The 72,089-nt window shown below is 40.5% G+C and overlaps 1 protein-coding gene across 3 annotated transcripts; it reads right to left on the reverse strand.

Annotated features, from left to right (window-relative positions):
- Positions 1-1,733: 1,733 nt before the first annotated feature.
- itgb8 (integrin, beta 8) lies at positions 1,734-49,352 on the reverse strand. 3 transcript variants are annotated; one of them, XM_007903406.2, is made up of 15 exons: positions 49,258-49,352; positions 48,820-48,905; positions 48,098-48,266; positions 42,006-42,252; positions 41,659-41,824; positions 40,504-40,662; positions 36,620-36,715; positions 34,661-34,750; positions 17,718-17,852; positions 12,541-12,961; positions 6,167-6,389; positions 5,518-5,609; positions 3,273-3,392; positions 2,203-2,312; positions 1,734-2,067 (listed from the first exon to the last, which is right to left on the reverse strand). In XM_007903406.2, exons 1-15 carry the CDS (start codon positions 49,289-49,291, stop codon positions 1,951-1,953), a joined length of 2,265 nt encoding a protein of 754 aa, XP_007901597.2. In that variant the 5' UTR covers positions 49,292-49,352; the 3' UTR covers positions 1,734-1,950. The 3 variants fall into 3 exon arrangements, with proteins under 3 accessions (XP_007901597.2, XP_007901589.2, XP_007901600.2); XM_007903398.2 differs by having other exon boundaries at positions 2,203-2,369; XM_007903409.2 differs by lacking the exon at positions 2,203-2,312 and having other exon boundaries at positions 2,005-2,067.
- Positions 49,353-72,089: the final 22,737 nt, after the last annotated feature.

Consider the following 72,089-nt stretch of genomic DNA (forward strand, 5'->3'; position numbering starts at 1 on the left):
TTATACAGTCCTATCAGTAGTATCAATGCACTTTTGGGAGTGTAAAACGATTATGACAACAGATAAGGTTAAAACAAAGTAATTTGGAATAATTTATTGGAAGGGGGAAAAATCTTATTGCAGGAACTTTCAAAATGAAATATCTGCAATGGCTTTGCTGCCTTTCATTATAGGGTTCATAGTACAGGGTTTTAAAGGTTATCGTGCTGAGATTTACAAAGCCGTTTAAACCAACAGCTTTACAATTTATGACAAATATATAATTTCGATAATTCTTCTCATGTGTCCAGCAATGCCAAAAATAAACAGCAGGGCCAACAACCCACTCAAGAGAGGCCTTTCAGTTTAGTAGCAAATTTGCACGTTTAAGTTATTGTCTCTTGAAATATTTTGTCACTCATGAAAATAGTATCCTCACGAGTGAATCCCTGTTTAATATAACCTAAGCTGCAGGTACTTTCTTCCATGCATATGGCATATCTAAACTCCATTCAGTGCACAGAAGAATGACTCAGTGCTATAGAATGAGAAAGGGGACAATGCACGATATAACAGGTGTTCTCACGCACAGACACAGACAAACATGAGAAAAATACTAAACAAAGTATTATTAAGTTGAGTCAAATAAAGCAATCACTAGGATGGAGAGAAGGAGCAGCACTGAATCTCAGTTCTGGTAACATCCCACAGCTGGAAAGCCCAGAAATGCATGGAAGAACAAGTCATCCAAGATCCTCAGGTGAAAGGGATGCAGGGTACAAATATCCTCCAGAGTGTATTGCATTTGGCATAGAAATCCCCTACATAATATAGAACTGCTCTACTAATACCTCGCAGTTTGTTCTGCAGAGAAAGTCTTGGCTGTACTCTTAACTATAAAAGGCATCAATAATAAAATTATAAGGATAATGAACAATTGAAGCATGACTTTGTTAACTCTTTCACCAGCCCATTGTGTTTGTTAGAAGACCTTTAATATGTACTATTAATTGGTAGGAATACTCTGCTTGTCAGTAAATTTATGGGAAAAAGTCATAAGTAGACACTAAGTTTAGTGAATTTACTGACAAGTGCAGAATCAAGCTCGTGAGTTCCATTTGGCTAAAACAAATTTTGTTTTAATGAAATATATGAAATAAATTACAAAAGAGGTTTCCTTTTGAATTATATCTGTTTGGGATATTCATTGCACATTAAATTTTATTGAACAATAGCAATTTATTAACTCTTATGTAAATAGAGAGAGGAGAGCAAACCCAAATACAGATTTATACTTTCCTGTGTTTGTTTTTAACATCACAGATGGATGTAGGTGGAAGAGTGAAGCAGTCACTGAACTGTCAAATCACAGTACTTTTTTTAAACGTACAAGTGGTACTTCAGATAAAATAATATTCTGTTCGACATAGTTTCCCAGTAGTGATAAATAAAATCCATTCTCCAGTAGTGATAACTAAAAATCATAACAGTAGTGTAATTAATTCCAGTGTTTGGTTTACAATTTTTACATTGTACAGGAAGTTATCTGTTGCTTGTCCACCACACGTCCTTAGTTCAACTCCAAGGCTGCTGGTCCCCAAGAATGCAGCACATAACAAGCAGACCATTTGATAAGACCCTGAACATCAGCAGCCCTGCATGATAGTTGCACTTATTTCACTACTTCTGAAGTCTTAATTCACGTTAAACTTCAATTAGGCTTGGCGTGCAGACATAGAAAAGCAATTTGAGATATTTTCATTAACTGTTGCACAGACAGCACAAGAACGTGAACCATGGCACATTGCGAAGAGTAAAGTCCCGTTCTTGGTTACAATAAAAATGATGCCTTGTAGTCAACTGACTTGTTTGAACTGAAGTTCTTCTATCAATGCACAAAAGAAACAGGATTCCGTATATTTTTTGGCTTCAAATTGGAAATTTTGTATGTTTGTTGTTCTAATGCTTCCATTATAAGTCAAGTTTCTCAATGACTTGTATTGTGTTGACATAAACATGCATCTCCTCCGGTCTGTCCCGTCTGTACGTGATAGTCTTTGCACTAACCGTAGGCAGTGGAGTATTGTTCTTGAAAAGAAAAAACACAAATACGTACCTTCAGTAGGTATTCAGCGTGTATTTCCTTCACGACAAATTACCTAAACTTATGTAAAAGTTTTAAATTTTCCAGATGTTTACAAAGCTGTAACCTATTAATTCTACCTTTTGTGGTGGAGCTACTTTGCAATCGCTGCCGGGAGGCTTCAGTCTGTTTGAACTCCACTGCATCATTATCTGTCTGATTATCATCACAATAATTAATCCAGTGATAACTGTACCAACAGATAGCACAAGACACATAGTGAGAATCTTGTGGTTAGACTGGTATTCTGTAACAGAATAAGATTGACAATAATTGTCAAAAGCAAGATTAAACAAGCAACGCTAAAGCAAGATTACAAGTGTTTTGCATTTTAATTTTGCAATTAATGGTACAGCACAATATATTATCACCGATAACAACTTGCATTTACGTACCGCTATTCATGTAATGTGTCAGAGGTGTGACACACCGAGCAGGGAAGTGGTCATCATAGACCTGATCAAAGAGGTGAGCTTTAGGCAGTTTTTGAAGACAGACAGAGAGGGAGTGAGATGGGGAGGGTAGAGTGGGGGAAGTCTAGAAGTTGGGGATATAGTGAATGAAGGTTTGGCCCCTAATGTTGGGGATGGAGAATCTGAATTTGCCAATTGGACACGGTGAAAATTCCCCTCCCCGGAGCCCAGTGATAACTATTAACTGCTTTTGACCTTATATTCTGATAGAACTGGTCACTCATTTTATTGCCGTTTGTGGGCCATCGCCATGTGCTTTTTAGCTACTGTGTTCACCTGCAAATATGCAGTCATGATACTTTAGAGAAACTGTGTGAAAAGCTTTGAGATATACTCAACATTATTAAGTTGCATCAAATGCAAGAGTTATTATTCTTATATTTGGAAATTACAAACATCATTTTTTAAAAATGCGTTAACAACTAGATGTGTTTATTATGGTTCCATTGCATTTTAGCAGAAAACATTGCATGAATATGAATTACAATGCTGACTATATTTCTACCGCAATTTCAATTTCTACTGCTTCTCTGAATCATTGCAAAGCTATTCCACCAGAGGGCGACAGAACCAAATTCAAGCAAAATACAACTTAAATCTACTGTACTGTTGAGAAATGCAAGACAATAAATCATTATGTTTAACAAAGTGGTATATTTTAATTCAGTAGCACATACCTGGATTTTCTAATATATAGAGGTATTGTTTTTCAGTGTCAGTTGCTACCATTTTGAATTTGTACAAATATTTATTTTTAGCTTGAAAAACACAGTACTGTGATCGTTCTTCTTCGGATTCTGAAAAAGAAAAAAAATATATTTATGGCACTCTTCATGTAAAACAACTGTTCAACAATACCCATCAGTGAAGATGTCCTAGATATCCTGTTACAATAAATCAACTGCAACTCAATCTAAATGCCAGCCCTTGCAGATATTTGTTTCAATATGTTTCGCCCACAAAATATAGTCAATTCACTTTACAGTATATTCTGTGAAGCGCTTTGAGACATCTCGAAGACGTGATAACATGCTGTATCAAATGCAAGGATTATTATTATATATTTGGGACTAAAGACTAGAAGCACTTTTTCTTTCTCCACAGAACAGATGATGCTGTGTTGACCAGCTCCTTGAAGAAAGAACTAGATAAGCACCAGCTGAAGAAAGCAGTTTCGGAGGATAAAGGGATAAATATAAACTGAGATGAAGAACAACTCCACTGAATACACAGATTTCAGTGTTACTAATACAGGTCTGAATCTGGTTTGTCTGTCTGCAGAGTGCAAGGAAGGTATCAGGCCTCAGTCGTGGATTTGTGGGGATGGAAGAATATTTAGAATCTTTACCCGATTAGTGTTGGGATTCAAGGAATTTGTAATATCACAGGTTACACCTCAAGAGATGCTGTGGATTTCATACTGTTTAATGTCACTATCCTGATTTAAATGAATTCGGAGACAGATAACATGCATACATAAAACTAAATAGAGTGTACAGTACTGAAATAAGGTAGTAAGCCCAACTCGTCATGATCTTCTCTCCTTACTCCTTCCCCCCACATCCTTCTCTTCCCTTCTCCCTTAAGTATGCAAAATTAATGCAAGATGAATTAGTTAACACTAAAGATTTATTTTACTCCTTTTTTTATTGCTTTGTTCCACGCTCGAGGTAGATTTTTTTTATTCACACCACCTTCGTCTGGTTTTGGATCGTTGCAAAGCAGTTAGAAACTATTTCAATACTGATTCAAGATTGATAATAATAGGATTTGATCAAACTAAACCCTAGTTCACTGGCCAGGAATATGATAACACAAAGGAACCTTTCACCCCATCGAGCTTGCTATCAGATCATGGCAAGATATCACAGATAAAGAAAAGGTTAATTTCTCTCTGTATTTCACTTACATTTTAAAATATATATCTAAGCTTTCCAGTTTTGGATGTTAAATCAGTAAGAATCAGCATTTGTCGTATTTTCCAATTTTCTTAAATTAAATTGAGACTTACCGTTGTTAAATATAGGATTTTCTAAAAAAATTGTTTTTAAACATGTGTTCTACCAGGTGTCAGATTGGCTCTGTTGGTAGCTCTCATTTTGACTCAGAAGGTCAAAGTGTCTCAAGTTTTCAAGGTTGAAGAAGGCTTAAGCACCACATCGGGGCTCTAATACAGCACTTGGAAAGGGTTGCATTGTCGGATGTGCCATCCTTCTGATGAAATGTTACACCAAGGTCCTGTTTGTCTTTTTAGTTGGATGCTGAAGATCCCATGGCACGATACAAAGAGAACACAATCTTTTGTTGGGCAAGACACTGGGACAAACTCTCCTCCCTTTTAACATTGTGCCACAGGATCTTCAACATCCACCTCTTAAGCCTTCTCATCCAGACCGGCAAGCTCAGCACGAACCAGGATCCAGGATTCAAACCACTGAGTTCCTAGTCATTAAACTGAAACTCTATCTACTACACCATTAGTCCTGTGATCCAATTTGATTCAATGCATTGGGAAAGATAAAGAGCTCCCATAACTTATGAATCAGCAAATCGGGCTCAACAGTAATAATAATAATAATCCTTGCATTTGATATAGTACCTTATCACACTGGCAAGATATCTCAAAGTGCTTCCCAGGATAATAATAATAATAATACTAATAATCCTTGCATTTTATACAGCACTTTTCACGTCTTCTAGACGTCTCACAGCGCTTGGTTCTGTTGATCCATTTTTTGACCTTGGATGTCTTAGTGTTACTTTTATATATATTAGAAAAACCCATCATAAGATGACACCACCGAGTGAGTGCATTTACCGTAAAGCAGGCAATCAAATTGTTCACCTGCCAAGGCCAATGAATTTACCAACTGGCAGAGAATCGATGCAGTATGAAAACAACACTCTGAAAGCAATAGATACCTGAAAGCTCATCCACCAACACCATTTGAGAACAGGAGGTGCTGCAGTTGGAAGAGTCTGGCCAATGGTTTAAATGACACTCCACGCACTTCCTGGAAAATCAAAAATTGTACATGTTTAGAGGCAATATGTTTGTGTGTCCATGCCTGGGTGCGTACAAAATCTATTACTAATTTTATTAATGTGAACTACTTGTCCATCTTTCAGCTAAAATAGAAATAATCAAACCACCAGTGACCATGCAGGGAAGGAAGGATCACAGCCAGGCTTGATCCTGTTATATAGGATCCACGCATTCACCTCCATTAGGAGTCTGGGGTTAATGAATGATGAATGAGAACTCTATCTGTAGTCTTTCTCCCTCAATCCAGAGTGCTAAAACTAATTGTAACACTTTGCTGAGATCAATGCACCAAGCACAGACCAGAGATTGAACCTGAAATCTTCCTGGTATTATTACTCTGCTATTCACCGAATAAACTTACTGAGCTGCAGGGGAAGTCAATGATTAACAATTTTAAGGATGTGTCTTATTGTATTTTTATCTGGAAAAGTTCAAAATAGCATTGAAACTGCTGTCTATACTACTGTTGTACATTCAAATGTAAAAAAAAGTTTGTTTGCATAAATTGCACAAGAAATTCCATACCAGCTATTTTCACAGGAGTTTTCACATGTAGGACACACGTCACAAAAAGTGCCTGAAGCTCTAGATTCAGTGCACTGACATCTTCCGCAGACACATGTCCCCCTTCCACTGCAGATTACACCTGATCCCGACCTGCAGGATTCCAGAAACGATGAACAGTTGCAGCTTTCACCTTCCCAGCCAGGGTAACATTTACATTCTCCTCCTTTACATTCGCCGTTGCCTGAAACAAGAGGCAAGAGATTGATTAAATGAACTTGTCAGACTTTGGTTTGTTGGCTGTGGATTAGGAATCCAATCATAATAATAATAATCCTTGCATTTGTTACAGTGCCTTATCATGTCTTTGGAACGTCTCAAAGTGCTTCACAGAATATACTGTAAAGTGAATTGACTGTATATTTTGTGGGCCGAATGATCCAAAATCAACTTCATTCACATATGCTTTTACTCTCTCTGTTTGCTCTGTTTCATGTTCAGTTATCTCCATTAAAGCATTGAGAAAAGTACTACAAAAACGATGTCTAAGAAAAACATACTTGGGATATTTTTCTGCTATTATGCATTTATAGTTCTTTCTTTAGAATAGGCCCTGACTGGATAAACACTTTTTGCTTGAAATCATGGCGAAAGGACATTTTGTTTAAAACACAAGCTTCACAACTCATCAAACTGTAATCATGTCAAATAACTACAACAACCACAAAATCTTACATTTATATAGTGTCCCTCATGCAGGGTAGCGTCCCAGAACTTTCTGGATAGATACAAATCGGTAGTGTTTTAAGTCAGGCAATGAGTCGATGCTCCCTTGGCTAAATTCCAATAAATCTCAGTTACAAATTAAAGTTGGAATCTGGAAACAGATTCAGTTCAACACAGTTTGAACCCTGAATACAATTATCTTTGTAATCCACAGGACAGGCTTGTTTCAAAAGGGCAGCTTTTACAAAATGAATGTCCCTCTTGCTAAGGAAGCTGTGTATTATGCAGTTTCATATCAAATTCAATATTATTGAATGACAAACTTCCGCATTCCAGTAAATTGCAATTTCTGGTCCAAAATTGCATCCAGATAAAGCAGCAGTGACCCTTCCAACTACATATGTGCTTTAATTGAACAGGTAATAAACACTAATTTCTGCAAATTGTATGTGTTAATAATATTGATTTCACCAGTTCCAAACTTCCAAACTTTAAAAACTTCACCCTGCTGATAATTTTCTAATCAGTTGTTTACCCACTCTCAGTGCAAGACTCCACAGGGACCTTGATGTTAGATCCTATAAATGTGAGAGGGCCAACTCAGATTCCAATATAAGCTAATTCACCTAACACAAACTCCATCCTCACCAGACCGATGAGCTTTGACAGAATGCAGCATCTCCACAATCTGCACCATCTCCTCTGATGCTTAGCCTCACTCTCTTCTTGGACTCAACCCCGTTCAAGCTTGGCCTTCTACCAATTGGGCAAGGATCCCATTAGCCATAAACTCACTCAGTTCATGCTGTTAATAACAATGTGCAGCCCACAAATATGACCCTGCCCAATATCCCCACAATAAACATATCTGCCGATCTGAACACGTACTACACAGGGTGTGCCTGGAGCTGCAGAAATACCAGGAGATACAGTCTACTTCCTACTTACTGAATCCACTCAAACACCCTCCAAACCAAGACCCTGTAAGTCATAATGGAAGTCAGATTCATCCAAGGCTCCAAAACGCATTGTCTCCCGAGTCCCAAGACTGTGAAAGGCACAGTCTTTGTACAGACTTGTATAAATCCCAAATCCAGAAAGAAAACAACCTGCCCAAATCAACTGCCCAAAATGCTCTCAGGCCTTCTCTCTCAGACTAGTCTGGTTCCCCAACCATAGAGTACGCATAATCTTAATGTATAAAACCTGGCAAGGCCGTCAGTGGATATTTCAGACATGTAAATCAGCATGCATGTTACATCGGTTACAAATAACTGAGAAAGTGTTTAAAAAATAATTAAACTAATACTCAAAACCAAATGCGCTGCCAAGGGCCGAAATGTATTATTTAGGCACCAATGCCTGTTCTCCTTGATGTGGTCTAAGGGAAGGAATCACTGTAGGCAATTGTAAACCCATAGATCCATAAGCATTACTAAACAGATTCATGTGTTTAATATTATAACCACATTATGTGCAGGCACAATATTTTCAAAGACACCAAACTTTGTTAAAAATTTTGCTCAAACTGTAGAGTGGTCAAATAAGTAAATCTTCAGGTGAACCTTGAAAGAGGTGAAGGCGGGAGGGAGGGATTCAGGGAGATGCCGGGATGAAGTTCCAGAGAGTGGAGGCAGAGAAGCTGAAAGTCTGTTATGGTAGAGCGGGTAGAGCGGAGGACATGAAGCAAGCCAGTACTCACTGAGAGAAGATCGTGACTTGGTCGGAACAGATTGAGGATATTTCAGAAGTAGGGTGGGATGAGACTCTGGAGGGATTTAAAGGTAAGAGACAACAAGGTTCTTGAACTCGATCCACGAGGGATCGAAGAGCTAATGAAGCTGTGTGAGGATGGGGTGGGGGTGGAGGGGCAGGGGAGGATATGAGAGATTTACGGAGCCTCGTGAAATGCCTGAGGCATTTTCATTTTTCTGCCCATCACTCCCTCATATTTATACATGGAAAATCCAGAGATGTTTATTGGAATGGAATGCGTACTCTCTCCCTGGAGGGATGCTTCCTGCTTATCTAATTTCACAGAGTATTAGGAGGAAGTTGGCAAGAGCCAAGGATTGGGGACCCCAGAGTGTGCGTTGGGGTACTGGAGGAGAACCGTAAAGCACATTCCACGGTTGCTAAGCCTTGGCTCTTGCGAATCTGCACTTAATATTCTGCAGAAGTAAGAGCGATAGTTATGTTCATGGCCCACCAGTTGGGATGATGATAATGATCTCCAATGATTGAATGACTCTTTCCTTTTAAAAAATAAATTGTATGGTGCTGAATAAAAGTACATGAAAACCATCAACATTTTGCCATCCAGACTCTGAAGCTTGTACGACAGAATATTACATTCTAGATATACACACAAAAAAGGATATTTATGCTGGGCTCATCATTTCGGCACAGGAAGTCAGGACAAGACAATTCAAAGCCTTTAGCTCTGTTGGGATCACAGATCTGAGCCAAAGTCTTGTGACTCTGTGTGATGTCCAGGGGAGATTCCCTAGAGAAAACGCTGATGTTTTTGCTCGTGACTGAGCATCGGTTTTGTTTCTAGAGGACTTTCAAAGACGCCATAGTTTTAAAATTGTCTGATGAATTAACCAAAACTGGGTCATATTCTCCACTGTTACAGTTTTGTTTATATGAATTTGAGAGTACAGACTTCTGGAAAATAAATTTTGCTGCTCCACACAGGCTGTCCTCTTGTCCTCAGTCCATGACATTCATCCAGTCAATGGAGTTCATTTTGGGACCACGTCACAACCACAATAATCACTGCTCCTTTAATTCACATGCAGCAGCCCTAGTTTGATGTCATTCTACATCTTTCCACTTCCCTCACAACCCTTGTGACCTGCTCAAAGAAGTTCAACCAAAACATCATAGTATATAAAAAAGACTCCCTCAAACACAGAGCGGAGCATTCAGAACTCACAAGGGGAAGAAAAGGGATTTGCTGCAAATGTTTGAAATCTCCAATCAAAACTGAAAAGCTCTGGATATCCAGAGCACACAAATGAGTGTTTGTAAGGGAAAACAATCAGTGAACATTTTGGGAGCCGAAAATGACACTTTTTTTNCCCTCTTCCAAATCCTGATTGATCTGCTGCAGGTTTGCAATATTTTATTCAATGAGTGAGATAGCTATTGCACATCAAACAATACAACATGTACATTTATATAACGCCTTTCACCTCAGGAGGACATTTGAAAGCATTTGCTACTGCTAGCTGGGGGTGGGAGCAGAAGGCGAAAAGATGACCAAACATCTTTCTTTACATCAATTTGCACTTATATAGTGCTTTTCATATTGTTAAACATTTCAAAGCACTTTGTAGATATGGAGTGGTGCCAGAACATGCTGGGTGATAGAGAGGGAGGTAAGAGGAACATTACTGAAAGGGTAGTTAAAGAGATAGGTTTTTAGAAGGGTTTTGAAAGCTGAGAGATTTAGGGAGAAAGCATTGGTTTAATTGGTAGGGTGGTCATAGCTGGACAAGCACTGGGAAAGCTTGCCATTACTTTCAATCGCAGGTTATGCGGTTTTAGCTGGCTAGACTCCAGCAGTACCCAACTCAAATTCTGGACCGCATTCCTCCACCTCCACCACGTTGCCGCCTCCCATGGTACCTTGCTCCAATCGCAGCTGAAACACTTGTCCATTCGTTCATCACCTCCTGCCTCGACTTCCCAAATGTTCTCCTCGCTGGTCTCCCCAGCTCCACCATCCACAAAATCCAGCTAATTCAAAACTCCACCAACTGAATATGCACCGATACTAAACTCTGTACCACCATCACACCAGTTCAAGCCAGGCTCCAATGACTCCCTATCGCCGAATGGATCGGTTTCAAGAGCTTGACAATGGTTTTCAAATCTCTTCATGCACAAGCACCTCCCTACCTATGGCCTGCTTACCCCCTAACCCACTACCCACTTTACAGTAAATTCTGTGAAGCACTTTGAGATGTCTCGATGACATGATAAGGCACTATATCAAATGCAAGGCTTATTATAACTATTATTTAAGAGCATTCAGAATTGTGGACAATGATTAAATTCAGCCTTAATTTGGAAGCCTGTTTTTTGAGTTTTTAAAATGAACTGGTTTCTAAATTGAAGCTGAATTTAAGAATTTTGCAGAATTCTGAACAAATCTTACATTTTAAGTCAAAATGGTCATACAGGCTGCAACTAGGTAGAATTTCAGGCTTGAAGTCTCCACATGGTGTAAACTTGATATCGCAAAAGGGTCAGTCAGTCATCATCGTCTTAACGTCTTTCAAGGACCCGTCTCCCTCTTCAGGTGGTTGTTAAAGATCCAATGAAACAATTTGTAAAGAGGCAGCAGTTTCTCACATGGTTAACAATCCTTCACATACTTGGTCATTCACCTCATGACTGTTGTTTGGATATTATTGGCACAAATAGCCGCTGGGTTTGCCCACAAAAATAGTCACTGCACTTGGCAGAAATTACCTGCAAAAACTTTTGAGACATTTCAAAAGGCTAAAAACTCTTTCTTTCCCTTAGGTTTGATTAATTGTTAGAAATAAACTTACATTGAGAGTCACCAGTCATGCATGCTATCTGCACAAACCTTACAAACCGCCCAAATACTATTCAAGAATTGATTGATAAATATATATTTTTTAAATCCTCTAACTTATTATTAGGAAAATCCTCTAACTTATTATTATGAAATTATTAGGAAAATATATTATTTAACAACATAAAAGAGAAATGAAGTGTACTGGTCCCAGATTACATTGAGTATATCAGGTGCCAGAAACAACAACAACAAAATTACATTTATAGAGCGCCTTTCACGTTGGGAGGACGTCCCAAAGCGCTGAACAGTCAGCTGTCGGGGCACAAGCATGGGGGAGGGGTTGTGTAGGGGTGAGGGAAGGCAGAGAGAGGGGAGGGAGACCAAAGGCACGGTTGAAGAGAAGGGTCTTGAGACCGGCCTTGAAGAAGGCAAGGGAGGAAGCGAGGCTAAAGGACCGTGGGATAGAATTCCAGAGTGTGGGGGCAGAGAGGCTGAAAGCCCGGCCACCGATGGTAGGGCAGGAGACATGGAGCAAGCCAGAGCCTGCTGAACAGAGGGAGCGGGCAGGTTGGTAGGGAGTCAGCAGGTCAGAAAGGTAGGAGGGAGCAAGGCCATTGATAGCCTTGAAAGTGAGGACGAGGATCTTGAATTCGATCCTCTGGGGGATGGGGAGCCAGTAGAGACGGGCGAGGGTGGGAATGATGGGGTCACGGAGCCTGGTGCGCGTGAGTACACGAGCTGCAGAGTTTGTAAGTTGTTATATGAAAATTGCCCAAAATAAAACAATTCCTTATACTGATTATAAACTTTCTTTGGCCTCCTTCTTTACAGTATCCCCCATTGTGTTTCCTGAACAAACACATTTGACTAGTGTCCGTAAATTAAATGCCAATACTCAAGCCAGCTTTGCTAATGGAGGTAAAACAGTAATTATTTTAAAGGTCATTCAAAAAAACACCACGGCACCCTAAAATTCATTTTAGATTGTTATTGTCCAAAACTGATATGCCGAGCCCAAACAGATTGCCTACTGTTTTACCCATCCACTTATTAATAACCCCCTATTTCTGTAAAGAAGTTAATAATTCCCTGGCAAAATTCATGACCTTACCGGCACATAAACTTCCACGGTGATAAGGACATGAGAAATCATCTTTCTCACAATACTTTCCATACACTCTCCCCAGTCTGGTCACATAACATAGGCATTTCCCACAATGGCAGATCCCTCGACTGCTACACGCAGGCTGTTCTTTGTGCTGTTGACATCGTTCAATAAGGCATTGCTCCCAGGGCATTTCTTTGCAGGAGGAATTAGAAGCTCCTTTTTTGCATTGGCAATGTTTGCAGTCCAGTTCAAGTTCTTCATCAAAGCATCTTCCAGCTCTGTGATCTATTGGTCCCTTGCATTGACAAGTACAAGTGCTCTTAACAGAAATAAAAGTTGTCTCATTGTATCCAATAGGTTTTAAAGCGATGTACTTATCACCATCATAGCACTCTGTCATTCCAACTGTTATATTAAAAGAAACCTAAACCAGAAAAGAAAGAGAAAATTACTACCAATATTTAATGTCCAGTCATAACACTACCAATAATTTTGATGTGGTTTCTGAATTGAAGTGACACCACGAATTGTAGTTTAGATTTAGTGAAACTGTCACCTACATTTCTATTTCTGTTTCTGGAGGATTTACAATGTTAGGATAATAATTAGTTATATGTTTAGAGGTAGCTTTAAATTCTGTGAACAAAGCTCAACATGCTTGATTCGTAACATTACTGCTGGGGTTTGCACATATCCAGGGGCCTTCAAATCAATTCCAAATTGAGTGGTGCAAATGATGTATAACTCTGATCAGTCTGCTTATTATCTCTCCACCGACTGGAAATGATGACAACTACTTCCTGTAGTATAATTGGAATGTCTGGTAAAGTAGTTCATTTTACCTTCATTTACAGGAGATTATCACATTTTGAAAACAAATGGAGAAAGCAAAACACTCATTCAGAAACAATGAGAAAGATTGTTTTCTCATTCAAAGAATTACTATGATTGACAAAATCATGTTACAATAATAAATAATAAATAATTTGCCTTGCATTAAATATTGCGCCTTTTACATTTGGAGATGTCTCAAAGCACTTCATAGGATATACTGTAATATGTAGTGACTATACATTTTGTAGGCAAATAAAATAATTAATGAAAGCATGACTTTTTAATCTATTGTTGGCAATATATCTGGTAATGTCATCAAAGACTCTTTTTAAAAATTATTGATTGGTGAAAATGGTCAGAACAAAGTTATTTAAAAAAATAAATATAATGTCTTGAAGATATAATAAGGCACTATACCAAATGCAGGGATTATTATTGCTATAACTGATTAGCACTTGTTGGGTCTTTGTACATAAAGTGTCAGATTGGCTCAGTTGGTAGCACTTGTGTCTCTGGGTGAGAAGGTTGTAAGTTGAAGCCTCACAATAGCAGGATTTTGAGCTCAGTCTCGGCTGACACTTTACAGTGTTGTACAGAAAGAATGTTGGATTGACTGGAGTCCCGTAGCTTAGTGGTTAGAGCACTTGCCCCGCAAGCAAGAGACCTGGGTTCAATTCCCGGCAGGACAAAACATTGGGCAGTTTTCCTCACTCCACATGCCTATGTTTACCTAGCAGAAAGTGGGAACCTGGTTGTTAGTCGATTGATGAATCGCTTTTCTGGGGGTAATAATTGATTCAAAATAAATAAAAATTATTTGGTCACTCAATCCACGACTGTTTGTGGGACACTGCTGTGCGCAATTGGCTGCCGCGTTTCGTCCACAAAATATAGTCAATTCACTTTACAGCATATTCTGTAAAGCGCTTTGAGACGTGACAAAGAGGTGATAAGGCGCTATATCAAATGCAAGGATTATTATTATTATTATTGTTAGAGTTCGCTGTCCTTCAAATGAAAATTAAACAAAACCCCAGTCTGCCTGTACAGGTGTTTGGTAAAGATTCCAAGACAATATTTGAGAAGGAGAGTTTCTCCCAGTGTAATCTGGTAACAGTGCACCAGATTAATTAGCCAGTCACTTCATGACTGACATGTTTGAGTAAATAGCAATTACAGCTAAAGGGCGTTGAGATATAGGCATTACTACAACAACAACAACAAGATTCCATTTATAGAGCGCCTTTCACGTCAGGAGGACGTCCCAAGGCGCTGTACAGTTGGGTCAGGAACCGAGCAGGGGGGAAATGGTCATGGTGAGGGGAGGGAAGGGAGGGAGCGAGGAGGGGGTAGAGAGTCAAGAGGGGAGCCGAAGGCTCGGTCAAAGAGAAAGGTCTTGAGACCGGCCTTGAAGGAGGAAAGGGAGGAGGCGGCGAAGGCACTGGGGGATAGAGTTCCAGAGCCTCGGGGCTGAGAGGCTGAAGGCCCGGCCACCGATGGTAGGGCGGTTGGGGCGGGGGATGTGGAGCAGACCGGAGCCAGAGGAACGGAGGGTACGGGCAGGTAGGTAGGGGGATAGTAGGTCAGAGAGGTAGGAGGGAGCAAGGCCGTGAATGGCCTTGTAGGTGAGGATGAGGATCTTGAAATCGACTACACTACACTATATGTAATGCAAGCATGATCATTAATGATGATCATGCACCTGCAATATTTTGCCTTTTGATGATCATTTAATTATCAGGGACAAAAGTCAACATTGTTCTTCAGGTCATTATTTGAGCTACTGCAGCAAAAATAAATGTTTTCAATCTTATGACCAATTTACAGAGAATACTGTAGATATTACAGCAGATTAAAATGTCATGCTTTATTGTGAAACTACAACAACAAGATTCCATTTATAGAGCGCCTTTCACGTCAGGAGGACGTCCCAAGGCGCTGCACAGTTGGGTCATGACCCGAGCAGGGGGGAAATGGTCAGGGTGAGGGGAGGGAAGGGAGGGAGAGAGGAGGGGGGAAATGGTCAGGGTGAGGGGAGGGAAGGGAGGGAGCAATTATATGACTGGTCGTAATGCAGAGCAATTCTTATCGGTGTTGTCTTCATGACAAAATATTTGACTATATAATGATTTAAACCACCTTGGACGCAATCCAATCCATCATTGTGTTATTTTGACTCAGTGGTAGCACCCTTGCCTCTGAGTCAAAAGGTTGTGGGTTCAAGTCCCACATCGGGACCTATACTCACATCATCTAAGATGAACTTCAATGCAATACTTAGGTGGGGGGGGGGGATTGCATTGTCGAAGGTATTATGCTTCAAATGAGGCTTCACTGGTTCCCCAACCTCCAGTGGATTCAATTCAAAATGTTTGGCTTTACTCTTGAATGCATTCATGGTCTCGCCCCACCCTACCTCTCGGGCCCTAAGTCATGTTTTAGTTGATTTATTGATTAATCTAGCCTTGCCCTTTATCTCCTCTTTCCTCACCCCTCCCTTCAAAACATACTTTAAGACCTCTCCCTTCTTCCACGCTTTCAACCATTCCCCCCTCGTACCTCCTCCAGCTCAGACTCCCTTGCGTAAAGCTCGTTGAGATGCCCTCCTGGCATGAAAGGTCTTTGTAAAAGTAAATTGGTGTTACTGTAACTGACGATTTATACAGAAATTTTAGATTAATAAAATTTGCACTTATACAGCAAATCCTATGAATGACACTATATCAAATGCAGGGACTATCATTTTATCTTCAATTTTATTCCTGGAGTCCTAGTACCCCGTGAAGAATGAGAGTAATGTATCTGTAGATTTTATTGTGGTTCAAAATGTGGGCTGCAGCATGTTGATACACATGAGAGGGAGAAGGGATTAAAACGGAATGGGAGGGCGTAAGGATTGAGTGCAAACTCATGTGGAGATTATATTCAGGCAACAGACTGTATGGCATGTTTCTGTGCTATACATTCTATGTAAATTTATGTAAATATTGGATAAATTGGAAATTATGGAGGGTAGAATTACTGAAGCTGACAAGGAGAATGTTGGAGAAATTTAGCCTCAAGGAGACGAAAGCATTCATGAGCATTTCAGTTGCATAGGGAGGGAGTTAGGGATGTAAATGGGCAATATTCAGGAGATGAAAGAAGGCAGACATATTCTTCTTTCAAGGAAGAATATGTCTTGATTGTACACATATGGACAATCAAGTATTGTCCATATGTGTGTGTGTGGTAGGGGGTGGGGGGGTCAAACAAAACACCAAGGAGTTAGTTTAGTGAAACCCTGCTGCAAATATGAGCAGGATAAAAAAACATAATGGAACTCTCTTTACCTTGTATTTAATTGCAGGGTAAGTATCCTTATTATTTTTCCTAGTTGGCTGGGTAACCTCTGCGTGTTATGGAGAATATAAAAAGAATGTAATTTCACGCTGTACAAGAGTGCACATATTTCTTTGACGATTATAATTGTTGGAAACACAGAATGTTGACAATTTAAAAAATTCAGTTTTATGAGTCCCACATTACACTAACCACCAGCTAAAAATAAAAATGTAAATATGGGCTTTGTCATGGGAAATTTTGCTGAAACTATTTCCTATGGACAAGAAAACTGGTCAGGTTTCAATTTGGTTTGAATTCATCTCCATATCAGAGCTGAGCTGTTCAACACAATAGGGCTATTTCTTTGATCACTGGTCCATATACCAATCATGATGGTGTGAGTATGAGAGTGTGTTCAATGATCAGGTGAGTGTATAATAAGAATGAGCCAACCTCCTTCATTGTGAAGAGATCCCTGGACTCCATTAAACGTCTCACAATAGCATAGCTGATGTAAAAATTAGAATGGGGGAATCTGTGTTCATGCTACCAGACCTCTAACAAAAATAGGCTGTTCCTTCTTGTTAGGGAGTCCATAACCAGGGCACAGTTAGCGACTAGGGAATCAAATCTCCCCCATGCGCCCCCTCACGCATCGTCACTGCCTAATTAGATAAAGCATGATAGTCACACTGGGTGCAAGAAGTCATCCATTCTCCCATAGACATTTCTGACTTTGAAATTCAGCTAAAAGTGTAATAAGATATATGCTGAACCATTATAAATTAATCGTTTTATTTCCTAAGAATTGCAATTTAGATGCAAATAACTGCTGTAGAAGCAAACATTAAACATAATTTTAAAAAATCTAACAATATTTTGAGAGAAAATAGCATTAAATCGCTTAGTGATTAAAGTGCCAAACATGCGTCTCCTGAAAATGTAACGTTTATTATGCTATGATTTCCCAGGTAAAAAGCATGTGACGTGGCATATCATTTCTCCTCAATTGCAAAGCTTACTGTGTCATTGGCTTTCACATTCATGCACTTGTTATGGCCTGAAATCTCAGAGCCATCCGGGCAGATTGCAGTAATGTTCACGTAGATCCCGTTGATGTGGTTGTCCACTTGTAGCTCTACCTCAGAAAGCAGCATCTGTATTAAATAAAACAGCAGAAAGGGCACTTTGTTACCCTTTGACTTTCATTCTGTGGTTTTATGCACAGGAAAATGGACTGAATGACGAAATGAATAAAAGCTTTGTGTTACCAGCAAATCCTTATTAAAATGCAACACTGTATTCTGCTTACTGGGAAATTGGGACAAAGGATTAGTGATCTGCATCATTTGTTCTAATTGTTTGGTGCTTTCCCAATGTATCCAACACATTCTTCAATGGTTCTTTGTATCTGCAGTGTGAAGAACGAGCTGAAATAGCATATTCTACTAAAAGCATTTTTCCAAAACAACAATTCTGGCAGATTTAACAAAACCTCAAAACTTACAGTTGTGTTTAACTGTTTAAGTAACTCCCAAAATGCTTCAATTAGTTACAAGCTATGAACACATAAACATAGCAAAAGATACTCAACGTGAACATCCTCCCAATGTGAAAGGTGATATACCAAATGTAAGAATTATTACTATAATTAAAGAATACGGTGCATGCATCATATGACTGAGATTAGAATTCCAGCTTCTGCGCCACTGACACAGTCTTACAGATTTGCTCTTGTGTTCAGAAGGGCACAGCACTATAATAATAATAATAATCCTTGCATTTGATATAGCGCTTTTCACGTCTTGGAGATGTTTCAAAGCACTTCATAGAATATGCTACAGAATATGTACAGAATTGACTGTATGTTTGTGGGCAAAACATGGCAGCCAATTGCGCACAGCAGTGTCCCACAAACAGTCATGGATTGAAAATGACCAATTTATTATTGTTTTGTTTTGGAGGGATTATTATTAGGTGTGTGAAGTAAGGAAACTTGCCCAAGGTTTCACCCTGCCTGGAATTGAACCCAGGTGTCTCGCTTGCAAGGTGAGTGATCTAACCACTGAGCTATAGGACTCCACAGGACTATTGCCATGTTCAGTCGTACACCATGAGCATACTGGAGGTGAAACACCGGCATACCAATACCTTGCTTATGTCAATGAATTGTCAACTTTCACCCAGTCTGAGCTGTACATAACTTTAGCTTTATGAACACGCTGGACAGCAGCCAGACCACAGGGAGAATGTTGTTCCTTTATCTTTCTTTTGTAGTCTACATTAATCACTTGGTGCGTCCCACTCATTCATCCCCCCCCCCCATAGAACTGAATGTCATTTATACAGACTAATTCAGTGCTGAAAGAGAACCGCTGGTTCACTATCGTTGGAGCACATAACTGCTCCCCATAACTAGACCTCTTTGATTCAATATACTTAGATAATTTTACAGTGAAATTCACTCCCGCTCTATTTGCCTATAATATAAAACAGTCCTTAAGAGCATCAGTCATGATTTTATCATGGGAACTAAAGCATTGGACATAAGAGGTATTAGAAAAATGTCTAGAAACTGAAAATATAATAAAGAATAGTAAGCACGGATTTCAAAAGGAAGGTCATGCTTGACCAACCTCATTGAATTCTTTGAAGGGGTAACAGAAAGCATAGACAAAGGTAATACAGTAGATGTAATATATTTGGATTTCCAAAAGGCGGTCGATAAGGCGCCACATAATAAACTAATGAATAAGGTCAGAGGATGTGGAGTCAGGGGAAAAATAGCAGAATGGATAGTAAACTGGCTACAAAACAGAAAACAGAGAGAGGATGGGAAGTGGTGTTCCACAAGGATCGGTATTGGGACCACTGTTGTTCACAATAACGATTTGGACTCGGGGATCAAGTACAATCTCAAAATTTGCAGACGACACCAAATTAGGGGGTAGAGTTAATACTGAGGACAACTGCAACAAATTACAAGACATTAATAAAACTTGCTGAAAGGGCATTTGAATGGCAAATGAATTTCAATATAGATAAGTGTGAGGGGGTACATTTTGGTAGGAGGAATAAGGAGGTCACATACTGCTTGGAAAATAAGAATCTAAATGGGTAGAGGAGCAAAGGGATCTAAGGGTACAGATACACAAATCGCTAAAAGTAGCGACCCAGGTTAATAAGGCCATAAAAAAAAACAAGCGTGAGGGTTAATTTCTAGAAGGATAGAAATGAAAAACAGGGAAGTTATGCTAAACTTATATCGAACCTTGGTAAGACCACACTTGGGAGTATTGTGTGCAGTTCTGGTCCCCATATTATAGAAAGGATATAGAGGCACTGGAGAAGGTGCAAAGGAGATTTACAAGGACAATACCATAACTGCGAAGTTATACCTATCAGGAAAGGCTGAACAAGCTTGGACTCTTTTCTGTTGAAAAGAGAAGAGTGAGGGGTGACCTAATAGAGGTCTTTAAAATTATGAAAGGTTTTGATAGGGTAGACATAGAGAAGATGTTTCCACTCATGGGGAGACAAAAACCATGGGCCATCAATATAAAATAGTCACCAATAAATCAAATAAGTCAGAAGAAACTTTGTTACCCAGAGAGTGGTGGGAACGTGGAACTTGCTACCAGAAGCAGCAGTTGAGGTGAATAATATAGATGCATTTAAGGGGAAGCTAGATAAGTACATGAGAGAGAAAGGAATAGAAGGTTATGCTGATAGGCTTAGTAGAGGAAGGGGAGGAGGAGGCTCATGTGGAACATTAATGCCAGCATAGACCAGTTGGGCCGAATGGCCTGTTTCTGTGCTGTATATTCTATGTAATTCTATGTAAAAGATAGGGTATAGGAATGTGCAGGATCGCTGAAGACCATTCACTGTCTATCTGGTTGGTTTCATTTCAAATACCAACTCACCCTACCTGACATACTAAATCTCTCAAAACAGCTCACACAATCCATGAAAAAAATTGTAGCAGCAGAAATAACAAACAATAACTGCATTTGATATGTGCTATTATCATATTGGAATGTCTAAGAGCTCTTCACACAATTAGTTATTTTGAATTGTAGTGAGCGTTATGTATGGAACGAAGCAGCCAATCTGCGTCAGTAATGTGCCACAACTGGCAATGAGATGAACAACCAGTTAACCTGGTTTGTTTGATGATCTTGAATGAGGGAAGGAATATTGGTCAGGACACAGAGAAAGCTTGTGAGTAAATATTCAACAGTAATAACAACCATATAAAGAAATATTTCCAAAAGTTTTCATCCTATTGTAGAGCTCTAAACCAACTTGTTCCCCGTTATTCTTTTTGCTCGTTATCATATTCCTTTTTGTGGATTTCTCCCGATCTGGATGTAGTGCAAGAATTCCTGGAATTCACATCCTTGGTATGTTATCTCACTCCAACGCCAGAGCCTTTATTAAACCTGAGAACTGAGTAATGTATCAGTGCACTTCAGTCCTGATTATCCTTTAAAGTTGATCCTTTCTCATGAAAACACAGTACAATGCATAACTTCAAAATCCATATACTGTACTACCAAACATACGCTCATACCTTGTTCTTTAAGTCTGCTGGTTACCGAAACAGAGTGAGTTTTGTTTTTCAAGGGATATTTGTGATCTGACCCACTGTTTTATTAACTATTTGGTTTAGTGTCTGTCAACAACAGCAACAACAATAACAAAATTACATTTATAGAGCGCCTTTCACGTCGGGAGGACGTCCCAAAGCGCTGAACAGTCAGGTGTCGGGGCCCGAGCATGGGGGAAGGGTGGTGTAGGGGTGAGGGAAGGCAGAGAGGTGGGAGGGAGACAAAGGCACGATCGAAGAGAAGGGTCTTGAGACCGGCCTTGAAGGAGGCACAGGGGGGAAGCGAGGCTAAAGGACTGTGGGGGCAGGAGTTCCAGAGTGTGGGGGCAGAGCGGCTGGGGAGCCAGTGGAGTCAGGCGAGGGTGGGAGTGATGGGGTCATGGAGCCTGGTGCGCATGAGTACACGAGCTGCAGAGTTTTGGATGATCTGCAGCTTGTGGAGGGAAGAGTTGGGAAGGCCGATGAGGAGGGAGTTCCCATAATTGAGCCTTGATGTGATGAATGTGTGGGTGAGGGTTTCGGCAGCCTGAGGGGTGAGGCAGTGGCAGAGTCTGGTAATGTTGGGGAGGTGGTGGTAGGTAGTGCCGGTCATAGTGCGGATGTGGGGGAGAAAGTACAGTTCAGGGTCAAATAAGATACCCAGGTTCCTGACTGGCTTAGTGGGGTTAAGTGTGCAGCTGTGGATGCTGATGCTGCCAGCGCCCGAGGTATGGAGGTGCTGGCGCGAGGCAATCAGAAAGGCCTTGGTCTTGCTAACGTTGAGTTGGAGAAAGTTGTCCCTCATCCAGGACTTGATGTCAGACAGGCAGTCGGTCAGGACGCCAGTAGTCCTGGAGTTCAGGGTGGAGGCTGAGCGATAGAGTTGGGTGTCATCCGAATACATGTGGAAATTTACCCCATGTCTGGATGATATCATTAAGGGGGAGCATGTGGAGGGTGAAGAGGAGGGGACCGAGGACATAGCCTTGAGGAACACCACACGAGATGGTGCGGTGCTGGAGAAGAAGCCATTTGTGCGACGAAGTGGAGGCGGTGTGAAAGGTAGTATTTGAACCAGTCAAGGACAGAACCTTGGACGTTGAGGTGGGAGGAGAGGCGGTGGAGAAGGATTGAATGGTCCACGGTGTCAAAGGCAGCGGAGAGATCGAGGAGGACAAGGAGGCAGAGGGCGCCCTGGTCGCACATGGTCAGGAGGTCGTTTGTGACCTTGACCAAAGCAGTTTCCGTGCAGTGGGCAGCACGGAAACCCGATTGGAGGGGTTCATGGAGGGAGTGCGAGGAGAGGAAAGAGCGAAGGTGGGAGGCAACAGTTCTCTCAAGGACCTTGGATAGGAAAGGGAGGTTTGAGATGGGACAGCAGCTGGATAGCTGTGATGGGTCAAGGGAAGGTTTCTTCAAGGTGGGGGTGATAGTGGGTGTTTTGAGGGGGGAAGGAACAGTGCCAGGTTCATGTCAGGAGGACATCCAAAATGTTTCATAAACATTTCACTGTAAAATGGAGTAACTGTGTATTACGTGGGCAAACACAGCAGCCAATGTACACACAGCAATTTTACATAAACAATTTTTCAATTATTATTTTCTCATCACAGTGGATCATACAATATTGTGTTTTTGGAGAAGTTGTAATTCTAATATATAGTATATCATATTCAATAATACTCAGTACAATATACTCATGGGGGTGGAGGAAGAAATAATCCAGGTTTATAAATTCTCTATTTTTTAAGGATCCTTTTCTTGAAGGTTTTATCCTGTGCTATCATGCATTTTAAAAGTTTATTTTAAGATGACTGTTCAATTATTCGTCAGTAGTAATGTTACTGTGGCAGGAAATGGATACTTTTGGACAGTCAGGAATTTGACACAGGTAGAAACCCATTACAATGCTTAAGAGTCTCTAAAACAAACTTCTGAGAGTTCCACATATGTATCGATTTTATTTGTGTGGTATAGAGTTTGCACTCTCTCACCAGAGTGTTGTACTTTGCTTACCTAAACTCAAGAGAGTTTAGGCACAAATTGGCAAAAGCCAAGATTTAGCACCACCACAGAATCTGTGCTAGGGTACTGCTTGAGTTTAAAACTGTGCAGATTATAATCCTGACCACTTGATAATTTCCTGCTGTTTATCCTGCTTGGACCACCCTAGCTGTTGGGAATTTGGCTTACGGACTTAAGGGTAATTGAGTGGGAAGTAACCTGGCCCAAGTAACTCGTCTCCCCCTTCAAGTCTTTCTAAGAAGATAGGGTAAATGGAGCCAACAGGGATTTTCACAACATCAAAGAATTTATAAACTCATTTACTGAAAAAGTATATAATTTCCTGGAGCTGTCTGAGCCGACACGAGAAGCCAATAATACCAGTTTGATTTATGTCTCCTATTTCCTTAAGCCCCTTTTACAGATACACCTGTAGTACATATATTTAAAGTAAAGCATTGGCAATGTTTAGCCAAATAATACCCATACGCATTATGTGGTAGGAACGATTGTCCAGTAAATATATTTAGCTACAATGTTATGTTGATTCAGGTTCTCTGATGGTACTGGGACTGGACATGACAATATGTGGTCTACTGTTTCTTGTGCTTGATGGCATATTTGGTATTTCGGATCAATGTTTTTCTTCAACATGTTATTTTCATAATAACGAGTAATAATAGCTTGAGCTTCTATTTCTGTTTATTATTTGATATATTCTGTGAAGCACTTTGAGACATCTCAATGATGTGATAAGGCACTTTGAGACATCTCAATGATGTGATAAGGCACTTTATCAAATGCAAGGGTTATTATTATTATTAGTATTATTATCTAGATCAGCCTACAGTCTAGGTATTTTTGGTCCTGGGCCATCTCCATCAGATTTCCATCAGATTTCCTTAAACAAACTTAGTTTCATACTACCTTTGCCTGTAAACACAGTGAACTGCTCCTATTCATCCAGTGCTAATGAGTGCATGCTCTCCAAACTATCAAATATCTATACAGATAGAAGCCAACATCCATACCCAACACCCATACCCAACATAGGTATAATGAGTGGTGAAAAGTAAGATAAAATGGATGTAGGATTGCTCCAGACTTGCAGCAAAATAAGTAGGAAGCATTACTATGTTACAGTCAAGCTAAAAGATTACTGGAATATACCAGGGTTAAGCATTTCTTCCTCAATAATCATTGTAGCCTTCAAGACATTATTGGTGACAAAGGGTCAGCGGAGATCAAAAACAAAGTTTATAGGAAACAATTTTATTGCCAAAATACTAGTTGTGACCAGAATACAGCTGAGCCTAACCAGATATGACTGTGGTTTATTTGATCTGTTCCACTGATCTTGAATTATGTCGGCACTCTACCATTTTAGCAACTTTAGCAGTTCCAGCTCCTTAAGCAACTCATGTGACAGTTGACTCTTTCAGATAATCGCTCCAACATTAAACCTAATATTCTGGATAGTTTTAAAGCAAGACAGTAATTTGTTTATGTTACAATTGCCCACAACTTGAAGTAATCATTCATAGTTTGAATTATGCTTCAATCTGTTTTACTGGAAATGCATGGCATCAAAGACACTGGAATACAGCAAGTGCATCCTTCATTTGAAGATACAGCAAGCATGTAATGAATGATACCTGCATTGAACATAAGAAATGCTAGACAAAAAAAAACAAGGTTCATCTAGTTTGCCTTCCATCTTCCTTGCAGTAGCATGCACATGTGTCCCAAACTACCTATGCATTGAGGGGGATATTGATACAGTCTGGGAAAACCCTCATCTGATGTTAAGCCTGTGGACTATTTAAGGTCTTGCATATGCTCATATGCTCAGTAGGGTGTGTTTGACTGGAAGCAAGGTGGGTACCCCTTGTGCCTATTTTGTCTGAGATAACAGGAAGTCTTTATAACTTTGAGGATTAATGCCTTATACCAATAGGGTAATTAATGAGAACCGTTCGCTTACTTGGGAAATAATATCAACAACTTTGGGAACTTTCAGCATTCGAACAATTTCTTTTTTAAAAAAATTACATCACAAAAGGTTAGTGAAAAGCCAGCAGTGTGAAATAAATATCTTCACAATTGAAGTGAACTGGAAAGAGTTTTGAACGAGAAAGTAAAAACATGCATCTTAACACACTGCAGACTGTGATCTCATCCACACTTGTGGAAACACATTTATTTTAAATTTATCTTTTTTTAAAAAATAAAAGTTGCTTTGAATCGTTTCATAGACTTGCTAGCACTCCCTCACTTGGACTTCCTTATCTCTCCGACCTTCTCCTAACCTACTCCTCCGCTTGTCCCCTCCGCTCAGTTACCTCGGGCTTGCTACGCTCCCCCCTGCTGCACCACCAACAGTGACTGAGTCTTGAGTTCCTATGCCCCTAACCTCTGTAACTTCCATGTGGTTATCATCCTCTCTCCCCCAACCAACTTGGCTTGTGAGTTGCTTGTAAAATGTTCCAAGACATTAACTATATGAAGGGTGCTCTGCTGTTGATCTTGCACACTGTCCTTGTAATGTCACACTGGTGGATTTGTTATCAAATGCAAGGATTATTATTATTACTACCCGCTGCCTCCACTCAACTGTATCCAGCCTCCTGCATGTCCCTTGTGCCCTCTGTTCCACCATTAGTGGCCGCACTTCCAACCACTAGCCCCCCTAAACTCTGGAACACTATTTCTCTATTCCTCTGCCTTATCCCTGCCTTCCCCATCTTCAGATTGCACTTCAGACCTTCCTCTTTGACTGTGTCTCTGGTCACCTCTCCCTTCCCCCCGGCTCGGCGTGTCAAGCGCTCTGGGACACTATCCTGTGTTAGGGGCGCTATATCAATGAATCCAAGAAAAACAAAATGTTTAGACCATTTAATTCTCCTGACTGTTCAGTTATCTGACATAACATCTTAGTCCTAATCATTTGTCTTCATTTATGTGTTCTGGCAAAAGAACTTATATATAGGTTTCATCCAGCAGTAGAAAATAAAAACTTTCCTAAGATCCTGTTCCTGGTCATGAAGATAATTTCATTGGCCCTCAGCTCTCATTATTTACAGAGGACAGAGGCAAAAGTCTGTTTATAGATGGTGTGACAATTTTATAAAATTGCCTTAAATAATCCTTGCATTTGATATAGCGCTTTTCACTTCTTCTCGATGTCTCAAAGCGCTTCACAGAATATACTGTAAAGTGAATTGATTGTATATTTGTGGGGAAAACGCGGCAGCCAATTGCACATAGTAGTGTCCCACAAACAGTCGTGGATTGAAAATGACCAATTTATTATTGTTTTTGTGTTTTGGAGGGATTATTATCAGGCGTGTGGAGTAAGGAAACTTGCCCAAGGTTTCGCCCTGCCGGGAATCGAAACCAGGTCTCTCGCTTGCAAAGAGCTACGGGACTTCACATTGTTACTTATGGAGGGTAGGCAACTTGTTTATGATAAATAAATCCTTACATTGCATATAACACATTATCATACGTTAGATGTCTCAAAGAGTGTCACAGGATATACTGTAAAGAGGAGGACTATCTGTGCGTTTTGTGCGTGAATACAGCAGCCAATTTACACACAGCAATGTCTTACAAACACCCATGAAACAATTTTATGCTGAGGAATTGTTGACTAGAACACCAAGAGAAACTCCCTTCTCTTTTCAAATAACATCTCCTTGGAGCTGAATTGGCTCCTGAGCCTGGCGGGTCCACTGTATTCCAGGGCACTGCTGATGATAGCACAGTCAGCCTGGCTCAATGGCAGGACCTGGAAGGGCAGACCAGTCACTGGGGGCAGGGAGTCATCCCACTCTGCTGCTGTTAACCCTGTAAGCCAAAGCTCTAACGGCAGCAGGAAAGCTTGACAGACAGCAATATAAATGGCAAGCTAAGTGGTTTTAGCTGGTTAGACTCCAGCAGTACCCTAACACACAATCTGGGCTCCCCAAGAGTTTGCTATTGCCAACCTACGTCTAATACTTTCTGGAATTAGGTAAGCAGGATGTGTTCACCCAGGGAGAAAGTGTGCATTCCGTTCCAACAATCTATCTCTGGGATTTCCATGTGTAGGAGGGAGGCATGAAAACATCAGCTTGGTTTGGATACTCTTAAGTATGGGTGATGGGTTTCCGCATGTGTCAGACACCCAGCTGACCAAAAAAAAATATTTTCAAATAATTCATGAGATTTTTCATATCCACCTGAAAAAGCAAGACGGGACCTTGTTTAACATTTCATCTGCAAGACGCCAACTCCAACAATACAGCAGAGGCCCAGCACTGCATTGGAGTATCAGCATAGACTATATGGGTTCCCAGTCCTCATGTGGATCTTGAACCTACAACCTTCTGACTCAGGGGCGAGATTACTACCAGCAGCCTGACAGACATCTGTTTTTTGTTACAGGTGGCAATGATTGATTTATAGACCTTCTATGACTCACCAATTCAATTATCCAATGTCCCCACTATTTACAGGGGATAACCAGGAATCTAATGTAGATGATTCCTTCGACTTTATTTGTTTTAGTTGTGGGATGTGATGCAATTACAATGAAAACAAATCTTGTGCACAATCAGATTGCTCAGGTAGTTCCAGAATTCTGCTAACACTCTGAACTCCATTAAGTTTCAGTTCCCATACATGGCCTCTTGGAAAGAGTACAAAATTTTACATGATACTGGCCTGTAAATAGCCGGGCTATGTTAGAGTGCAATGGAATGGAATTCCCCCTTATAAGCTGTCGTTAGTCAGAAAGCAGAAAAAAANGATTGTTTTTAGCACCAAAAATGTAAGAAGCCCGATATATTTCCATGACTAAAACAGATGACAATGTGGCTATTTTATGCTGCACGTGAGATAGAGATCAGTAGTTCATCTTTCTATGTTTGAACACACTCTTCATAGGATAGGCAGACACAAGCAATGTGGGAATAGGGTAAGAAGATTATTCATTTGATCTGAGCGCCAGCACAGACTCGACTCGATGAGCCCAAAAATGCCTCTTTCTGTTCTGCAAATTTATATGATCCTATTTCTCATTTTCTATTTTCCATTTCAGTTTTTCATGCAGCATTCCCTACTCGCCCCTAGTATCGGCAATTGCTCCAGAGACAGCTATTAGGCAGCTGCTTATTGTCCGAATTTCTCCATCCTCCTTGTAGGGAAATGTTTGACTTCTGCCTGGTGGCATTCCAAACAGTCGATTTAGGACACATCCAATCAATTATTTACAAATAGTTTTTGCAAATCTCGCAAATTAAAACTCACTGATGATGAAACATTTCACTCTAGCCTGGGAGGGATTAAACCTACGAAGAATATGTTCGAACATCATGGCTCTTTACAGAAATCTATCTCCTACTACACTATGACCTAGTCCTTGTGCTACCTGAGAATCACTCAAAGTATTCACAAGATTTGTGGATTTACACAGAATTACAATTTAGGTGATGCTTTAATCCAGACTAAATAATTTGGGATTTAAACCTTAAATATGTTTGGTGAAATTATTCCTAAGCATCCAAAACATAATAATCCTTGCATTTTATATAGCGTCTTTCCTGTTAGGAGGACGTCTCAAAGTACTTCAAAGGATTTACTGTAAACTGTAAAAGACTGTGATTTTGTGGATGAAAATAACAGCCCATTTGCCAAATCAATGCCTCACAAACAGCAATGTAGTAAATGATCACGTTTATGTGGGGGATTGTCAGCTAGGACACAAGGAAAAACTCCCTTCTCTTGTTGAGTAATGCCATGGGATCTTTAACATCTCCCTGAACATGCTTTGGGGCTTCCAAATGACAGCACCTCCCACAATCCAGTGCCCCCTCCCCAACACTGCGTTAGTGTTAGCCTCGGCCATAGACTATGTGCGTTCAAAGTCCTGATGTGGTGCTCTGACGACCTTCTGACACAGCAGCAAGAGTGTGACTAAGTGAGCGAGACTGGCACTTTATCAGTTAATTCAATGTCTTCACTTTCCACATTGGTTACAGTAACCTGCTCTCTCCACCATGTGTCCAACAACCTTTCCTCTTCAGCCAGTGTAAAACTTACCCTATGGTGAATTTTACTCCACTCACAACTCCACCTAGAATGCATCTGATTTCCAAAATTTCTCACATTTTTAGCCTTATGGCCATTTTCTCAAAACTTAAATTGAACCACGATTTGGAAACCAGTTGCTAAATCAAACTGCTTAAAAAGGTTTCTAAATGAAGGCTGCATTTAAGATATTTTTCAAAATTCTGCAAATTGTACATTTTGTTCTTGTCACCAATCCCCCAGATAAAACTGGTCATTCAATCTATGCCAGATTGTGGGACACTGCTGTCTGCAAACTAGTGTTTCACCCACAAAATACAAAGTTAATCCACTTTACAGTATATTCTGTGAAGAGCTTTGAGGCTTCTCGATAAGATGATAAGGCGCTACATCAAATGCAAGGATTATTATTATTTGAAAAACATGGTATTGAGGATAATTTCATGACAAACAACTGAAGCAAAAACTTCATGATGTTTGTCTATCAAACCTCTAAATTATTTCCACTTGGCCTCCTCCCCTCCACGAATAATGTTCCTCTTTTCCTCCCCTTACCTTAAGTGCACAGATATTGTGAAAAGTAAATTGTTGTAATTGTTGCATTTGATGTACCGCTTTATCAAGTCAGAACTTCTCAGTGTTCACAGAATTTTCCGTAAAATACAAAGTGAGCAAATGTGGCAGGCGATTTGTGCACAGCACAAACATCCAAGGAGTGAATGACCAACTTCTTTTAAAATCAGGAATTAATCTTTAATATGTCGTTGAAGGGCTTTACAAGATATTGTGATATTAGGTCACCGAAAGGCTTCACAAGATATACTGCAAGTTGATTGACTATGTGCTTTGTGGGCAAAATGCGGCAGCCAGTTTGCTCGCAGCAATGTCTCACAAACAGCCATGAAGTGAATGACCGATTTTATTTGGGGGATTGATGGCCAGGACACCGGGAGAAACTACCTTCTCTTTTCGAATCGTGCCATGGGATTTTTAACATCCACCTGAACAGGCAGACGGGACCTCAGTTTGACATCTCATCTGAAGAATGGCGCCTCCGACACTGCAACACACCCCTGCACCACATTAGTGTGTCATTTTAGATGATGTGATTCCAAGTCCCTACATGGAGTTTGAACCCACAACTTCCTGATTTAAAGGTGAGAATGCTACCACTGAGTCAGACTGACACAGGATTAGGCAGAACACCAGGAGAAACTCCCTTCTCCTTTTCAAATAAGGCCATGGGATCTTTAACTTCCACCTGAATAACCAAATGGGACATGGGTTTATCGTCTCATAGAACAACAAGTCTGTCCTCTTTTCAGCACATCACTTCTACAAATAATAATCCTTGCATTTGATATAGTGCCTCATCACATCTCCGAGACGACTCAAAGCGCTTCACAGAATATACTGCAAAGTGAATTGACTGTATATTCTGTGGGCAAACCGTAGCAGCCAATTGCATACGGCAGTGTCCCACAAACAGTTGTGGATTGAGTGCCCAAATTATTATATTTTATTTTTATTTTTTTGAAGGGATTATTACCCCCAGAAAAGCAATCTGCCAATTGATTAACAAGCAGGTTCCTACTTACTGCTAGGTAAACAGAGGCGTGAGGGGTAAGGAAACTTGCCCAACGTTTCGCCCCGGCAGGAATTTCAAATCCAGATCCTCTCACTTGCGAGCGAGTGTTCTAACTACTAAGCTACAGAACTCCACATTCTCAATCTACACGTTACACAGCATGATATCCGAGTGATTGTATTGTTCTTAGAGAACCACCACCAACAACAATAACTTGAGTTTATATAGCGCTCTTCACGCGGGGTACCATCTTGGAGCACTTAACCGTAGCGGAGCAAACTACAAAACACAAACAGAACTTTGCCCCTTGTAAACTATGATCCATATTTGATCCATATTTAATCTGTGTAATGTCTGTGGTCACAACAATGTTTTTCTATGTGTTGTTTACATCAGAAAGCAAGCAGGACTGCTTATGATCATATAGCTATTGAATACAGGCTAGTGTCAAATAAGGTACAGAGGCACTGCCAGTAAGCAATAGGGAGAAATCGGTGGCATTTCTTAACTCATCTCTTGTGCTAATTAACACAAGGAATGGGTTAAACAAATGCCATAAATCTACCTTAATATCTTTTTAGGCAGGTAACAGTTGGTTAACAAATTGGCCTTTTATCTCTAGAGCCTGGGTTTGAATCCCCTCTATTTTTTGGTCAGGAGGGTCCTACATGAAATGAATTTGGGAATTCTCAATTCCCTTCCTAATGGGTGTAGATTTACAGCAAACAAAATCTGTTGAATCTGCTTAGAATTAAAAATCTAACTTGTAGGAAACTCAAGGAAGATTGATGTAGGGACTGCAAAATGTCACACTGGTGCAGTAAAAACCTGCTGAAGTTGGAGCTAAGGCACACTGTTAGACCAGAATAGACAGAGTGTTCATTTGCATTTAAACCTGTGCTGAGATGCACATGGGCACCCAAAATGGGAAGCCAGTGACAAGCTGACCAGGTGTGGCTGCATGTGATCACAGACCAGTAGTTCAAAGTCCTCTTTCTGTCATCTTTCCTTTTCCCATCACCTTCGCTCCTACCCCCAGCTCGGGTGCCCAGCCAGCAGTGCCATGCTCTTTGAGATGTCCCCCACCAATGTGAAAGACATAAATATATATTATGTTCAAGTGTGATATTTTACAGGGTGATTCAGCCCACCCAACAAAGACAAATATTGTAATACAATATTATTAGCCAGGGTTTCCCAATAACTTCCCTACTGTTTCCTGTCTTTTGGATTACTTCCTAACTGAAGAGTTAGTTTTGTGCCACAAAAGATAATTCCTTCTTCAATATAACAACAGTACATTTCAATTAGTGACAAATACTTTAAACAAATAGGGAACAACACAGCATAGATTTCAATGCTTTTGGCACAGCCGCACTTAACAAACTTCAAACTCACATCTTTGTGTAACCGCATTAAAAAAACACTGTCCAATGAAACTTGGCTGAAATACAGGTCACTTCTGGATTTAATTCACAAAAAGTTTTCAAACTCCATCAATATGCCAGTTCTGGTATGAAATCTGTAGAATGACTGAAACGTAAATGCTTTTGTTCCAAAACAGAACATTTTCTTGGGGGGGAAAAAAAACTTTCAAGTGGCTACAATTTAGTTAACCGTAAACCTTTCCCACTAATACCTATCAACAGCCAAATAAACTAACCAAGCAGCAGAGATAAGGGCTAATTCCTTTGTGCACCAACCACATTTTATCAACTTAAAGAGGCACAAATTAAAATAAAGAAAAACAGATGCCTTACAGTTTCAGCTATGTAAATATCCTGGGTGGACAGAATAAACTATTGGTGTGTTTTTTGAGCAACCTGCTTCCAAGGTTTCTCCACCAAGCAGTGCTCCTTTTGTTTTTCAATATTAATCTGGGGCATTTCGCAGAAATATTATCAGAATCCATACAGTCCCAACCCACCCTCTAACAATACACAAGGGCGGGTTTGACTGGTGTCCACACAGCCAGGTGACTCGCTCCTGTGCTGGCTCTCCTGCTAAAATGAGTTATCATCAACTTGTGGAGTCCTGTAGCTCAGTGGTTAGAGCACTCGCTTTGCAAGCGAGAGACCTGAGTTCAATTCCAGGCAGGGCGAAACCTTGGGCAAGTTTCCTTACTCCACACGCCTAATAATAATCCCTCCAAAACCAAAAACAATAATAAATTGGTCATTTTCAAACCACGACTGTTTGTAGGACATTACTGTGCGCAATTGGCTGACGCGTTCGCACACAAATATACAGTCAATTCACTTTATGGTGTGTTCTGTGAAGCGCTTTGGGAAGTCCTCCTGACGTGAAAAGCGCTATATCAAATGCAAGGATTATTATTATTATTATTAACTTCACTTCATGTTCAACTGGAACAGGAAGTTGATGTCAACTTCAACAAGTGACTAAGTTTAAATATAGGGGGATAAATTTGTGTTATGTGATGATAATAATTATTACTAGTGAAAATTATCATAATCAATCACTGTACGACAAATTTCCACCCATTGTGCTACAGGCAGTCAGTCTATAGTGAGATCTCTAACCCACACACAAAGTTTAATATACACCAACATCTCATCAAGCAGTGGAATGTTTAGTTTGACTGAAAAAAAACCACATCAATGTCACAGAAATAGCTTGTATGGAAAAGTTAAACTGACTGCTCTTTACATCTGGTCCACTTAAAGCCTTCAAGAATTCAAGACACACCAAAAAAAAGGCCAAGGAAGCAGTTTACAAGGTCTTAGAAATACCAAGTGTTGGTAAGGCAAAGTACTAGTGTGGGAAAGGTCAGGATCATCATTGGGTCAATTATGATCCAAGAACAGAAAAGCACTGCTGCTTGTCACCCGCAGAGGAGTAATTTTCTGTTGGTCAATAAATTTGTCAGCCATAGTTAGCCTGTAAAAGGAAAATCAAAGATTCACCCACCCGGCTCTTGGTTGACAAGGGAAGTGTTTAAATGTTCGTTTTCATTACAGGCAAGTTTAATGTGCTGCATATTGAAACTAAAAATAGGAGGCAAGTATATTTCATGAATGGTATGGAACTTCCAAGGAGAAGTTGAAAGAGACCTAAGGGTGATTTGTTGCTCACCAAATCGAGACTGTGTGAGGCAGCATTAAACAAAGTGAAGAGGGTGCTGGGTTATGTTGCTCAATCTATTGAGTTCAATTCCTCAGAAGTCATGCTGAAATTGAACAGTACATTCATTTTTGGTCACTGTGATAGAAGTGTTGACCAACCAGTAAAAGCAAAGCAACAAGGCTGATCCCTAGTTTTAGATAGATGAGCAACAAGGAATAAAACATGAAACTAAGTGAGATGACTCAGAGGGGACATTATAGGTGAATATAAACTACTTAATGGGAACGAGAAGTTCTGAATAATGCTTATAGATATATCAAAAGAGGATAAGAGGGCACAGGCTTGGGAAGAGCAAGTTTAAGACAGACACCAAGAAGGTTTTCCTCACACAGCAGGCAATACATAGGGAGGGTTGTTTAGGCTAATACATTTGTAAACTTTTGCGCAATTGCTGATTGTTATTACTTATTAGTTATTACTTTCATTCATCCGTACACATTGGATTCATTTAGAAAAAAATACAGCTTGATGCTGTAATGCGGTGTTAGGTGGGTCAATATTCGGAAGGATGAGATCAACATTGTAGACAGGTGAAAAAGTGACAGCAAAAATAATTTCTATACCTGATAGGCATCTGCTACCAACTCGGAGAGATTGGATAATTCTGAATTCAGCTGCTTTGCAACTACCCCTGGCATCAACGGAATAAGATCCTTTAAAGAAATAAAGTGAAGAAGTTGTTTATATTCAGTCATTTCAAAGCAAGCTGATTAAGTTTGCTCAATTAATATATTAAAAAACAATAAATAAGCTTTGTAAAAATTAAGCTGTTCAATTGTTCTGCCTCAACTAATGTCTGGCTGATTAGACTGCTAGTCCAACTAATACAACTAATTTAAAATCTTGTGATTTTAATAATCCTTGCATTTGATCTTATGTCTTACCTTATTGAAATAAATCAAGAAATCTTACATTTCATCTCTAGTCCTGTGATCTAATATTTCTGATTTCAAGACTTCAACATTGAATATGCCCATGGGCCAATGTACAGGACAAACATTTCACACTTGAACATTTCTCTCAAACCATATTTGCTGAAAATGTCTGTACACTCCAGCCTGTTGAACTTTATAAAATGCTTCAATTAAAATTTTGTTAAAATCAAAAAAATGGATTGTGAAGCTCACGCCAATACATTCCACTCATTTAAGAAACAGCTTGATGGTTTTGTATTGTGGAAGGGTGGGCCAAATTAGCAGAAGGATATTTATCTGATCCTGAATTGTGATCTTTTCTACTGTTTTGAGCCACAAAACTCATGGGAGTCAGGAAATCCTTTACAGACCCACAACAAAATTACATCTGTGTAGAGCCTTTCACGTCGGGAAGACGTCCCAAGGTGCTGGACAGTCAGTGTTTCAGACCCGAGCTGAGTGTCGGGATTGGGGAGGGTGGAGAGCAGTGGGGGAAGGAGGGTGATCGAAAGCACAGTTGAAGAGGAGGGTCTTGAGATAGGTCTTGAAGGAGGCAAAGGAGGGGGTGAGGCGGAGGGAGTGCGGGATGGAGTTCCAAAGGGTGGCGGCAGAGTGGCTGAAGGCCTGCCAGCCAATGGTGGGGTGGGCAAGGCGGGGGACATGATGCAGAACGGAGCGGAGGGAGGGGACCCACATTGCATCTTACAACTACAGTACAATATAGAATTGAAAGGACAAGAACCTAATAGCAGAATCCACCAAATAAAGAACAATAGGAAAGAAAAAAGATAACCAAAGATTTCCTATGAAAAGGAGAAGCATTCTTGGATGTAGAGATCTAATGCTACATATCGCTCTTCAATCTCAAAAGCCTAAGTTGTATCATGCACTTTCCAATCAAGCTCCACGAACAGCAAAAGACACACAAATATTTTTCTATTTTTCTTTGGTTGCAAAGAGGGAATGAGAAACAGCCTCACCAAACATTCCATTCTTATTTTCAGTCCCAAAGGATCACCCTAAATGTGTACTTTAGCTGGTGTAGCAGCACAGAGTTTATCATTTCAAGTGCCAAACATCGGCAGCAGATTAAAATGATATTGATGCTCAACAGATAAACTGTTCATTATTCTTAGCACAAAAATTATTTCATTTTTAGTCTTCTATTAGCTTCTTTTACATACTCTGCTTCTGCCTTTTAACAATGGTCTGCAACAATTCCAGTTTACTGTGTTTAACAAAATTACTCAAATTTGCAAACAATACATTGCTTGGGTCATGCTGTATTGTTGGAGATGCCATTCTTTAGATGAGTTGTTAAACCAAGGTTCTGGCTATCTGTTCAGGTGGACATCAATCATCCCATGGCACTATTTGAAAAGAGAAGTGAGTTTTTCCTAGAATCCTAGCCAACAATGCCCCGGATAATATTGATCATTCATTTCATGGCTATTTCTAGGACATAGCTATGTGCAAATTGGCTGCCCTGTCCGCCAGTAAATCCTGTGAAATGCTTTGAGATATTCTCCTGCTGTGAAAGGCACTATATCAAATGCAGGATTATCATAAATGTGACATTAAATTGTTTATCAAACATGCAAATCTTACCTTGTACCATGTGATGCGTGATCCCTGAACTGCAAAAATGACATGAATATTATTTTCCAGCAGTTTATCCACCAGCAGACCTACAGATGGATGTTCCTATTGGTAGTCAGAACACAAATATACATAACACTTGAATCTTCAATGAAAATCAACCCAAATGGCAAAATAGTAGTCTGTAACGTAATGTAAGAAATGGCCTGGAAGGATGATCCGAAATGGGCTGTCTCCAACCAGTTATCATTGGGGCTTTCTTCATCCATAAATAAGTTACAGCTTTAAAAGTACACTTTTCATGAAAGAAAGTGAATCCAAGAAAAATAGAGTTATGTTCTTAGTCTTAAAACCATTGTCGTAAAATTTAAGACTGTGCAGAATTTTAGTAAACAGCCTAAAATTCACTGTTAGAACCATCTCATACTGGAAGCTAGATTTTTACAGGATAAAATAACTCAAACTCTACCGCTTTGTCCATGCCTATGGTCACCTCTCTCTTCCCCCACCCTCCCTGCTTGGTATCCAGCACTGTTACTACAATACACTCCGAAACATTATTCTACGTAAAGAAGGAAATATAAATACAAGTTGTTGTTATTAATCCTTTCTTGCATTTTGTTCATGAACTATGGAAAACCAGCTTCCAAATTAAACCTGAACTTTTCCAACATGCTGCACAACTTAAACTTTCTTACGGCTAAAACATGAGATATAGTGGCTGCCTGTCTTGTACTTCCAGATTTGAGTTGGGGTGAGCAGTCAGTACCAGACATTCAAACATGCCCACTGTTTGTGACATTTGGAGGTCATCAAAGTCCGAGGAAAGTTTGACATTTAAATAAACTACTGCTGACAGATTAGCATTAATCTAGGACCTTTATTCACAGTTCCTCTTTGTGCTTTCCCACCAGGGACATGAGTTTAAAGTTAACAAGCCTCAAGCAAAACAAGAAGGATTTTTTCCACCACATGTTAAAGTTTTGTGAAACAGACTTCCAGGAAAGCAATTGGTTCACTATTGATTTACGCTTTCAAAACAAATGTCTCTGTTATGGAACACCACTGGTTAGTTCTCTTGAGAATTGGAGAAAAACAGCTTCCAAATTAAGCCTAAATGTAAGAATTTTGCATAATTCTGCACAATCTTACTTTTTAAGAGAATGGTTTTAAAGATAAGACTAAGAACATTTCTGAGGAGAAATGTATGTAACATTTTAGGGCATCCAGAATTTGGCAAATTGTTTCATTTAGTCTTAATTTGGAGTCTGTTTTCTGTGGTTCATAAAAGAAAATTAAGGCTGTATTTAAGAATTTGCCAAATTTGTCAAATGTTCTGAAATGCTACATAAAGTATATCTAGAATTTTTCCCCCAAAATGTGTCTGTGATTGCTATACAATGACCCTGTTGAAAAGTAAGTGAATGTGAACATCAATTCAGAAAATAAATGGATGTGATAGGGTAGCTACAGAGAAACTATTTCCTCTGATGGGGGAATCCAAAACAAGAGGGCATAAACTTCAAATTATAGCTCGGCCATTCAGGAGTGAAACCAGAAGAATGTTTTCATGCAAAGGATAGTGGAAATCTGGAACTTTTTCTCCCAAAAAGCTGGGGATGCTGGATCTATTCAAATTTTCAAGACTGAGGTGGATAGTGCAGTCCTGCAGCTTAGGGTAAGAGCACTCGTCTCTCAAGCAAGTGGACCTGAGTTTGATTTCCAAGCAGGGCGAAACGTTGGTTAAGTTTCCTTACTCCACAGGCCTCTGTTTACCTAGCAGTAAATAGGAACCCGGTTGTTAGTCGATTGGAGGATTGCTTTTCTGGGGGTAATAATCCCTTAAAAGAATTATCAATAATAGTAATTTGGTCACTCAATCCACAACTATTTGTGGGATATTGCTGTGCGCAATTGGCTGTTGCGTTTCTCCCACAAAATATACAGTCAATTCAATTTACAATATATTCTGTGAATCGCTTAGAGATGTCTAGAAGACGTGATGAGGAGCTATATCAAATCCAAGGATTTTTTTTATTAAGAGTATCAAGGGATATCAGGCATTAAACTTTATCTCTTCATGTAGCATTTCAGACTGTGCAACAATTGGCAGTTTGCTAAATTCAATCTTAACTTTGAAGCTGATCTTCAAAAATGTGGCTGTAGAAATCCAGCTTCAAAGTTAACACCCAATTCAACAATTTGCTAAATTCTGAACTTTCAACCTAAAGTAAATCTAGAGCCAGGTGGAATTTTACTCCTCTCATCGCTTTACAGTGAGAGGCTGCTGAAAATCATACTTGGGCAAAGAACTCTAATAAGCAAGTGCCACAGCATCCAAATGCAATACAATCATATGGTTTAAGCGCGGTTCCAACTATCAGAGCATTAAAATGAACAATATCCTGCAAATGTGTTCAACAATCCATCAGACAGCTATTTGACTAGATTTGGCTAATTGTTCCATGGTTGCCAGATAATGCAAAGAATCTCAGTCGTACAATGTTAATTCTGCAAATTGATAATCAATCTCATAATATTTTTACTTTGATGCTTTTGTTTAGGTTATATAACAAAACAAATTAGCCAGTAAATTATTTTTAGCCACATATGTGCAGCATTCTGTGCAACAATTGTAAAATGAGGGATTCTGCGTTGGGCAATGATCCATAGACTCAATGTTTATTTTTGGTGCTACTGCCACCAGTAATTTAATTTTCTTTGATTCTGAAATTAAAGCCCATTAATGATTGTGATTCTCCATCTCTGGTTGCTAAATCTAATTAGAATAATCATCCTTACATTTGATATAACGCCTAATATCACGTCATTGAGATGTCTCAAAGCTCTTCACAGAATATATTGTAAAGTGTGCATTTTGTGAGTCTTGTAATGCACACATATAGATGAATGCAAAAAACAGATTTATTGCCCTCAGTAAATGGAGCAGAACATGAACCATCACTTGGACCTAAAATGTGGCAATTTCTAATTACCCACGAGTAGTAAATTGGGATTGGTTCTGGTAACCAGAAGTTACTAACAAGAAAAGTTACTGACAGAAGCTAACAGAGTTCCAATAACTACAATTTACATTGATATAGTGACTTTCACATCGGGAGGCTATCTCAAAGCGTTTCACAAAACTGGCTGGGAGCTTGACCTGGGGAAGAGGAAAGCAGATGAGGGCAGGAATAGGGAAAAAGGTGACCGAAAATGTGGTCAAAAACTACCAATGGATCGGAGTGACCTATTTCTGGTTAACTGGAAAGAGTCCCCGTTTGCACTCCTTATTAAAAAATCACAACATTTTAAAGCCCAAGGGAATTTACGTTTCCAACAACTGCTTTGTAGCCTATCTGAGACATCTTTCACCAATTCAGGACCAAATTGGGAACAGTTTTTTGCGCTGTAGGCTCATCAATTAGGAAATTCAATACAACACTGTGGAACTGGCTCCCCTGGGAGACGGTTGAAGCAGGAATTATTGATTCTTTCAAACACAGATTAGTTAGTTTGCTTTTAGAAAATAACATTATGGGATATAGTATATAGGTAGTTTGGGACATAAGTGCATGCGACTGCCAGGAAAGTAGAAGGCGAACTAGATGGATCTTGGTGTTTTTCATCTTGCATTTCTTATGTAACACAGATCAAATCTCCCACTCCCTTCAGCTTCTAACCCCAGCCAGCAGCAGTGTTGAGTGCCTTGAGATGTCCTCCCAACATGAAAGCCACTATATAAATGGAAATTTTTCTGTATTGTATCGATTAATTGATACTAGAACACTACCTCTTCAAGTAGCTTATTTTGAAAAAAAAGGTAATCAGTAACATTTAGACCAAGGAACACGTATCTGAGTTGATACGTTAAAGATATTTTAGTACTTTACCATAATAGTTGAATGAGTGTAGATATTGTTCTTTAAATGGCAGTTTCCGTCATTAGGCAGTACAATCCCACCCAGTTTGCTGTCAAGTGCCAGGTGAGATATCTGATCAGTTATCATCAGAAGCAGGCGTTTTGCTTCCTTACGCCATCCTATATGATTCTGAGACAAAGAAAAATGTTACACTAAGAAAACTACCAAAAATAAACTAAAATAGTCAAATAAATATTGATCCATTGAACATTCATCTCAGAACTCAGGCCGAAGATGAATCTTAATCTTGAAGCAAAAAAACATTATCTGCAAACAAAAACGATACTCATTATTCCATTTTTAGTGTCTTGGGATATTTAAGGTCCATCTGAACAAATTGATGAGACCTTGGTTTAACATCTCATCTAAAGCACAGCATTCCGACAATACAGCATCATGAGCTCAAAATCCTGATGTTGGGCTTGAGCATGCAACCGTCTGCCTTCTGGCTCATTCAAGGTGAGAAATGGAGGTGGTGGGGGAGAGTTAAGGGGAGAGTTAGTGCAAACAAAGGCAGGTGAGTGGATCTTGTCGATTTTGAACACCAGTAAGTCTACAATCCTCACATTTAAAGGTGGAGGCAAGGATTTTGAGAGCATGGGAGAGTGTGCAAAGGAGATGGATGATGGTGTAGAAGAGGAGTCTGGGGTTATTGTTGCACTCCAATATAATCCTGAAGTAGAAGATTCACGGATGAGAGGGAGCAAAGCTTTGTTGTGGACCATATTTTTGGTCTGAGGCAAGACGTTTTTCAACGTCCTGGGGAAGAAGTTAATACAAACATTGATCCAGTTATTTTTCATGAGGGTGAACATAAGTCAGAAATTTAGGTGATTTCCACTGTGACTTCTGGGAATCCTTTTATAAACAAGCCAGAATTTTAAAATGGTAACATGAACTGAATGTAAACAAGCTTGTATATATAAACTATTTCTGAGAATGGATGATTCTCTTTTGGTTGATAAATGCACTCATTACAAGAGTTCCCACATTATCAGTTCATCCTGTCAAGCTGCCAAAATGTATTGAGCAGCAGAGAATCAGATCCAATGTTTCTCAGGTACAAAATATGTTGTGCCTCTACAGCACTGCAGCTGTTATCTTGTTTTTTAGAACAAAGCTCACCTCACAAACTGCAACTTGGAGCATAGCATCCAATACTCCCTCTGGTGTGTCCTCATTTCCAGAAATAATGTGTTCTTCAACAGCCTTTGTGAATTCTCTAATGTTTTCAGTCAATGGTAATACATTTATAAACCCGTGTGCTGGCAGGCAAAATGTTTCATAATTACTGTCATGAAAAAGAAAAAAGTAAAAGTATTTTGGTTATTTTTTACATAAAATAAAAAAGGGGAAAAAATGACAATGGATGTATAGATTGTCCCCAACGCCTTACCTGCCTTGGGCAGGTAAGCGCCTTGGGATGTCCTCTGAAAGGCGTTTTATAAACCTAAATTTATTTTGTATTGTACCTGCATGGATTGACAAGTTTGTCTGGCTGAATGTTAATGAATGGAGAAACAGGCTTGTCAACAAACGATCCAAACCCAAATTGGAAATTGCTGGAAAATGTAGCCATCTTTTGTGACAAAGAATATCCCACAGAGTTTAACCTTTCCAGATTGGCCACCATCGATGCTGAAGTATCAACCAGATGGTAGAGATCGAGAGGATAATCATCAAGTCGCTGAACCTTCAGAATGAAGCTTGCCTCAGTACCTGAGAAAAAAAATAATCACGTACAATGATTAAGTCAATAATCCGGTCCTTCGGATAAGACCTTAAACTGAGATCCCATCCACCTGGTGGATGTTAAAGATCCTATGTAACTATTCAAAAAGAGGAGTGAGTTTCTCTTGGTGTCCTAGCAACAATCCCCCCCAATAATGAAAATTGGTAATTTGTTTAATCTCTTGCTAAACTAAAAATAAATTAAAGATGATAAAGACATTATTTTGTTCAGTCTTAAGCTTGTCAGTTTCCAGTCAATAGGGTGTTCCTTAATTTCTCTGGCAATTATGAAGTAACAGAAAGTGATATGCAATTTTGAACCCAATATATTCATGGTTTTAATTTTGATTCTTGTTGGAAACAAAAGGAAGCTACTTTTACTTTATTTGTGAGCTGCTGTTCCATCACAAAACTCCACCTCATTGCAGGGCCTCTCCTGCTCTTCATTTCAATTAAAGTGACAGAAGCAAATTCTACTTGAAAAGAAGTCTACTGTTGCACCTGTCACTATCCCACTGTGAAACATGGGTCAATAGCCAAGTGGCCAAGAAAACTATATTGTGTGTCAGCCTGGTTCAGTCATAGCACTCTTTCGTCTGAGTCAGAAGGTTGTGGGTTCAAGCCCCATGTCGGGACTTGGAATCACATTGCCAAAGCACTACAATGCAGTGCTGGGGGTATATTGAATTGCCGGAGGCGCCATCCTTTGGATGAAACATTAAACCGAAGTTCTGTCTGCCTGTTCAGGTGGGCGTTAAAGATCTCATGGTACTATTCAAAAAGAGAAGCAAGTTTCTCCCTGTGTCCTGGCCAACAAGCCCCCCAAATAAAATTGGTGAATGTTTGTGGGACAAGTGGTTGTCACCTTTCACCCAAAAAGTAGTCAATCCAGTTTACAGCATATTCTGTGAAGTGCTGTGAGACATCTCAATGATGTGAAAAAGTCGCTGTATCAAATGCAGAGATTATTCTTATTATTATGTCAGCTGTGACAGGTGTCTGATCAGATCATCTGCTAATTCTGGTATGGACAGCGGGAGTTCCACTCTGGTTTCAATTTGTGTATTATTGATGAGATAGCGTAACAGGATTCCACTAAAAAGAGTATTTAAAAAAGGATTGTAATTGTATTTGGACTTAAATTAGTAAACACTTCATTTGAGAAATTATCACCTACAGGATGCACTTTGCAGTCTGTCCTGTCTTATAAACCTTTCCAGCTTTATAAGCTTTAGAAGGTGCAGGACAGAGATGCATATATTTTTTGATCAGCCGGGTGTGGAAATATGTGGAAACCCATCAACGTGATTATGAGTAGCCAAACTAAACTGAGAATTCCATTCATCCCACCATGCAAATTCCTATGTCCAGAGATATAAGGAGGATGGTGGTCAGGATCTATTGATCAGAACAGACGGGAAGAGGAGCAGTGCAGTCCAGAATGACCTGCAGAAAAATTGTTCCATGACATCACATCCAGTGGGATTATAAAAACAAAGGCCAAGTACTTTTTTTATTTTTCTCGGGATTCCTTTTTATTCTTTTTCATTATTTTTTGAGTGCTCCAAAACACTACTTGTGTGGGGGGCTCTATAAAAATACAAGCTGCTGTTGCATTCACTAGTAAGCCCTCACTCAATCCATCTCACTCACTCAATTTAGGATTGTGTCTAAATTAATAAACAAATAATTTCAATTATGATTGCTACTTCCAGTGCTCTGTAACACTCTTTTACCCTCCTCCCTGCCTCCTCCATGCTAGCAAGCCTGGCCATTATCTGCAGATACCATGATCTTAATCTCGGCGTGTGTATTTTTGTCTACCGCCCCTGACCTGAGTTATTTCCACCTCCAAAGTGCCCTCATCTTCTATCCCTCACCCTTCACTACTTCCATTCACTTCTCTTCTCAAGATATGCTCTTTGACTGCACTTTTGATCACCTTTCTCCTCCCTAACCTCTTCAACTCACACCTGCAGCTCGGGTGCCCAGCCAGCAGTATCAAACGCTTTGAAACGTCCTCCCGAGGTAAAAGGCATTATATATAATAATAATCTTTGCATCTGATATAGCGCCTTATCACGTCTTCCAGACGTCTCAAAGCGCTTCACAGAATTGACTGTATATTTTATATAAATGTAAATTGTATTGTAAATGTATTATATTCTATATCAAATGCATGTGGTATTGAGGCACAAAGGTTCCAGTTATGATTTTATTCTTCATCCACCTTCCAGTCTCACAACTCCTAAGAATCTAATACTCTCAATGAATCAGCTTGTTATTTTGCTTCCAGTAGCATCTACGGTTTGAAAAATACTGAAGTAATCTTACCATGAGAGCTAAGCTGGTGAAAAATGAGATCAGAAAACATTTAGTCACAGAGGATTGTTTGTTCTTTTGCTCAGCTAAATGTCTGGCATACGCGAAAACCCATCACTAGGATCAGCCGATTGTCTGACACATGCAGAAACCCACCACCGTGACTAGCCAGGTCTGACTCACGTGGAAACCCAAAGCTGGCTCAATGACTGCCGCAAGCAATTTGGGGCCTTACCATTTTCACTAAGGTGGGGGTGGGGATGGGGGGGTGGTGAGAAATTGTTCCCCCCTCAGCCATTTATTAACTAGGTTATCTTTTGCAGTGGAAAGTCAGATGATGTGATAATTTCCGCCGGTTATAATTATGACCCTGAATGATGCATTTATTGTCCCATGTTTCTTTGACAAAGCCACTTCGATTGACTCCACTGATGCAAGCTCACATCTTACCGTTCTGAGGGGATCCTTAGTTTATGGTTTTATAAGGTGACAGATGACAATTGGGAAATGCATCGTCTTTATTTATAAACAAGGTAAAATGACCATTTATTTTAAGCCATTGGAAATATAAAGTCCACAGTCGCCTCTGGCTAATTATTGTGCCCTCCTTCTGTACTCTTGGTGCCCAGTGTACCATCAGCTACATATTACATGTACAAGACCTGACAGTTATCTGAACTGGGCTAACAATAACAATCTGATAAATTAAGAGTTGGCAAGCACATCCTATGCCATAATTCTCTGGCTATGTTAACTTGTTTAGGTAATGACATGTAAAAGTAGCTCTGAAAAAAGTAATCGGCATGGACCATTTGGAAGATGCAGAAACAGTATGTTTAACTGTGAAAGCTGAGCTAATTCACTTAACATTTACCACAGAGCAGACAATTTCACAACAGCATATGTGAAAATTGTCCTGATGTCGTTGGTTCTAATGAAAGGCCTGATCCTAAATGGACAAGGGAAAAATTACAGAGTTCAAACCAAGTTGCCACTTGGTAGATAAGGTCACTTCAAACCCAAACTCTGCACTGAAACTTACTTATTGCAATCTGTTACTTTTTATAACTTTTTTTGAAGCGTTCATTTTTCTTTTGTTTATGAGAATTTTCAAAGAATTAGTGACCTTTCTTCAATGTGGACAGCTGTCTTGATGTGGCTGAGAGATAGCACAGTACATGTACTGCAATTTAGCAATACAGTAATAATAAGTAAAGAGTCACTTGGATGTGCCTTCATCTCAAAGCTCATAACCAGCCAATGATGTATTGTATACCACAATGTACAATTACATTTTGGTGGGGTCGTGAGGTTAAATGAAAAACAAACAGCTCATGGACATTCCACATGACAATGTCTTCAGCACTGACTAATGTGAGTTCGATGAGCACAATGTTCAATCCAGCAAACAATACAATTTACATTTGTATGGCGCCTTTCACAGCAACGTCTTAAAGCGCTTCACAAATTTGGCTACATACCCGAGGCTGGGGGTGGGGAGGTGGGGACAAGAGAGCTGAAGAGGGTGACGGGGGAGAAAAAGATGACCAAAAACATGATCAAAGAGGTAAGTCTTGACTCAGGCTTTAAAAGCAGGAAGGGGGCGAGTTGGAGGGACTCCATTAGGGTGTTCCAGAGACCAGGGGCAGAATGGACGAAAGCCCTAATAGGTTAGATCGGTAGGGTTATAGGATGTCACAAGGATAGATTGGTGGAAGGTCCTGGAGGGAATATCAGGACAAGGATGTTGAATTTGATCTGTTGGGGCATGGCATGGCATATTTAAGGAACGCTGTCAACAACAACAACAACATTACATTTGTGTAGCGCCTTTCACGTCGGGCGGATGTCCCAAGGCACTGGACAGTGTACAGCATTTCAGACCCGAGCTGGGGTCAAGGGGAGGGAGAAGGGAGGGGAAGGGGAGTGACTGATGGCATTGCTGAAGAGGAGAGTTTTGAGACGGTACTTGAAGGAGGCTAAGGAGGGGGCGAGGCAGAGTGACTGGGGGATGGAATTCCAGAGGTAGGGGATAGAGTGGCTGAAGGCTCTCCCGCCAATGGTGGGGCAGGTGGGTTGGGGGATGTGGAGCAGGCCGTAGCCGGCTGCGCGGAGGGAGCAGGCAGGTTGATAGGGGGTTAGGAGGTCGCAGAGGTAGGGTGGGGCGAGGCCATGGAGGGCTTTATAGGTGAGGACCAGGATCTTGAACTGGATCCTCTAAAGGATAGGGAACCAATTGAGTCGGGCGAGAATGGGGGAGATGGGGTCAGAGTTTGGTGCAGGAGAGGGCATGGGCTGCAGAGCTCTGGATTATCTGCAGCCTGTGGAGGGAGGAGTTGGGAAGGCCGGCAAGCAGGGCATTTGCATAGTCGAGCCTGGAGGTGATGAAGGCGTGAACAAGAGTTTCAGCGGCCTGAGGGGTGAGGTAGTGGCGGAGTTGGGCGATGTTACGGAGGTGAGGGAAGGCAGAGCGGGTCATGGCTTGGATGTGGGGAAGAAAAGACAATTGAGGGTCGAACAAGACACCGAGGTTCCTGACTGGTTTGGTGAGCTGAAGTGTGCAACCATGGAGGTTGATGCTGCCAGAGCCTGAGGTGCTGAGGCACTGGCGTGAGCCAATCAGGAGGGCCTCAGTCTTGTTCACATTCAACTGTAGGAAATTTGCCCTCATCCAGGACGATGTCCGACAGACAGTCTGTCAGGACAGCAGTGGTCCTGGAGTTGAGGGTGGAGGCAGAAAGATAGAATTGGGTGTCATCCACATACATATGGAAGTTGACCCCATGTCTGTGGGGGAACATGTAGATATTAAAGAAGGGAGGGCAAAGGACAGAGCCCTGGAGTACGCCAGACGTGACAAGTTACAACTTGTCTTTTCATTTGAAAATTGAATGGCAATTTTTAAGGGAGTATATTTCAATATCAATTCAGCTCACAGTTACTAGTTATGGTCAGTGCAATCACCTGTTCTGGTAAAGCATCAATAATAAAACAGAACATAGAATCATAGAATCTTACAGCAGAGAAGGAGGTGTGTGTCTGTGTCAGCTCTTTGAAAGAGCTATCCAAATAGTCCCACTACGCTCTCACCCTATAACCCTGCAATTTTTTTCTTTTCAAGTACATATCCAACTCCTTTTTGAAAGCGACAATCGAATCCGCTTGCACTACCCTTTCAAGCAATGCATGCCAATACAGTATTTTTGAAAGAAGTGAACACTGAATTTAAAATCTTGTACAATGCCAAGAGAGTAACTTACAATTAAATGGAAAGAAAGAACTATTGCATTATTGACAGTACTTACTGAGACTGTTTTTTTTATTATAAGCTTTCTATTCACCTCAATTGCAATTATTCCACCAAATTAAAATAAACAAAGGAAACCAAATTTATGGAAACTTCGAAGAGATTCCAAATTACATGGAAAACAGTCAGAGTACTGTAAACATTTCCTTAGTGGATCTCTCAATATGATTTCAACATTAATAAGGGAGATATTAAGATTCAAACCTGGTCTGAGATGCAAAGAGACTTTGCTGGGAGCCAGTTGCGAAAGTTGACTTTCTTCTATGTTAATCTTGGCCACAGGAAATTCAATAAGATTTGAATTGCAGCCTTTTCGAATTAGATTAGTGACCAAATCACATCTCGTATTCTGTAGTGGATCTTCTAAGAAATCCTGGATCATTAGTCGGAGACAGAATATTTGTAAGTCAATGTGTTCATAACATAATTGTGCCAATTTTGCCCACAAAATACACAGTAAAACTTTAAAGTACACCTTGTGAAGTGCTTTGAGATGTCTTGAAGTGATAAGGTGCTGTATCAAATACATGGGTTATTATTATTACCATGCAATCTATGTTAGTAAATTAATATGAAACCTACACAAATCATCACTCGTCTTTGCTTGTTGATTCTGGCACACCTTCACTCATTTCAATGGATAGTGACCCAAGACACAGGAGTCAATTTCAATTGTCCAACTATTTAATATTGTCTTATTGGAAATAAACTAATTGATGCACTTAATGTAAAAGCAGAAATATAATAGCAGAAATATTTAATTTTCTTTTACATTTTCTAAAATGATAAACTTGATCGTTTTAGTTCCTGATCATTGTCTTTTCATGAGCACTTAGGAAGAGGGCCATTTCTTTTTTTTAAAAAAAATATATAATTTGTATTTACTATACAAAGCATTTTACACCAATACATCAATAAACAACTACCTCTTGGAAACACCATCCACATTCAGGACCCAGGAGAAGACATTCAGTGCACTTTGTAGCTTCTCCAGCAGCACAAGCATTTTGAACTGGAATGAAGGAAAACAAAAGGAAACTCTGAAAAACACAGTATTATGATAAGAACAACACTTGCATTTTGATACAGCGAACGTACACATCGGGGGAACATCTTAAGGCATTTCATGGGGGGTTTACTGTGAAGTGCAATGACTCGTCGATCAGTGTCTCGTCGACTTTGGTCTAACGGTTACCCGAGTGGACACTTCAGTTATTCTTCGTATAATCTGGAGACAGAGGGGTTTGCAAATGGACCCTTATCAACAAGAAGAACTGGAAAAAGAAACAATAAACTGCAACAAAAGCGTGTGGTGGTGTGTGTCTGTGTGTGTGTGTGTGTGTGGAGCCATGGCAGACACTCACCCCCTGGGCTGCCTTCTGTAAACGCCCCGGACATCAAGTACAGGAGGGTGAGCAGTATCTTCTTGGTCGGGAGGTGGTGGGGCTGTGGGCTGAACGGGACCCGCCGCCGCCGCCGCCGCCCGCCGCTCCATGTGTGAAGAGTCGGGCTCCGGGCGGAGGGTGCGAGCCGAGCGCAGGGCGGCGGACAGGCGCACACCCACCGGCCGCACCATCCCGCATCTCCCGCACCGCAGGGCGGCTGCAACTACCCACAAGCCTCCAACTGCACCTCCAGCCCCTCACTCACTCACTCACTCACACACACACACAGCCCCTCACTCACTCACTCACTCACTCACTCACACACAGCCCCTCACTCACTCACTCACACACACACACAGCCCCTCACTCACTCACACACACACACACAGCCCCTCACTCACTCACTCACTCACTCACTCACACACACACAGCCCCTCACTCACTCACACACACCCCCAGCCCCTCACTCACTCACTCACTCACTCACTCACTCACTCACACACACAGCCCCTCACTCACTCACTCACACACACACACAGCCCCTCACTCACACACACCCCCCAGCCCCTCACTCACTCACTCACTCACACACACACACACACACACACACAGCCCCTCACTCACTCACACACACACACACAGCCCCTCACTCACTCACACACAGCCCCTCACTCACTCACTCACTCACACACACACACACACACACAGCCCCTCACTCACTCACTCACACACACACAGCCCCTCACTCACTCACACACACACAGCCCCTCACTCACTCACTCACACCCCCCCCCAGCCCCTCACTCACTCACTCACTCAGTCACACCCCCCCAGCCCCTCACTCACTCACTCACTCACTCACTCAATCACACCACCCCAGCCCCTCACTCAATCACACCACCCCAGCCCCTCACTCACTCACAGCCCCTCACTCACTCACTCACAGCCCCTCACTCACTCACTCACTCACTCACTCACAGCCCCTCACTCACTCACAGCCCCTCACTCACTCACTCACAGCTCCTCACTCACTCACTCACAGCTCCTCACTCACTCACTCCCCCCCCAGCCCCTCACTCACTCACAGCTCCTCACTCACTCACACACCCCCAGCCCCTCACTCACTCACACCCCCCAGCCCCTCACTCACTCACAGCCCCTCACTCACTCACAGCCCTCACTCACTCACACCCCCAGCCCCTCACTCACTCACAGCCCTCACTCACTCACAGCCCTCACTCACTCACTCACAGCTCCTCACTCACTCACACACCCCCAGCCCCTCACTCACTCACACCCCCCCAGCCCCTCACTCACTCACACCCCCCAGCCCCTCACTCACTCAGCTCCTCACTCACTCACACCCCCCTCAGCCCCTCCCTCCTCCCTCCCTCACTCACTCACACACGCCCCCCCCAGCCCCTCACTCACTCACTCACACACGCCCCCCCCCAGCCCCTCACTCACTCACTCACTCACTCACACACCCCCCCCCCCCCCAGCCCCTCACTCACTCAGCTCCTCACTCACTCACACACCCCCCCAGCCCCTCACTCACTCAGCTCCTCACTCACTCACACACCCCCCCCAGCCCCTCACTCACTCACTCACTCACTCACAGCTCCTCACTCAGCCTCAATCACAGCTCTGCTCTCCCACTCATTCACCGAGAAGCCTATTGTACCACGAGAAGGGAGAGAGGCAAAGGAGGGGAGAGAGAGAGAGCGAGAGAGAGAGTGAGAGAGTGAAATACGTTTCTTTTTTTTAAAAAAAGAGAAAACCCTCCTCTACTCTCCAGACACCGCTAATCAACGCACCACAAGACACAGAAAGACTGTTCGTTTGTGCTAACGAAAAGAATACGAGAGGGAAGTGAAATCCTCGAGCCAGTGTGTGCCCAGCCGCCTGGCTTTGCTTTCTCTGCCCAGTGTCTTGGCTCTGTTCCCGCCCTGAAGCTCATTCACGGTTGTCAGAGAAACGCATCGCTGTCCAAAAGCACAGGTTGCTGTAGACGACCAATGAGTTCCCATATAGGTGCAGTGGGCATGTCTGGCTTTAGCACAAAAATCAACAAACCACTTTTTCCTACGAAGGGTAGTCCCATCTGGAACTCTCAGCCCCCCCTCCTCCCCCCCCACTCACTCACTCCCCCCCAAAAAATGGCTGTGGATTCTGGATCAACCACAACACATTTATTTTGTTTATGTAGCGCCTTTCACATCAGGAGGACATCCCAAGGCTCTGGACGGTTAGGGATCTGCACCCCAGCTCCTAGTTGGGATCAGGAGGGGTGGAGGGTGGTTGAAGAGGACGGTCGTTGAGACAAGTCCTGAAAGAGGCAAGGGAGCGTGCCTCCACAAAGTGGAGACGGTGGGAGAGGTAGAATTCGAACCAGGTCTGTGGAGGTTGAGCTGCGAGACGAGGCGGTGGAGGAGGATAGAATGGTCGACAGTTTGGAAGGCAGCAGAGGTTGAGGAGGAGAAGGAAGCAGAGAGAGCCCTGGTCACAGAATGTCATTAATGACTTTGACCAGGGCAGCTTCTGTGCTGTGGACATCACAGAAACCCAATTGTAGGAGTTCAGAGAAGGAATCGCAGGAGAGGAAAGATCAAAGCTGGGTCTTGACGACTTGTTCCAGGCCCTTGGAGAGGAATGGGAGGTTAGAGATGGGATGATAGCTGAAGAGTAATGATAATAATAATGATAATAATAATCCTTACATTTGATTTAGCGCTTTATCACGTCTTCGAGACGTCTCAAAGCACTGCACCAAATATAATGTAAAGTGAATTGACTATATTTGGTGGGCAAACCGCAGGAACTAATTGTGTACAGCAGTGTCCCATGAAGAGTCGTGGATTGAGTGACCAATTTTCTTTTTGAAGGGATTATTACTCCTGGAAAGCAATCTGCCAATCGACTAGCAACCCGATTCCAATTTACTGCTCGGTAAACAGGGGAGTGGAGTAAGGAAACTTGCCTAAGGTTTCACCATGACCAGGAATCGAATTCCGATCCTCTTGCTTGCAAGGCAAGTGCTCTAACCAATACGCTACAGGACTCATAAATTGGAGATTTAGAGGATTAGGTACAAGGTTTTTCTGGATGGGTTTTTCAGTAAGAGAAGTATTCAATTGTTAGAATTATGCATCAGATGGCCACAATTGCACACATCTGTCAGTATTGTTGCAATTTTTTCCCCTGACCTCATTTCATTCTGAATACTTTTTTTATATCAGAAAGCAGATGAAATATACTTTTAGGAGGTAAAATTGTAAAGTTTTCCCCTTTAAATAAACTTGTCTTTTTAAAGAAACTGCCTTGCAGGAGAGAAAAAAAAGCACAAGATTATAGAACTGGGCAGTATTATTATTATTCAAAACTTTTCTTTATAAAATTAATTGCAATGAAAAATAATCTCTTCAATGCCTCTCAAGCCATTCCGAGCTTAAGTATTCAATAGAAATAGCGACATTTGTCGTTACACTATCATTTAATATTTCTTAAACAGTCAGCTTTAAAGCAACCCACTGTAATAAGCAAGTTAGCCATGAATTCATTTTAAGCCCTTTAAAAACATATTGTTTCCAGTTTCTTCAGTGGATTCTAATGAAAGCTTATTAAATAGTGATGGGTGCAGGGAAGATTTTTTGAGGATTGGGTTGATAACAGCTGTTTTTAGAGGGGTGGAAACAGTGTCAGTGGATAAGGGGATGTTGATGATGTTGGTTAAAAGAGGGGCCAGAAGGTGGAGCTGGGAGATAAGGAGAGGGGTGGGCATGGGGTTGAGGCATCAGATGGTGGGCTTCATTTTTGAGATGATGGAGGATCCATTCAAATTTTCAAGACTGAGGTGGATAGATTTTTGTTAGGTAAGGATATCAAGGGATATGGGGCAATGGTGGATATTTGGAGTTGAGGGACAGATCGGCCATGATCTAATAGAATGGAGGGGCTGAATGGCCTACCCTGTTCCTATGTTCCTAACCTGTCCTTTGCCCAGCTGTCTCAATAAAGGTGGGGCTCACTTCTATGATAATAAGCCAATTATCTATTCATATGTGTGTATATATACACATAAAGTAACTGAAACAACATAATTATAACTTTCTATTTATCATTTATCTCACAATTGTTGGAACAAATAATTCTCTGTGGTAATTTGTGATTTCCAAAAGGATTTTGCAGTAATACAACAGTAACATGTTGCTGAAATATTGTGGCCAAAATATCGAGGTTTCCCAGAGAGAAACAATCTTAGAAAATGAAAACACAAAACATGCACTTTCCTCCTGTTAGGAGTATGTGTACGAAAGGATGTTGATTTAGATTTATGCCGGGAGTGTGGTTTCTTGAAAGAAGAGACTGAGGGGGAGGGAGGGCGACTTGATAGAGGTAGTATACGTAAACTTATGAAGAGTTTGGAAAAATCAGTCAGTACTTTTTTCTGCTGTGTAATGTGAAAAGGTGATAGACACATGGAACAATTTACTGGTGCGAGAAACCACAACACAGTTTTACAAAGGAACTAGGTAAGTTCCTGTCAACCTGAAAGATTCAGTGTATTAGATTTAGAAATAGAAAGAGGAATGTTGTGTGAAATTAGACAAGATAACGCCAAAATTGTTATATGTTATGATCAGACTGCAGCTATCCAGTTCAGCACCAGATGGGTTAAATATTACTTGTTTTGGTTATTTCAACTTTTTACAGTGAAGTGGGTCAAAGGGCTTTGTGAAATGAGTTACTTTCAAGTATATGGACTGTTGCTGTTTAAGCAAATATGGCAGCTAATTTTGGGCCAGCAACTCACAAATACAGGGTACCCCAGTTATAACGCAGTGTTTTGGGGTCTTTAAACTAGATCAAATTACAATGGGTTCAGAACAAAATGGCCATAAATCCTGTTCCAGATAATCAGGTCACAGCAGATGGCATTTCCAGCAAGTGTGTTGACTTGTTTACCGTACAGTAAGGCAGACGGTCAGCCATGACCTCTCGTGCAAGCTTTTATAAAACTAGAAATGCTTGTGGGAGCAGCCAAAGCTGACTGCCTGGCTTCCTGTGCATTTCACACATACACAGGAAGCTAGAACCGTACTACACTTATGGTAACTGTGGGTTCGTAGGACACCCATGTTATAAGCAGGCCTGCGCTCTACTGAGGCACATTCTAAAAGGGTTGGCTTGTAGCAATGAGATCAATTACCCCCTACCAACCTGCCCACTCCCTCCTCTCAGCGGGCTCCGATTGCTTCACGTCCCCCGCCTCGTCCGCCCTGCCATTGGCGAGCGGGCCTTCTGCCACTCTGCCCCCACCCTCTGGAACTCCATCCCGCAGTCCCTCTGTCTCATCCCCTCCCTTGCCACCTTCAAAACCCATCTCAAGACCCTCCTCTTCAATCGTGCTTTCGATCTCCCTGCTTCACCCCCTGCCCTCCACCCTTCCCAATCCTGAACCCCGAAACACTGACTGTCCAGCACCTTGGGACGTCCTCCCGATGTGAAAGGCGCTATACAAATGTAATTTTGTTGTTTTGTCATTAACCCGATATCTCTCTGGAAAACGATCAAGAACCTGGTTAATTTTCTCCACAGTAATCTGAGATGCTGAAACCTATTGCAGCCCTAACTGAAATACTAATTGAAAACAGACCAAGATTTTTATGGCAACAGATGTTTAAATTATATGTTTCTGCACTCATTTGATACCTACCTACTTTGTATTATTTTATCACACAAGCTCAAAAAAGGTCACTTTCTCTGTCATCCAGAACTCTGCAGCCCGTATCCTCTCCCGCACCAGGCTCCGTGACCCTATCACCCCCATTCTTGCCCAACTCCACTGGCTTTCCATCACACAGAGGATACAGTTCAAGATCTCGGTCCTCACCTTCAAAGCCCTCCATGGTCTTGTTCCCCACTACCTCTCCAACCTCCTAACCCCCTACCACCCTGTTCGCTCCCTCCACTCAACGGGCTCCGGCCTGCTTCGCGTCCCCCGCCTTGCTCGCCCCACTATCGGCAGGTGGGCCTTTTGTTACTCTGCACCCACCCTTTGGAATTCCATCCCACAGTCCCTCCATCTTGCCCCCTCCCTCGCCACCTTCAAGACCCACCTCAACACCCTCCTCTTCGACCGTGCTTTTGATCGCCCTGCTTCCCCCATTGCCCTCCACCCTCCCCCACCCCGACCCTTAACTCAGGTCCATAACTCTGTCTGTCTAGCACCTTGGGACATCCTCCCGATGTGAAAGGTACTATGCAAATGTAATTTTGTTGTCATTGTTGTTATGTTATCGCATCATGGAGTCCTGTAGCTCTGATTAAAGCACTCGCCTCGCAAGCAAGAATCTATTATTATCATCTTTGATGCCCTCCTTCAAACTCTCTTCAACAATTCAATCCCTTTTTTAAATTGCGGTGCATAACCAAAATTAAGCCTCAATAATTGCTTATACAAGGTTATAATAATTTGCCTCAACTTACAATGTCTGGCTTAGTTCGACAGCACTCTCACATCAGAGTCAACTTTGTGAATTCAAGGCCTACATCAGGCCTTGGAGCGTATAGCATAATTTGTTGTTTTTGTTGTATAGTCTAGGGTGACACTCGAGTGCACTGCTGGGGGAGCATTGAACTGTCAGAAGTACTGGTTCATGGACATTACTCCCTCCCTTCCCTCGCTCCACCATTCATATACTTCAACTCATGCGAAACATCATCACCTCATTCTCACCACACCAAACTCCAAATCCATCATCCCAGTCTTTGCCATGTTCCATAAACTTCCTGTCGTTCATTGGATTAATTTCAAGGTCCTCACCAACAGATCCCTTCATGCTCTAGCACCTCCCTGTCTACAACTCTGAGCTCCTACAACACTCCTCTGCCCACTACCCCTGATTGCCTAACTTCTGCACATGCCCTGCCCTAACCCTGCCAACATTGGTGGTTGAACTTTCCGATTCTATGCCTCTAAACTCTGGAACTGTGTCCTTGATGATAAAATCATTGCATTTGATATTGCATCTTATTACACTGAAATGCCTCAAAGTGCTTCAGAGTGTTGTGAAGGTACTCTATATTCGTAGCCAATTTGCCCACCGGAATGTCTCACAAATTACTATGCATTCATGCAATTAATATATTTATTTAGCGTCTTTCACATTGGTAGGTTATGTCAAAGTATTCAAAAATGATGATGAGCACACAAGCTGAGGTTTGAGCTGGGGGTGTTGAGTGGGGAGAGAAAAGGTGACGGAAAGTCCGGTCAAAGAAGTACATTTTAAGATGTGTCTTAAAAGAGGGGAGGGAAGTGGAGGGAAGGAGCAGTGAAGTGAATGACCATTTATTGTTCACTGAAGGATTTTGGGCAGAACACTGGGAGAATCTCTTTTCTCTCTTTGAATGGTGCCATGGGATCTTTAACATCTACCTGAATTCAAGGGCAAGACCTTGGTCTAATGGCTCAACTGATGGACGACACCTCTGATAATGAGATGCTTCTCGTACTGCATGCTGACCAGAAGTATATCATGTTGATTTGTGGGAATCCTGCACAGAAACATGTGGAGGTAGTTGGTGGAGATCCTGCAGGTCAATGTGACATCCTCCAGTATTAATGACTCTTGTTATGAACCATAGTAAATTAGACCCAGAAAGAGAACTCTACTCTGTTGGCTGTGTATCTAACTGAAAGTGCTTTAAATATTAAGACAGGGTATCAAAGAGAAAATGTTGTATTCCTTTGCAGTGACATCCATCGCTGTGATGAACACATTTTGTAAAAGTAAATCTGCATATAAAAGGAAATTCCATGTCTCATTTTAGCACTTTAATCCAGTGCAAACAGCTGAGATAATATTCACAGTTATTTTTCTGCCTAGTAGCAAAGCCTGATATCTAGACAGTGGATTCTATGTTATTTTTCTGACTCATTTGGAATAGCGTAGGACACACTCTCCCAAGCCAAAATAAATTAAGATATGTATTTTTGTAAGAACGTGTCATGTAGCTAGAAGTATTTTCTGTCCTCAGTCATATAAGATTGAGCTGGCCAACAGCTCACCCTCATGATTTAAAGATCGGTCATTTGGAAGTTATAAAGACAACGTAGGTAGAAATTTCATAGATAGTATTATTATTATTATAGTTTAAATCACTCCATTAGAGGTAGTTTCTAAATGGTTTTCAGTGATGGGTCAGCCCGACCAATAACACTGCCATATTCTATATAAATGGATTTTACTTTTCTTAGTATGTTTGAATTGCCTAAAGTAGTTACTTTCTGCCGTTTACTATTTTTATTATTCTTATTCTCAGTCTTATTTTTATTATCCTTCTTCTTATTATTATTAATAATATTATTATTATCTATTGTTCTGCTGGGGGAAAATGTTTAGTTTTATTGGGATTCTCTTTTGGACAGCTGGGTATCTGATACATACAGAAATTGTGTTACAAAACATAAACAATGGCAATGGAGTGTGCAGTGACTCCTCAGAGTGGCGCATTCTGTTTACCTAATTCAAAGAGTTTAGGTGAAATCTAGCCAAGGTTTTCTGCTTGTCCATTCTACCATTTAAGCTTTGCCTTGCAAGGTTAACAGGAAGCAAATGGGAAAATTCTCTGTTCTTTCATTGAGTCTGAGGGGAAAACTTGTTTTGTGATATCATTTGTGACTTTCCTGACACGTTTTCAACATCTGGATCTCCTCTAAATCACTCTGTCAGCCTGGCTCAGTCAATAGCACTCTCGCCTCTCAATCAGAAGTTTGTGAGTTTAAGCCTAATGTCGGGACTTTGCTGTGCATAGATTAGGTGTTCTGTCGGCCTACAAAAGTATACAGTCCTTACACTTTATAGTAAATCCTATGAAACATTTTGAGGCGTCACAAGGACGTGAAAGGCGCTATAACAAATGCAAAGATTATTAAAAGAATTGTGATGATAAATAACTTGTTCTACTATATACATTACATGAAATTTTTTTNCAACAGACTGTGTAAGAAATTACAATTTCATCATTTGTTCTTAGTCCCCTCCAGGCGAAGAGGACAATGAGCAGAGTTTCTGTGGGTAAACTGGTTCGGAGGAGATACATTTGGCAAGACTTCATTGTTCCATCGTTGAAGATTGTTCATTTGCCTGGCTCAGCAATAAATATTAGTTCATGCGTTTTGTGTAGCACCTTTCAAGTTGGAATTTTTTAAAAAAATGCTTCACAAGGTTTATTGTAAAGTGTAGTGAATATGTATTTTGAAAACAAATACGACAGTTAATTTGCACAAAGCAATACCCCTCAAACAGCCATGAAGTGAAAGACCAGGGGATTGTTGGCTTGAACACCAGGGCCTGGATGAGCAAAAACTTCCTACAACTCAATGTTGACAAGACGGAAGCCATACTCATTGGGTCCTGTCAACTCCTTCTATTCTGTGACTCTGATCTCCTCAACCTCCCCGGCCTATCCCTCAGACTTACCGAACCAAGTGTGCAACCTAGGTGTCAGGTTCAACTCACGGATGTCCTTCCTTCCCCACATCCACTCCCTTACCAGGACTGCCTTCCTCCACCTCCACTACATTGCCCGTCTCTGACCGTACCTTACCCCAGATGCAGCGAAACACTCGTCTTATGTGTTCATCACAACCCGACTCAACTTCTCAAATCCCCTCTTTGCCGGTCTCCCCAGCTCCACCAAGTACAGGATCCAGCTGATCGAAAACTCTGCCACCCACATACTCACCTGTACTAAACTCCGTACCGCCATCATACCAGTTCTAGCCAGGCTTTGCTGGCTCCCTATTGCTGAACAGATCAATTTCAAGATCCTCACATTTGTTTTCAAATCCCTCCATGCCATGGCACCTCCATACCTCTCCGACCTGCTTACCACCCAATCCACAATGCATTGCCTCCACTCGACTGGCTTCAGCCTTCTACATGTCCCTCATGTCCTCCGTTCCACCATTGTTGGCTGCGTTTCCAGCCACTATTCCCCGAAACTCTGAAACACACTTCCTCTATCCCTCCACCTTGCCTCTTCCTTCGCCATCTTCAGGTCACACCTGAAGACCTTCCTAAGTTCACTAAGAGTTATTCACTAAGAGATATAGTATTTGGAAATTACAGTAGAATGTAATCTAGCATAATGAAGCGAGGAATTCAAGAATAATTGATTTAAGCTGTAGCCCATTTGAATGTGTTGATTTGTATTCAGCATGTCAGATTAATTCCTACGTAGACAAATTGTACTGCCTACCAATATTTTCCATTGAGATTTTATTCTTTCTGAATGATGGCAACTATTTGTAGCAATATCTGTAAGCACGTAAATGCCACTCTGCTGCAAAGCATTTTCCAACCTTTGGTATTAGCTGTGCTGTTCAAGAAATATGTAAAGCTGTGGTCAAGAAACTGATATGGCGATTTGCCAAGATTCGCAACTTCACCTCCACACAGCTTGAGAAGCCACAAAGTGAAAAGTGTGAGAATTAAATTTTGTGGTTGAGGGGAGAAAGAAAAGTGTGAGACCTACAATTTACACAGTTATTGCACATCCTCCTGACGTGAAAGGGCTAAACACCATTCTGACCTACAGCTATGAAAATTAAAGATCTAACTTAAAAATTACTGTGCAGAAATTGTTTTGGGATTTTATTTGCTGTCTTTCAAACGGAAGTGAAAAAGTTAGCTTTGAAAGAAACATTTTCTCACACTTTTCTTTCTCTACACAGTCATTAGAGTTTGCAGTATAAACTATGAAATTATTTGAGATGTCCTCCTGACGTGAAAGGTGCTGTATCAAATATAGAATTATTACTGTTTCTACAGATGTTAATATCAGCAGAAAATTAATTTCCTGCACGTAGTTAGTAACATGTTAAATCATTCAACCCCACCGCCCTCTTTCAACGAATGACGTGTCTCTGACATTTAAATAAATTACATGTCTCTGAAGAGGGGAAAACAAACAGAAACACGTCAGCAATAAAGCATGACAACAAGTTGGGTCTTTGTGGAATCAAAAGTGGTCGAAAAGATTTTACAAAGAATGTTTGATAAGATTTGCATACAAATTGACAAAGAAGTAACTGAAAGAGACCTAAAGGTATTAGTTAACATCTGTTATAGGGAAAATCTTGGAAGACATTCAGAAGAAAGGAATACAACAACAAAATTACATTTGTATAACGTCTTTTACGTCAAGAGGACGTCCGAATAATGAAGCAGGTAGATAAATACAGAATGATTAGGACTCAGCATGAGTTCATGAGAGGGTGATCATAAAAATAAATCTCTTGGGGTGCAATGAAGAGATAAAATAATCAGTGGATACTATATTTTGTGGTGGAATGTGGAATATGAATATAATGATTATCACCAATTTCACAAATCTATGTAAACTTTTGGAAGAAATCAATGGAAAACATCAGTGCACATATAATGAAAAAGAGCATCTAGAAAATGAATTGGGTAGATTGCATTTGTAAGGCCAGCATTTTAGGGAGAAAATTGGGGATGGATGTGATAACTTTGAACAATAACCAAATAAATATATTTTAAAAGTGTAAACAAAATCAATGATAGTAGTGCCTAGTTCCACTGAGCACACTGTGGATAAGGGACGACATTGGTAGTTTTGCCAGCACAAGTAATAGGGAAAACAAGCAAACCAGCAGTTTACTACATGAGCCAGTACAAATGTGAAATATTCCAGTTGGAATGTGCAGCAGTGAAAAAAGAGAAATTTAAATAATAATTTGATGCTTTATTTCATGCTACTGTTAAGCAGGTAATTTTTGTTGCATGCTAAATACCAGCTGCTTATAGTGAAACTTTGAAAGAATTAGCCTGTACTTTGTTTCAAAGTCTTGTCTAATCTGCCTTTTCAGCTGAAGCAAAACCTGCAGCTCCAACCTTTTATATGTATTCAGCAAGTGCATTCTTTGTTTCATGGTTCATTCTATTTAAAATCGCCGCTCAATTATTATGGGATTTGTCCGTTCACTCCAGTGTCATCTCCTGCAGCCCTTAAGCTACTTCAACTATGTACAGAGAAACACAAGTGCTTTTGAATGGAAATTAACCTTCTGTACATCTGAGGAAATATAAAATGTTCCCTTGCTCAAATTATTGTAGAGGCCAGACTGGAGCTAGAAATGAAAATGGTTGTATCTGTATTTCAATATTTAATAATTTAAATAAAATCAATAAATGTAGTAATCTTCTATTTCAAATTTTTATGGTATAATATATGTATTATTTCGATTTTCATTAGCTGCTTAAGCTGTCTTCCTACCATTATTGTTTACCTTTATTTTCATTTTAAATCCCTCCATGGTCTAGCGCCACCTTATCTTTGGAGGAGCAGGAAAATTAAGAGCAAATTTATATTTTTCTACCACCTTATCTCTTTCATAGTACCTTGTAGTAATTTCTATCCAGTGTAGTGACTGTTATTGTACGCAAACGTGGTAGTAGGTTTGAGCACCACAAGATCTCAGAAACAGCTGTGAGCTGCATGAATGATTCATCTGAAGGATTGCTGCCCAGGACACTGGAAGAATCTCCCTTCTCTTTCAAAAATTGTCACAGGTTCATTAATGGCCACTGGAAGAGCAGGCAGCCAGCTGTTAAATTTATCTGGATTACTAGCTTGATGGAGCACCTTGTGGAAGTTGAAACTTCAGCTTCTGGACTATGCAGCAAATACTCAATACATTGCAGGCGATCTGTCAAACCAAATGTGCTTTTCTGCTACATTGCTGTAACTAATAGGTTTCTGTCTGCCTGGGGAAATATTTCTTGACATGATTTGGGCCTGTCATAGAGACCTGTATAATAATTTAAAGATAACAATTCTCTGCAACAAAACTGTTCTGGCTACCAAGCAAAATACTGGCAAGACCTTGTGGGATGAATGTTTAACATTCATATCATGAAATGATTCCTATTATTTCAGGATACTTCCAAATTCTTTCGCTCATCAATTTCTATAGGTTCCTGCCCAGAATTCTGATTTCATAAAAAACAAGGACACTGATTTGCACAGTTACCTATTATTTTGATAGATTAAAGTCTCATAAAATCACAAGATTGGTTTAAAGGCAAAGGTCTTTCAAGCTATTTGATCTAATTCTTTCCAAATACTCATCCTATTGTCTTCCTAGCACAAGGTTTTTGATATGTGGCATGTTCTGCCAAGCAATAATAATAATAATAATAATCCTTGCATTTGATATAGCGCTTTTCACGTCGGGAGGATGTCCCAAAGCGCTTCACAGAACACACTGTAAAATGAATTGACTGTATATTTGTGGGCGAACGCGGCAGCCAATTGCGCACAGCAATGTCCCACAAACAGTCGTAGATTGAAAATGACCAATTTTATTATTGTTTTGTTTTTTTGGAGGGATTATTATTAGGCGTGTGGAGTAAGGAAACTTGCCCAAGTTTTCGCCCTGCCTGGAATTGAACTCAGATCTCTCGCTTGCAAAGCAAGTGCTCTAACCACTGAGCTACAGGACTCCACAAGTAAGGCAATTGAGGCATCGTTCATTGTGGGTTTCAAGAGAGAAGTAGACAGGAATATTAAAAGTAGAGGTTTAAAGGGGTATGGTGATAGGGCAGACAGAGTATGGGATTTCCTCTGAGAGCTGGAGCAGATTTGATGGGCTGAATGGTTTCCTTCTCCACTACAGAGTGTTAACATAGAGAAGTGGATAGGAGGAATTTAGCACTCATCCTTTCATTCACTCACTGGGTTATCTACAATAATAATAATCCTTGCATTTGATATAGTGCCTTATCATGTCTTTTAGACGTTTCAAAGAGCTTCATAAAATATACTGCAAAGTGAATTGACTGCATGTTTTGTAGGCAAAATGCGGCAGTCAATTGCACACAGAAGTGTCCCACAAACAGTTGTGGAGTAAATAATTAAATTCTTGGTAAATTGATTTTTTTTAAGGGATTATTTCCCCCGGAAAAGTGATCCGCCAATCGACTAACAACCGGGTTCCAATGTACTGCTAGGTAAACAAAAGCATGTGGAGTAAGGAAACTTCCTCAACATTTCTCCCAGCCCAGGAATTGCAAGGCAAGTGTTTTAACCACTAAGCTACAGGATTCTGCAGCCAAGAAGCAGGTTTTCCTATTTCTTAATGTTGTGTCTGTTTATCTTGTTCCGGGCAGTGTAAGTGAGCCATAGGGTTTAAAGGACCAATAAAATTCTGTTGTGTTTTCTAAAAAGTGCATCTCGAGTCCCTGTTAAATTCAAGGAGGGAAAAGAAGACACAAACAGGTTACTGCAGAAGTCAGCTATCTGGTAGTGCGAAGGACACTGACTGACTGACTGACCAAAGCATCCTATTGTCCCGCTATAAGGCATTGAGATTACCTGTCATTGTGTTAATTCTCACATAGTCAAGTTTCACATAGAGAGGGAACTTGCATGTTACAGAGAAAGAATCTACACAGAAGCCACCTAGTACACTGTGCGCTTTAGTTAACATGGGTATATATGTAGGATTTGAACCATTGCAGCTTCATGATGGCCCCATGGACTATAGTTTGGCCACCACTGCTTTAAAGCATGGTGATGGATTTCCATATGCGTCAGTCACCTGGTTGACCAAAACAGAAACACTCAAAAGGTTAGGTGAGAAGAGTTGTTTCATAACAGATACATTAATTATGATTATTAAATCAGCTTTTGAATGTTGTGAAACATCACATTTTTCACCATTCTTTGTAGTAAGAATGACCTCTAACTCATCCAGAACTCTGCAGCCGGTATCCTCTCCTCCCTGAAGCTCCATGAGCCCATTGCACCCTTCCTAGCCAGGCTCCACTGGCTCCATATCACTCCAGGGATCAACTTCAAGATCTTAACCTTTCTTTCAAATGCCTCGACCCATCCTACCTCTGAAATCTCCTGCAGTACCAACCCTCCATCCACTCCTTCTGGTCCGCATATTTGTGTCTGTTGCATATCTACAGCCTTGTCCGCCCCCCATTGGCAACCTACCAATGACCAACTAGTGACTATCTTCTAGGCTAAATGGGATCTTCTTAGAGCTGAGCTATCTATAAGATGATGTGCTTGGCAGTGGAATACCAGAATTGAGTCAACATGCTACGGCGGTCTTGGTAGTCCAGTTCCTGATCAAGGCTCCAGGGCACTGCTGCTGACAGACCAGACAACTTGTCTTATTGGCAGGACATGGAGGGACTGATGTGGAGCAGGGATACTTTCCATTTGGCTTCTGTTAGCTATGCAAGCCAAAAACACAATGGGTAGTGTTAAGACATGTAGTTTTAACTGGTTAAATCCCAGCAGTAATTCAATACAGTACTCAAGCTTTGGCTCTTGTCAAACTGCATCTAATACTCTCTGGAATTAAGTAAGAAGGATGCATTCCGAGAGAGAGAGAGAGAGAGTGGGCATTCCACTACAGACATTTCCACATGTATATAATATATATATATATATATATATATATATATGGCATATATATCTGGAACTTTCATTCCGGTTTATAAACTCTTAAGCTGATGATGGGTTTCCCCATGTGTCAGACATCCAGCTAAGCAAAGAATATTGACAACTGAGTTTTCAGCTACTTCACCCACAATTTCTGAAACTCTCCTAAAACAGCTCCATTCCACTTACACCCCATAACTTCCTTCTTGCTTTCAAAAGCCTTCTATCGACCTACATCTTTGATCACGACATTGGTAATTGTCCCAGCTTGCTCCAGTTTCTACTCTATCTCTGTGAAGTGTTTTGAGATTTTATCTGATGCGAAAGGTATCATATAAATACAAGTTGTTGTTAACAACACCACTTCCTTTGACAATAGCCTAAATGTTTAAAGGCTGACTCAGTGCAGTATTATGCAACTACAAACCAGAGGTTGCAGGGTTGAATATCTGACTGAGAGTTGATATGATTGGCCTCATCATCACAGGGTTAAAGAAAGAAAAAANTAACCAGGATTCCTGCTTCTATTCATTATACAGAGACCCCTCCTAGAAAATCTTCATCACTCAGGGTGGGCATGGGATCAGACAATACTTAGCAATATCCTAATATTGTTAAGTATTGTATCTGATCCTGTCTGATCCTGTGCCAACATCAAAGATATTTTATTTAACAGCAAGAGGAATTTATGTTGAAGTGAGGATGCTCTGCAAATATCCTTATATTCATTTATCTGTAAGGAAGCAAATTGCTATCACTGTAACAAATTGGAAATATTTTATTCTTACTGTTGAGTTGGCATTTGAAATAAAGGAAATACTTTTCTCTTTATATTGTTTATTTAGAATTGCATAAAGTATTTACTGCATTTGTTGATATACAATTGATAACATAATCAACTGGTTTAAACACTGTACATAAAAATTTCCTGTTGTACATGATATAAAAGAGCTTCTCAACATTAATCGTGTTTATGAGTTTATTCACCCTTTGCATCACCTATCATTACACTTTACAGTAAAGCGCTTTGAGACATCCTCCTGACATGGAAAGCATTATGCAAGGATTATTATTGTTGTTGTTTGCTGGCCTATTTTCTGCTTTCAAATGTAATTGTTGTTAATGCCTTTGTTTCTAGTCATTACTGTAGTAATTTTATAACAAAAATCATATTGATGGACTACAATTTTTCAGCATTGAAGCTTTATTCATCTCTGTGTCCCTGTAACTTCAGGAAAAAATCAAGAGTTCTTTTTCTAAGATTTGTGGTGTTTCTCAATATAGATTGACTGCAGTCCTATTCAATACTGAAGAAATATGAACCTTGTCTGCAGAGGACAGAAATAAATGTTCCACAGAATAATCACAGGGTCACATAGGGACACTATGAGACAAGGTGCAGCTTTATTACTCGAAGCACCTTCCTGGCATGAAAGCTATTATATCAAATGCAATTATTGTTTGGTGTTTGTACATCTCAATCTGTACAGGACCTATCATAAAAACCTCCAGTACAGTTCCCAAGAAGATTCATATCTAGTGTTTTTTTTAGATCATTAATCTTGCTTATGGGACTCTGTTGCACATGTCCACTACTATTTGGAAACAAAAGTTCATTTTCAACTTTAGTCTTTTGGAGATTTATTAAGTTTAAACCAATGCCCTTCAGTTCTGCACAATCTACGTCAAATAGGTAGATCACGTCAACATCATCTGTGTTTCTTGACATTTACAAAAGGGATTTTTCAAAAAAGAAAATACGCTCTTTGTAGGGACAATTGGGGTTTATTTAAAATAATCCTTTTTCCTGTTCCTTGCACAGTAATGGATTAGGCAATAACAGCACTGACCTCATAGTTAGTTCATTGTTCTTTTCTGGCTCGCCCACGAACGTGGTTGGAGCTCAGTTCCATTTGGTGAGCAAATCAGGTGTATTTTGATGTCAAGAGCAAGTGGCTTTGTATGCTAGCAACATAGCAACATGAATCATCTTACTCCTCTCTGCCCATATAAGGCTGAGAATATTTAGCTGTGACCCACCAGTACCTCTGGTTGCCTTCCCACTGGATTCTGATCACTATGACTCACACTGAAATACTCTCATTCATTCAAGGGTACTTCCAGGATAGTAACCTCAACAATAAAGCTGTAATTATCTACTCCTCTTCATTGACAGCACTGCATTTCAACAGACTGACCGAGATTGTGGGAACACTGTTTAATTGTTTGTCACCAATTTGAAAATATGTTGTAGCCTTCACTTTCACTTCTTTGTACAGTGCAGTGATAGAATTAAGTCTTTGTTCTGTTGGTATGAAATCCTTGTCAAAATTGCAAAACCAAGCATTCTTTGGCGGGGCGGGGGAGTGGGGGAACTGGGGGAAAATCCTCTGCTCTACCCCCACCACCTCCATTTGCTCTTTTTGCTCTGCCGAATCCAGTATTAGTCACTACTATGGTACAAAGGAATTCACTCAAACAGCTCAATGAACAGAAGCTATTTTAACAAACTTTGAACTATGTGTGGTATCAGGGAGAATTGGCAATGATACCTTCACATTGCATAGGCAGTGATGACATTTGTAGTGGAGTGGTGATTTCTGCATATGATTTGACTGTGAGACAGCTGGTGAATCAACACCAAAATATGCCACAGTGTACTCTTTCTATATTCATCAACAATACATTTTGTCTGCTGTATCTTAAAAGATTAAAATACCAGTCATTCCTCATTCTTTTTCTTCCACAATGAATTGAAGTCAGCTCAGACCCCAGGGGAGGTGTCCAGGATGTCAGGTCTTTTAAAAACACATTACATCATCTCATCTTGCAAACCTTCCCCTTTCCCACAACCTATAGAGCACTCCCATGAAGTTTCCCTTCAGTTTGTTTGCTCACAATCCCCACACATTCAACCTACTCCTGAAGCGCGAGAGAAACCCACACTGTACAATATTATATCCAGTCCATGGTTAAAACAATTATTACACAACACAAAGATTAATTCCATTTGATTTCAAGCAAAAATTCTAAACATGTGGAGTCCCATAGCACAGTGGTTAGTGAGCTTGCTTCGCAAGAAAAACAACTTGAGTTTGATTCTTGGGCCAGGCGAAACCTTAGGCAAGTTTCCTTACTCCAACACGCCTCTTTTTACCTAACAGTAAGTAGGAACCTGGTTATTAGTTGATTGGAGGATTGCTTTCCAGGGATAATAATCCCTCAAAAATAATTGGTCACTCAATCCATGACTATTTGTGGGACATTGTTGTGTGCAGTTGGCTGCCGTGTTTCATCCATAAAATACACAATCAATTCACTTCACAATATATTCTGTGAAGCGTTTTGAAACATCTCAACGACATCCACAACATGTGGAGTCCTGTAGCTCAGTGGTTAGAGCACTTGCTTTGCAAGTGAGAGACCTGGCTTCGATTCCTGGCAGGGTGAATCCTTGGGCAAGTTTCCTTATTCCACACGCCTGATAATAATCCCGCAAGAAAAAAAAACAATAATAAATTGGTCACTTCAATCCACGACTGTTTGTGGGACACTGCTGCATGCAATTGGCTGCTGCATTTCGCCCAATCAATTCACTTTACAGTCTATTCTGTGAAGCGCTTTGAGACGTCTAGAAGACGTGAAAAGCACTATATCAAATGCAAGGATTATTATTATTATTATTCTTTCATAAAAATTGCTGGATTAATGATGATCCTTATATCTGACATGGTGCTTTATCACTGCATCAAAATGTCTCAAAGGGGGAAATTCATTCTGAAATTTTTACTGTAATGTGTAATGACTATTTGTTTGTAGACAAACACTGCAACCAATTTGCACATAGCCATGAAGTAAATGATAATTTTATCTGGGGGTTTGTTGGCCAGGAGAAACTACAGCAACTTTTCTTTTCAAGCATTGTTATGCAATCTTTAATGTACATCTGAACAGGCAGAAAGGACCTTGGTTTAATAACTCATCCAAAGGATGGCATCTCCATCAACAATGCAGCACACCCCCAGCAATGCATCCCCAGCGTTGGAGTTTCAACAAAGTTTCAAAATGAACAATGGAATGAAATACAATCAACCAAAGTCTATCATTCTATTATCATAATCTATATTTTATTATTGTAATCTCGCTCCATCCATCCCCTCATTCAAGATATGTCTCAGAAAGTACCACTTTCAGTCATCTTTCCCCTCCCCAACCCCCCGGCTCCTACTCCCAACTTGGGTGCTCAGCTGGTAGTGAAACGTGCTTTGAGACTTCCTCCCATCATGAAAAGCATTATATAAACGTGTATTGTGTATGTTAAGAAGAATGGTGAAGCAGTAGTTGTAGCAAAACCATGAAAAGCAATGGAACAGTAAAAACAGAAAATGAGCACAAGCAGTTCAAAGAGCACAACGTGGATCCAGAGTAATTCGCTGGAATGACCATTTGTACAATGTCAGTGTGTCCTTCAATTTTTCATATTTTAAATTGGTTGCAATAAATTAGACAGCACATATTTTGTTTGTCCATGAACATTCTTGCTATTTTCACCTCTAGCGAGTGACCATTTTTCATTGATACTTGCTGCCAAGAACCACAAAGCACAAATGGATGAGAAAAAAACATATTTTTCAAGATGTTGAAACATTTCAAAGCATGAAGTTTAATTTCTTTTCTGTAGTAGTCATTTTACACGCACCAAAGCCCTACATAAGATGAATGCTGGAAGCTGTGGTTAAAGCAAAAAGCATCAATTCCCAGCCAATACTGTTAAACAACAACTTCCTAATGTGAAAGGCACAAATATAGATGTATATTGTACTGTATCAATGTATTTTAGTAGAAACTTGATGCATACACGAAGGAGAAGGGATTAGAGGAGTATAGGGGAGAGGAATAGGAGGGGTAAGGGCTCATTGTGCAGTATAGACACCAGGACAGACAAATTAGTTTGAATGGCCTGCTTATTGTTGTATTATCACTCAGTATAAATCTATGAATGTCCAATTAATCTGGAGGATTGTAAGGGTAAGACCCAGCCTAGACTTTGAATCACTTCAGAGCTACTTCTGTGTCGAGGCGAACACACATTGCAGCTTCTTTATAAACTTATTTCACATCGTGGGTCACACTACGTGGTAGAGTTTACTGCCCATCCCCGTTTGTCTTGTGAGTCTTCTCTTGACTCAATGTGCTTGCTAGTCCATTTCAGAGAATGTTTAGAGCCAACAATGACTTGCATATATATATATATTACACCCTTCATGCAGAGTAGAATCTCAGAGTGCTTAACAATGTAGCTTGATATTGAACTGGGGAGAAAATGGAGGTCTTTCCAAAGGCATGCTTGAAGAGGAAAGACTTCAGGTGTAACGTGAAGACTAACAAAGAGCGGCCAAGGCAGAGGGATTGAAACAGAGAATTCCAGAAAGTCAGGGTGTAGTGACTGAAAGTCAATCAAATATTGTGGGCCTGGAGTCGCAGGTTTGACTCGAAAAGCCGGACTTGTCTAGGATAACAGATGTGAACCAGTTTGGATTTATACTTTGTGTCCATTTATTTGCTGCTCAAATTACTATAGCAAGATTTGAATCCATGATCTGAGTCCTCCTGCTTGCCTTGTCTCCTGCAGTACAACTCACATTTCTCACAATACAGCTATTACATAAATCGTTTTTTATATTACTTTCTCCAGTAAGCACATACCATAGGTCCCATTTCACATTGATATTCGTGTTTTATTTTGGGGCTTTTTGTTGATTTCTTATCAGACCAGTAAGGCGAAGCTGACTTGATTTGTGAATGCCATAATTGACACCTAGATAGAATAATGGAAGGGGAGAGTCCTTATTGCACTTGTAACACTTTGAAGTAAAAGTTGTGGTTGTTTCTTAACCCATTTTCTTGTGTTAATTAGCACAAATAGTGGAGTAAGCAGAAATCTTTTCCTATTACTGTATTTAGCATTGCTCTCAGCCTCTGATCCCACACAGCTGCTCCTCCCAGGCAGCTGGCCATTTTCTAATGCAAAAATGCAGAAAACTGACTTTATACTGTGGGTTCTTGGTGTTGGCTGTTGGAACATGGTTGTAACTCTATATTCACTTGGGATAACCAAAGTAAAATAGTTGGAGGTCACTCAACCCATTATATTTGTGTTGATAATTACTCCTGCAAAGAAAACCCATCTAACGTGATTCTACTTCTCTGTTCTTTACCATACCTTATAATATCCTTTATAATTACTTTCTAACAGCCATCCTTAGTAATAAGTGCACACTTTGATAACCTAATGGGGAGAATTTTTAAGGCAATTCCTGAGTTAAACATATTCACATAGAGTTACAACTATGTTCTAAGCAGCCTACATCAGGAAATGAACAGTTACAGAAGCAATTTCCTGTGATTTTTTCACTGAGAAGCAACCAGCTGACCTGAAGCAGTGGTTGTGTGGAAACAGAAAACAGGAGCAGGGCTGAGCACAGGTAAGTGTTGATTAATGAATTATCAACTCTAATTAAGTGTTAATTAAGTAATCGGAGAAATAATGCAGGTTTTCTTAACCTATGCCTTGTGCTAATTAACACAAGGACGGTTAAGGAAAAAATGACCTTTAACGTTACCCTGATGACTTTGAGATGACGGTTCCTAATTATTAGCCAAATCATTTCTCTGTGATTATTCGTACAGCACAGCTGGTTAATAGATTGTTTGCCATTAAAGGTTTCATTTGGATCATTGAAACACTTACACACTTCAGTGAAGGCGCCTCCTCATTTCCTATTATGCTGTTGAGCAGATTAACAAAATTCACAACTCTCAGATACGCCACTGAGGAAAATTGTTTTTGTATCCAAATTGTTAACAGTCCTTGGAAAATATCATACTATGATTTATTCATGTTTTCTGTGGCAAGGCAGAATAACCTGAGTCAGCAAGCAGCTTGGGCTTCTAGTAAATATAGTGACCTCATGTATCTGACAAAGTTAAAATGTTGAAACTGTACAAGAAAGCACTTTCACTTAGCCCCTCTTAACCCCTCTCAATGCAATTTCCAACTTCGTCTGAAAGTCCGGTTAGTAAAAACACTATCTAATGTGGAACTGAATTACATAGACCAGATAAGTGCCATATTCAATCCACGCTCCTTGTTGAGTTAACTGGGAGTCCTGAAGCTCAGTGGTTAGAGCACTTGCCTCACAAGTGAGGGACCTGGGTTTGATTCCCAGCAGGGTGAAACCTTGGGCAAGTTTCCTTATTCCACACGCCTGATAATAATCCCTCACGAAAAAAGCTAAATAAAAAATCGGTCACTTCAA

The sequence above is a fragment of the Callorhinchus milii genome, unplaced genomic scaffold (genome assembly GCF_018977255.1).
Source record: "Callorhinchus milii isolate IMCB2004 unplaced genomic scaffold, IMCB_Cmil_1.0 Scaffold2, whole genome shotgun sequence".
NCBI classification, from domain to species: domain Eukaryota; kingdom Metazoa; phylum Chordata; class Chondrichthyes; order Chimaeriformes; family Callorhinchidae; genus Callorhinchus; species Callorhinchus milii.

Coding starts and splice junctions, on each gene's coding strand:
- itgb8 (XM_007903398.2), bottom strand. CDS start 49,291: ATGTCCGGGGCGTTTACAGAAGGCAGCCCAGGGG. Junction 34,751..36,619: donor CACGCATCACATGGTACAAG/GTAAGATTTGCA, acceptor ATTTCTTTAAAG/GATCTTATTCCGTTGATGCC. Junction 3,393..5,517: donor GTTGGTGGATGAGCTTTCAG/GTATCTATTGCT, acceptor TTTCTTTTTCAG/AATCCGAAGAAGAACGATCA.